The sequence below is a fragment of the Sminthopsis crassicaudata genome, chromosome 2 (genome assembly GCF_048593235.1).
Source record: "Sminthopsis crassicaudata isolate SCR6 chromosome 2, ASM4859323v1, whole genome shotgun sequence".
Taxonomy (NCBI): domain Eukaryota; kingdom Metazoa; phylum Chordata; class Mammalia; order Dasyuromorphia; family Dasyuridae; genus Sminthopsis; species Sminthopsis crassicaudata.
This window is the reverse complement of record NC_133618.1, coordinates 429,814,419-429,886,507: the sequence shown is the minus strand read 5'-3', so window position 1 is coordinate 429,886,507 and position 72,089 is coordinate 429,814,419. Positions and strand designations below refer to the sequence as shown.

Genomic DNA, 72,089 nt, shown 5'->3' with positions numbered 1-72,089 from the left:
ACCATGAATACCATAACTAGGGGGCTGAGTATGTAGCAGGTAAATAGTCTTCATTGTTGTCAAGTGAGGACTTTTCAACAGCACTAAACTTACTTATTAAATGAATGGATTTTTTTATTGCCTTGAAATATATACTTTGAAATGTATATAGTAAACTACCAACAACTTGTAAGTGTTTTGAAAGCCTGCAAACTAAATACAAAGGTTTACTGAAAGTCACAGATATCAGAATTAAAAAAAAATAGACCAATGTCTTCCATTTTTGACTTAATCATGATTTTAGACAAATAATTTAATCTATTTGTGAGTATGGACTACTTTATATGAATACTGGGATACAGACATATTATGAAACATCATTAGTAATAGACAATGTAGATAATAAATAATATATTAAAAATAATAACATGGTTTATGTTACATTTTAAGATTTGTAGATTAGAACACCTTGGCTTAGAGATATAAAATAACTAACCTAAGGTCAAAAAGTTGTTCTATGTTAGAACCAGGGTTCAAGTAGAAGTTTAAGAGAATTACCATCATGGGTCCATCCATTTTCTACTCAGTTACCAAAATGATCTTCCTAAAGTACATATCTGGTCATGTCATTCCATATTATAATAAACTCCAATGAGTCCCTATTACTTCCAAGAGCAAATATAAAAACAACTGTTAGGTTCATAAAGCCTTTCATAACTTAACCTATTTTTATCTTTTTATTCTTCTTAAACTTTCTTTTCCTCCATGTTCTCTACAAACTGGTGACAGTGACTTCCTTTTTTGTTCTTTTGACAACACTCTTCATTTCTCAACTATGTGTTTTTTCATTATTTACTTTCCACGCCTGCAAGGTTCTCTCTTCTTACTTCTACCTCCTAGCTTCACTAATTTCTCTTCTAGTTGTTAAAAGAAGATTTTCATTTGTTCTCCTTAATGCTAATGCCTTCTCTCTCTGATTACCTCCAGCTTACTCTCTATAAATTGTATAAGTTGTTTCCTCATATAAGAATGTGGGAGGCTGTTTTGGCCTTTATTTGTATTCCCAGTGAATGATGTATCTTGTGAAAAGAACATAAAGAAGGCCAATGTCACTAGATCATACATTACCTGAAGGGGAGAAAAATACAAGAATGCTAAAATGTTAAGAGGGTATTAAGTTGTGAAAGACTTTAAAAGTTACACAGGTGATTTCATATTTTATATTTATATTGAGATAATCTGGGTGGCAAATTCATAGGAAAGTTCAGCTTGAAACTCATGTTCCATCTTCAATTCAAGTTGTTTAATCCTGTTTGCCTTAATTTCCTTGTCTGTAAGATGAATTGGAAATGCAAGCCATTTCAGTATTTTTGCCAAGAAAGTCCCAAATGAGGTCATGAAGAATCAGACATGACTAAAACCAACAAAAACCCTTAGTAGAATTTAATCTTATTGAGAATAGGAACTGTTTTAATTTTTGTCTCTGCAGCTTTCCCATTCTTCCCATACAGTGTATTATATGTAGGAGGTACTTAATAATAGTTAGATTTGATTTGATATGGTCTATTTTTAAAGGCTGGAAATGTAACTCTAGTGCTATCAAAAAGATAAATGCAATCTAGAGTTTTTAAATCCCCTCTCTTTAGATGTGTGTGTGTGTGTGTGTGTGTGTGTGTGTGTGGTGTGAACTAATAGACAAACATTTATTAAGCACTTGTTATGCTCTAGGCACAGTGCCTGAACCATACAAAGAAAGCTGAAAGACAATCCTTGCTTTCAGGTTTCTCTCAGTGTAATGAAAAAAGAAAATGCAAAAAGACAATGCAAAATTACAGAGACAAAATACTTGGATTAAGAAATGAACTTCTTATGGGAGTGGGATTTTAACTGGGACTTAAAGGAAACCAAGAAAGTTAGGAAGTGAAGATGGGAAGAGACAGATGAGAGAGAAAGGGGGAGAGAAAGAAAGGGGAAAAGAGAGAGACAGAAAGAAGGAGGGAGGGAGGGAGGGAAGAAGTGTTATTAGGTGAAAGAAGATTAAGAAGCTGTATGGGGGTAAAGGGAGAATGCTGAAGAATTTTGAACTGCTAAACATAGGGTTTTATATTTCACCTTGGAAATAGTTCTGGATCAATGGAATTTATTAAGTATAGGGATGGTGGTATTGAGAGTGGTGATGGTGGTGACCTGGTCAGACTTGTTTTTTAGGAATAGCATTTTGGTAGCTGAATGGAGCATGGATTAGAAATCCAGCTATTAGGCAATTATAATAGTTCAGGTATTAGGTGATAAGGGTCTATATTAAGGTGACATCAATATCAGAGGAGAGAAGGAAGCATATGTAAGAGATGTTACCAAAGTGAAATTGACATATATTGGCATAAGATTATATAAGGGCATTTAGAGAGTAAGAAACAGAAGGATATCTCTAGGTTGTGAGCTTAGTTGACAGAAGTGATAGTAATACCTTTGACAATGATATGGAATTTAGGAAGAGGGGAAGATTTAGTGGAAAAGATGAGTTTAGTTTGTGTTGAGTTTAAGTTGTCTACCAGACATCCAGTTCAAGATGTTTAATAGTCATCTGGAGATGTAAGACTAAATATTAAATAAAGAGTTAGGATCTTGACAAGTAGATCTGAGAGTATTCTGCATAGAGAGAATACTGGAAACCACTGGAGTCGATGAGTTTATCAAATACAATAGTATAGAGGATATAATCAAAAGGCTTAGGCCAGAATGCCATGGAACAGCATGGTCAGTGGGAATGACTTGTTTGAATATCTAGCAAAGGAGACTGAGAAGGAGTGGTAATATAGAAAGGCACAGAACTAGGAGACTGTAATATAAAAACCTAGAGAAGAGAATATCAAGGAAAAGTTGGTGATCAACATCGATATAGACTGCAGAAACATCATGAAAGATGAGAATTGAAAAATGATATTATATGTGGCATTTAAAAGATTATTAGTAACTTCAGGGACATTACTTTTGGCTAAGTAATAAGGTTGGAAGACAAATTTTAGAACAGTGATGGGGAATGTCTGGCTTATGGTCAGTGTAAGGCCCATGAAATAATTTGCTATGATGAGCTGAAAACGATATAGAACAACCTCTCACTGCTTGTATTCCATCTATAAGTTGATAATTTTATATAGCCCACAAATGATATTATAAATATCCAAAAGGCCTTTGGCAGAAAACAAAGATTCTCTACCCCTGCTTTAGAGAATAAAGAGAAAAGGAAATAAATAGAAGGATGTTGTGGTATACAATTGTGATGGAATATTCTTGTTTTGTAAGAAATGATGAAGATGTTTCAGAAAAAAAGCCCAACAACATATGGATTGATTCAAAATGAAATTAGCAGAACCAGGAGAACATTGTACACAGTAATAGCAATATTGTAAAGATGATCAACTAGGAAAGACTTAAGTTACTCTGCTTAGTACAATGATCTAAAGAAATTCCAAAGGACTGAGAGCAATAAGTACAGATTAAAATCCATTTTAGTTATTTTTTTGTATTTTATTTGCTTGCAACATGACTAATATTGAAAGTATTTTACATGATTTCAATCAATCAATCAATATCAAATTGCTTGCCTTCTGAAGGAAGGGAGAAAATAGAAAGAAGAGAAAGAACTTGGAATTCAAAATATTAAAAAAAATAAAGTTAAAAGTAAATGAATTTGTTTTAATGATGAACATGTTATAGTAATAAATTTCACTTCTATGGCACTTCAGATTTTATAAAATGCTTTCCTCACAACATTGCGAAAAGAGGCAATATAATAGTTATTGTGGAAGTTGGCCTGGTATAGTGGATTGACTGCTGGATTTTAAGTCAAAAGAAATGGGTTCAGATTATACATCAGAAACTTGATAATTGTGTGATCTTTAGAAAACCACTTAACTTTATTAAGGCTATAAAATGGTGATAGTGTCATCTACCTCATGGGGTTCCGTTAGGATAAAATAATAGAATGCATTATACTACGTTGGAAACCTCAAACCACTATATTAGTGTAAACTTTTTTCTATTGTGTTAGTCACTGAGACTGAGCAGTTAAATGATCTGTTCAAGGTCATGAAGCTTGGTGTCAGAGCTAAGATTAAAAGCAAGTTTCCTGTATCCAAGTAAAGTACATTTCATACTAATTTTAAAAAAAGGAAGTAAAGTTTATTGACACTAGAGAGGTTAGGATAGATAATTTAATGCGACCTGTCCAAATTCAAGTAATAAGAAGTCATATATTTATGGATTTCTAGTGTAATTTGTAGTATAATTCTTATTAAGTTAGAATCCAACATCACATCATTATTATTATAAATACTTTATAATATTATACCATGTTTTGAAATAATTTACATATCTATGAGACATATTCATGAGTTTTTATATTTTTGTCCAAGTCTCACCTGAAATATACTTGGGCACATTTTCTAGAAGTAATAAATGGTATTCACTTGTTTTCATTGTAGATCTCATCCCTATCCCACCCCCATACATTTTAAAGTACATATTCCACACAGTAGTTCAATATCAGTAGTTAGTTCTATGTAATTATGCACCCACTTGCAATCATTCTTGTCACAAAATGTCAAGAAGAAATCTTTAATAACAGATTGAACCCAATCTAATATAATTCTTTATTTATAGTGCTTTTGGAAGAATGTGATGCTCCCATGAAATCTGCTACTGCTTCTTCTTGGAATTCTAAGTAGTTTTTAGGCTATAACCATAGCCATATTTTTGCACAGGGTTAAAATTTCCAGAACTTTTGAAATGGAAAATTTATTTTTGATCTATCTAGCCAATTGCTAGTGTTTTATCCAGAGAGGTTGGATCTTTCCTTAATTATTATTGCTCAGTCAGCCATAGAAGCCAAGTCAAACATATTCAGGGCATAGCCTATCATAGACGGCTGGGCTTTCATGTATCCTAAAATAGTGATATTGCCGTCTATAATTTTGGTTTGGGCTGCTTTCCTAGATTCACAGACCAGTTGAGTTGTTAGGAATATTAGAAAGATTTTTTCCTATCTTGAATAGGATTATGATCTACACAACTGGTAATCCAGGCTCTGCTTGGTTTAACAAAATAATATTGGCCTTCAAATCAGAGAATTTGGATTTAAAAACTTTAGCTCTTGTATATACTACTTATATGACCTTGGACAAGCCCCTTAATCTTAAAGAATTCATATAAAAGAAAAGAATATTGGACAAGATGAATTCCAAAATTGTTTCAAGCTTTAAATCTCATGATTTCATGATATCCTGTGATGAGGAATTTATCAATTTTACTCTTTCTTCATAATTAACCCTTATAAATTATAATATTTTAAAAATACAAAGTATATTCTATTTTTTAGGATATAGATAAAGGAAATAATAAAAAGACATCAAGTTAAAATTTATCTTTGAAGGTAAAACATAATATTCAGCTTCACTCCTTAAGGTTATCTAAGCTATAAATGAAGTTATGAAAAATAAGCATAGGATATTTTTATTAGAAAACAACTTTACCAATGCTAAATCACAGTAAATATCTCAGTTGTTTTCCTTGACAGCTCAGTGTCCCCCCCACTCTTTTATAGGACTCTTTTCTTTTTTCCCATTGAGATGCAATGCCTGACACATTCACTGACTCCACTAACTTCAAGTGAGAATGTTATAAATAAAACTCTAAGTGTGGAAGCATTTTAATGTTCTTCTTGCATCATGAAAATCACAGGAAAAATGGGAAAAAACTTGCTAGCAAAAGAAACAAAGTGTGTTAAGTTTATTTTTTAGACATTATCTAAAATTTTCCTGTTAATTCTTTTTCCTCATATATATATACATACATATATATATATATACATACATACATATATATACATACATACATACATACATATATATATATGTGACATTTACTGGTGAGATTTTAAATAAAATAGGATTCTTTGTTTCACTTTATATTTCCCCCCCAAAAACCCCCCAAAATACACTGAGCAAAAGGTAACAGACCTGAAGTAAGTTGTTCTGAAATGAACTTTGGAAAGAAAGAACAGTTGGCTGACATGATTGCTGGTTAGCAGCTTTTTAGTCTATTTCTTATTTCCTTAGTGATTATTTTCAAAATCACTGACCTAGACTTTCTAGAAAGGTTATATCAGAAGGTATTTAGCTATATATGGGAGTATGACAAAAAAGAAAAAAAATTGAGAAAAAGAGAGGGAGGAATAAAAGGAGAGACAGCCACAGAAAAACAGAGAAAGAGAGAGAAAGGAGGGAAGGAGAAAGCAGGATTGGAAAGAGAGAGAAAGGGAGAGAAAGAGAGAGAGAGGTTTAGAAAATCTTATTTGTTAAACAGTCAAATTCTGAAAAAAACCCTCCATACTTGTGGAAGAATTACATGTGACCATCAGTGTACAGTATATTTTGAGATGGTATATAGTATTGTGTGTATACATTTGGGAGTCTGTATTTGGGTAATGTTTCTCTTTCTGAATCCTATTATATAATCATAGTTTCTGTAATATAAACCACTCAGAATTTCTCCACTGAATTTTCATGTCAAAACACTATAACTGAATTCTTGTGTCATATTATATCTGAATACATTTTCCAAATCTTTCTTCTGTAATTATGCCCATTATGAATAGATAATATCATTAGGAATCCAAGCAAAGCCATGGTGCATTTATTTGGTGTTTAGGCAAGGAAAATGAATAAGATATCATTCTTAGGTTATCTGGAGCTCAGATATAAAACAAAATATGAGAATGCAGATACTCCTGTCACTCATCTTTGATGCCCAATTTGCATTTCTATATCCAATAAACAGTTACTGTGGAAAATAAAATGATTCTTTCTTTGCAATATTAATTATGGATCATGCCTTGTGAGGCAAAGAATTCTTTACTCATTCCCTAGCTGAGCTAGAACCTATTAGGAAATTCTGTTTAGTGAGATATGAACTGAATTTCAGAACAAAGAACCTGGGATCCAATCCCAATGCTGTTATTTTTCTTTGTGACTTGATATGAGATTTTTTTTTTTTAAACCTTAGTGGGTCTTAGTTTCTTCATTTGCAAAGCGAAAAGAATGGAATAGATTATCTCTAAAGACCATTTCCATACGAAATTCCAAGATGCCCAAACGGAATTGGCTGCCTTATGAAGTGTTAAGGTACCTGCCATTGGAAGTATGCAAGCATAGAATGGATTAGTAAAATGAGTATGACATACTACTGGATTTTTGTTTTGATAATGGTTGGACTAAATGGGTTTTAAGATTTTTTTAAACCCTGACATTCTGTGTTTCTATGATTTTGTGACCTTCCCTCCGTACCCTCGAAGCATTCATAACCAAACCGGAGTGAAAGCTGTTCTAATCCCCAAGTATCAAATGTGTCTTTCATGTTTTGGCCTGTTAATAACCGAAGAAGCTAAACAACACGATAAGTCACCAGAGGGCGCCAAGTCCTTACGTACGAAGACCGATGCTTGTAAGTTAAGAAGCTCGATGGCAAAGGCAGTGCCCGCGTGGACTGCATCTCGGGCAAAGCACATCACTAGGCGAAGATGAACTGAACACCATTCGACTAGGTTCTGCAACGCCTTCAGCCTGCACTACCCAGCCTGGGAACTCTACTTCGTTAAGGTTTGTGAACATCCTAGGGACTCTAGCGGTGTCAGTCAGTCCCTGTTCTCAGTGGGCTGGGACACCCACTCTCTTTGTTGGTCGCTAGTTAGGTGTAGAGTAGCAGGGTATTGTACTAGGGCTATTTGTTGGTTTGTCTTTGTCTCTTGCGGCTGTTAGGGAGAGGATTTTTTTAAGAAGGGTTAGTGTGTGTGTGTGTGTGTGTGTGTGTGTGTGTGTGTGTCCGTGTGTGTGTGTGTGTGTGTCCAACACTATCCAACACCAGAACTACGGTTTTAATCTGACAGAATCTGTGAGATTTGGAATTTTTTTTTAATGTGTCCCGAGGGTCCTGCCGGATATGGAGGTCGCACGAAAAAGTCCAGTTCAGAAAGGCATCCCCAGAGTCTAAGTTCACAATGTGATGTAAATGCTCAAGATAGGGTTCGTATGGAGTTCGTGTGTACGTCTGGAAGGGAGCGGGTTCGAAATTAAGTTAAGGGAAGAGTTTCTTTCCTTCTAATGTCCTTCTTTGTGCCCAAGGAAACTAAGCCCCGAATCAGAGGGAAAGGAGGGGGTTGGAGAACGAGAAGGGGAGGGGAGAAGGAGGGCTCGGGAATCCTCCCTCCATGGGATTTGGCCCTTGGGGAAGGTACCGGGGGTGGAGGGTGGAGGTATGGGCAGAACCCGTCAGAAGACAGGTCCCATCTCTTTACCTCCTGGTCGTTTTCAGGAAGCCTGGAGTGCTGCGCAAAGCATCCTGGCTCCAGAGAAGAATGATGATGCAGAAGGAAGGTGGAAGGTCCTGATTCTTGGGTTGGAGCCTGAAGCTCAACCTGTGGGGTCCCAGATGTGACTTACCTCCAAGGGGGAGAAGAGTTCCTTGGGTCAGAGTCTACCTGCTGGGTTCCGACCAACTTTTAAGGGAACCACCCACCCAGGAGCTGAGAGAAGTCAGCCTCGGACCAGAACCTCAGAGAGACTTGACAACCGAAAGCAGCCAAGGTTTGAGTCGAAAATTCTCATCTCTGATTTTTATTATCAGGAGTAAGGATGCTGGAGAGAAGGAAGGGGGGGGAATTATGTCTGCGGAGGTGGGGGGAACCTGATGCCTCATTTTCATAATCCCTGGGGAACCTTCCCTTGATTTCCTCTGGGCTGAGAAAGGACCAGATCCTGGGATAATAGTTCCTCCCTTGGTGGAAGGTCCAGTTCTCCAAGCTCTATTTTGTGGTAGATCATACAGAGAACCTCCTGGTTCATAGGTAAGCCTTGTAGTCCTGAGCACTCTCCTTCCTAAATGTAAGTAGTTCTAAATTGGCTCAGAACTGCGAATTGAGGCAAGGCTTCTGTACTGCCCACAACTCACCTGCGCCTGCTTCTTTCTGCAATCTCTCTTGAGATTCCTGTGGGAATCTCAAACTTAGAACTTTTTTTAAGGGTCGGCTGGGGACCAAAAGGCATTTCCGTCTTTCCTCATTGAATATGGACAATGAAATTGGAGATCTGACTCTTTCTCTTATGAACTTTCAGCTACCAAACCCAGGCCCTCAAATCTTTGATTAGTCCTTGTTTGTATCTGATATTAGATTCAAAGCTAGGAGACAGACTGTTTTTTCTTTTCCAAGCTGAAGGAGTTTTAGATTAACAGGTACACATAGTAAGAACATTCAGCTCCTTCAAAGAAGGAGCCCTAAATCTGATTTAATTTAATTGCTAAAAAGACTCAGAATTGTCATTGTTAAAAAAATATTTGCACTCAAAATGTCTTTATTTGATTTGTTTCTAGGGCTAAGGAAACTGAAGTTAGCCAGCAAAGAACTCTGGGGTTTTCCCAGTCCAGGACCAGAACATCAGACATCTATTCAGGAGATCATATGGAGGATGCTAAACACCAAACAAAGAAGCACTTCTTGATGTGGATGTTAGGAAGTTATATTAGAAACCAAATGCTATTTAAATGTGACAGGTTTCAGTGAGACTGATGAGCCAGAGGAATGAACACTAGATTCCTAGATTTACTTCTGTCCATAAGATATTCACCTAACAAGCTCTTCTGTGTAGTGGGTATCTTTCTGTGGAAGAGCCACAGGGAGGGATACACAAGGGGCCAGTCAAATTCTGGAAAGGCTCACACTGGAACTGGAAACTGGAAATCACCAGCAAATGCTAAGATGCCAAGGTAACTTTATTAGCACTCTTGTGGGACCTGGGTTCAATTCCTAATTCCATGATTTATTATCTGTAAACTTTGGAGAAGTTACATCCGGACCTGAGTTTCCTTATTTTTAAAATTAAGGGATTTGCAATAGATGATCTTGATGGTTTTTTACAACTTATGCGAGTTGGGTTGTAAAATATAAATACTTATCTAAGAATTTGTTACCAATTGTTATTGGAGTATAGGCATCCATGTAATATAAGTGTGAAGAAATTGCAACAGAAGTTTTGGATCAGCTTGGTGAGTAATTTACAAATGACTGATGGATGAGTAACCTTTGCAAGGGGAAGGAACTGAGAACACATTGAAACAAACAATAGATTTTCCCCTTAAGAGACATAATGCCCTTGAATGACACAACTATGGACAGAGGAGGGCTGGTAGTAGAAAGAGACTTCTCCTTCCGTATTCTTACTGCTTGCTTCCTCTCACTGTTGATCTTGTCTACACTGTTGGGAAACACATTGGTGTGTGCAGCTGTCATCAGGTTCCGCCACCTAAGGTCCAAGGTGACCAATTTCTTTGTCATCTCCTTGGCTGTTTCTGACCTTTTAGTAGCTGTTTTAGTCATGCCCTGGAAAGCTGTTGCAGAGATTGCAGGTTTCTGGCCCTTTGGCTCCTTTTGCAATATCTGGGTGGCATTTGATATCATGTGTTCCACAGCCTCTATTCTAAACCTCTGTGTCATCAGTGTTGATAGATATTGGGCTATCTCCAGTCCCTTTCGCTATGAGAGAAAGATGACCCCCAAGGCGGCCTTCATCTTGATCAGTGTTGCTTGGACTTTGTCTGTGTTAATTTCCTTCATTCCAGTGCAGCTGAATTGGCACAAGGCCAGACCCATAAGCTCACCAGATGGGAATGTTAGTTCTTCCCAAGGTGAAGCAATGGACAACTGTGACTCTAGCCTTAGCAGGACATATGCCATCTCTTCTTCACTCATTAGTTTTTACATTCCAGTGGCCATCATGATAGTCACATACACAAGGATCTACAGGATTGCACAGAAGCAAATACGACGAATCTCAGCTTTGGAGAGAGCAGCCGTGCATGCTAAGAACTGTCAGAACACCACAGGAAATGGGACTAATATGGAGTGTTCCCAGCCCGAAAGTTCCTTCAAGATGTCCTTCAAGAGAGAAACCAAAGTTTTAAAGACTCTGTCAGTGATCATGGGAGTGTTTGTATGCTGCTGGCTACCTTTTTTCATATTGAATTGCATGGTCCCCTTTTGTGAGTCTGATTTGCCTTCTGGGGAAACAAAGCCCTTCTGTATTGATTCTATTACTTTTGATGTTTTTGTTTGGTTTGGATGGGCAAATTCCTCATTGAACCCCATCATTTATGCCTTCAATGCTGACTTCCGCAAGGCATTTTCAACTCTCTTAGGATGCTACAGACTCTGTCCCACTGCTAACAATGCGATAGAGACAGTTAGCATCAACAATAATGGGGCTGTGTTTTCAAGCCATCATGAGCCCAGAGGGTCTATTTCCAAGGAGTGTAATCTGGTTTACCTGATTCCACAATCTGTTACCTCCCCACGAGACTCAAAGAAAGAAGAAGGTGGAGGATCAAAACCACTGGAGAAAACCTCTCCAGCTTTATCTGTCATTTTGGATTATGAAGTTGATGTATCTTTGGAAAAGATTAACTCCATCACACAGAATGGACAACACAAGACCTGAATTGTAAGATGAATCCTACAAAATAAGTTTGTTAAAAGAAAAAACAAAAAGCTTGCAGTATTCCCTTTAGTTTGTTATTTTTGAAAATTAAGTTATGATGTGGTTTTATGTTCACAAAAGAACTGATTGCTGCTTTTACTGAGAATACAATTTTGTTTTATAACCCAGCCTAGTACATTTTTGATTTGTAAAAATTTCTGTATTGTTCATGCTGAATGAAACAGAGACCGAAGTAAAGGTATAAGGCAAGGAACACCTCATCAGTTTTATAATTATTTATAGAAACTAGTTTCTATTTTAGTGACTGAAAATAGGGCAAGAAATCAAGAATTAACAGTGACACTTAAAAAAATAAAGAAATCACCACTTCCAGAAAGAAACAAAAGCATTGAGTTTGCCATGTATAAATAGGTGCTAATATGTTTCAAATCAAGTTTTCAGATTGTAATATTAGGTAAATGCCTTTGTAAATTATTTCTGAAAAAAAAATGAGCCTTATAGTAAGAATGATTATTTTTAAATTTGGGAGATGCTTTGTTAATATTGGTTTTATTTATTTATTGTTTAAAATTGCTATTTAAAATATGTTATAACAAATTTATCTTTATCTTATTTAAAAGTATTATCTGATGGGAGATCTCTGAAATCTCATAATTATAATTGTTTTGATCATTTGACTGGTCAGCAATTCATTGTCAGTCGTTAATGAAACTGTTGGAAAAAAACACGTAGTTGGAGTAAACTTGCTTGTATATACACCTTCAGATCACAAAAAATGCTAAGAGAGAAAAATGTTGAGCTCTGACATTTCTTCTGAATTCATCAGAGATCAATACAGGATCAGAGCTGACAAAGAAAAAGATGACAGTTCCCTTTTTTCTTTTCTTTTCTTTTTTAACAAGGATTTAAAAACACAATGGATTGCTGCTATTTTTTTCATTACTTTCCCATTACAAAGTCTTCTTAAGAAAGCTGTCTGCAGCTCTGTAAATAAATATCTTTCCACTGGAAAATCAACTTCAGAGGAATCATGCTTCCTGTTGAGATTTTTGCCCCTGGCAACCAGAAGCATTAGACACTTTGTATTTATGTAAATTAATTGGCTTCTCAGTCTTTTCTTATTTCTAGTGGTGGCTACCTTTTTTTTTTTTTTTTTTTTTTTTTTTTCCTGAACAAAACCAATGACTGATAATAGAAATGCATAGTGACTCTCATAGGTCTAGCTACCTATTACTTGTGTATCTACAGCAACATCAATAGGAACAGAGCATATTGTGTGTCCTGCTTCTTTACTGTGTTTAAATTCCTTTAACATATAGATTGCTTTCCTGCTTTACTTTTCAACCAGGAATCAAGTCATTTTTCAGTTTTATCCATGTTTATAGTCCATTGAACAAACAGCAGTGCCTCATTACCATCTCGGATTAAGATGTTTCTGGAGGGGTTGGACAGGGAGCCCCATTATTTTTAGCTGTGTTGCCAGCAGCAAAAAGTCAATGGGATTTCTTATGCTGCTACAAATGCTTCCACTGTACTTTCAGTAAAGTTCCTGCTTCTTTAGTTCCCTCTGTGCCGTGAAGAGCATCCTTTTTGCAGCAACATCCAGGTGAAAGAGTAATTCTGTGTGCTCCAAAAGAGGAACTTGATTCATAAGTGTTTGACTGCATCTTCTTCGGGAGGAACTGCTTAATACTGAGGGAGGGGGAAAGTAAACATTTACTGACAGAATACATCCTGCATCAGGTCTGTGTTATATATGTATTGTGAATATTTTCCTAAGTTTTTTTTTTTTTTTTGCTTGTATGCTTTCATACATATAATAAAATTATTTTGTGGACACAAATGGAAATGGAAGAATTATATTTAATTCCTTAAAAACTCATTGCTTGAGTTTTTTAGATTCAAACACCAGGAGGGAAAAATTATAGGATTCACATTCATATAGCCGTCTGGTGTATGGGGAAAGGGCACTGGATTTGGAGCCAACTTTTGCATCTTAGTGTTGGCATTTACTTATCATGTGACTTGGGGTAGGAAATATTTAACTTCTGAGAGTTTTAGTTTCTTCATATATAAAATGGGCACATATTTATTGAAGTTTTTTTTATCATAGGATTGTTGTGAGAAAAGTGCTTCTTGGTAAACTCTAAGGCACTAGAGAAACCAGAGTTATTGTTTTGATAAGTATATGGGGCATTTAACATGTAAATATCTTATGTTAGATATTGAGCTACTGTTAAACACATGAGGATGTTCAGCAAAAAAAAATGTGTGATTTCAAAAATATCTTCATGCTTTCAGTTTTAGGCATCTTAACTTTGCCTTTATTTTGTATCTTTGAAAAGGAAGAGTTTTGGGGGCTTAAGAGCTTTTGGAAAGGAATACTTTTTTTAGGTTCTGGTTATGATTTAATAGTCTTGAAAGGTTATTTAAGATTATTTTCTATTTATCAACCCAATTGATTTCAGCAAGGATCTATTAAATGAGAATGTGTTACAATGGAGAAAAAAAGCATTGACTCAGGAGTCAAAGAATCTGGGTTCAAATCCAGATTATTGCTCTGGTAACAAAGTGGTAAGCCACTTAACCTGTTTCCTCATCTGTAAAATGAAGGGGATGTATCAAATGACTTCTGACATTTCAACTCTAGATAGTTAATCCTCTGCCCTACAACATGCAACCTAGTCTCTGCTTTTAAGTAACTCATTGTATAATACTACTTACACTGGCACACAGTATTTTAAAAAAGTCAAATAGCCAACAACTATTCAGAGCATGGCTCTTTGGTGTTGAGATCTGTTGTTCAAAGTCATTGTGTAATTTGTCGACTTGGAACCACAGAAGCTGAATTTCATTTTCAGCCCCCCCCTTATAACCTCTGCTTATCTCCCTTCCCAGTCAGTTAAAAAAACCTGTATGAAACATGGAAGGTTTGAATAAAACAAAAACAAATAAACAAAAGCACAACCCTCACCTCAAGGAACTGAATTCTAATGAGGAGACAACATGTAAACAGTCTTGTATGTACAAAATATATATGGTAAAAATGATAGTTAATTTGAGAAAGAAGGAATTCCTCCTTGAAAAAATGCCAATTGCTTAAATTACATTAAAAATAATCTGCTTTAAGATTTTATAGTCCTCATGATAATCTCTTGGGCTAAACAGTTCAGGTATTGTTCTCATTTTACAATTGAAGAAACTGAGATTCAAAAAGTGGAAGTGATTTGCTGTTCTAGTTAGAATAGATGAAGCAGAGATGTAATATTCTATGTTCCATGCTCTAAGCTTTCTTTCCAGTCTAAACATTCTATGATTTTGAGATACAATTAAATACATAGGTAGCTGGATGCAGGATGTTTTTATTCTTTGCAAGAATACATTGGATTTATCAAGTGCCCCCTGGTAGAATATGTCCCTTGGTGCTACTGAAACTGTCTGACCTTGTTAAAAAGTCAATTTTTTCCCCCAGAGGAATGGTGTTGACTGACCAGTAGATGAAGTGGAGGCTGGGCTAACAACTAAAGGATTAAGTCTACTATTCTGAACATCACACAACAGATGGTGTCTTTTCAAATTCCCCAATTTGTCTTCCTGGGCACTAGAAGAGAATAAACATATCTTCAGTTAGCACACAGAAAGCATCATGGTTTTTCTTTAAATCATATTTCTTTTTCTGAAAACTTTGCTGCACTAAAGCTGAGTTGCTTTTTCAATGTGAAGTTGCATATTGTGGCAAATAAAATGCTACAGAATGATGTCATCTTCTAATTGAGAAATGAAGTTAAAAATTCACCCATTTCTTTTTGTACTAAAATTATAAACCCAGCTAAATGATTTGGTGAATAGCACAAGGTAAATGACATATCTAGAAATTATATCAAACAATTGCAGGATTCAACAAAATATCAAAGATACTATAATTTTCTCTCTTGGCATGTTGGATTGATAGATAAAATGTATCTTAGTAAATGTTAATTTCATTGAAAGGAACTTCTAAAGAACTTAATTTGCAGCCCCAAAAGCAAAATTATAGCATGACTTTCATTTAACCTTTAACTACTCATTGCTCTGCCTTATTAATGCTAAATCTAAGTAAAACACATTACAAATATAAACATTTAATTTAAGATAAGTTTTTCCCCCACCTTTTTTGAGAAGGTTTTTTTTTTTTCATTTTCATAGTGAAGCAGATGAGAAAATCTAAACTGTTGGCTAAAATAACAGGAAAATTGGGAAGAACTTATGCAAGCAAGAAGCTTAAGAGTCAGGAGATCTGAGTTTTTATTATGGCCTTTTCACTGGCTTTTTCCTTAAATGTAAAATGAAATGAATGTAAAATGAATGTAAAATGCTTGGCAAATCTTAAAGTACTATGTAAATGCTATTTTATTAGCATTAAATTATTGTGACTATTTTATTACTGTTATTATTATTTGCCTCCATTATGATGATGTATTCCCCAAGTTCTCTGTATTTCTGCCGATCTCAATCGATAAACACACAAAGAGCAATACGGGCACATACTAATAAATATTGGACAACAAATTTCAATAGAAAAAAAAAAGGCAGGTACACTCACTTTTAAGTTTAATCTACATTATTAACATTTTCATAAATATAGTAATCAACAAAACAGTAAATCAAATTGTAATTTGAAGTTATTGACAATTTCTAAGGTGTAAATATTCTCAATGAAAATTTTATGATCAGCTTGAAGAAACAGGTAACAACTCCAGTAAACCCCTGTATATAAGATAGGTCATGGAAATAATAAAATTCTCCCATATTGTGTAGCCTAGATCTCAATCTTGGAGACTCTATAACAAAAACAACAATTGGCATTTTTTATAACAGTTCAAGTTCATAAAGTATTTTATATTAAGTATATGTTTTATATAGCAATACAGTTTAATAAATGTTTGCTGACTGATTATTTTTTAATTCTCACAGCTGAGATGTAGATTTTATGCAAGATGTCCCAAAAGTCTTAGTTCCCTTTTAACTTTCAATAGTTTAAAATTACTCTAAAACATTTTGAGATATTTTGCATATGGAGTAATTAATATCACCATAATACAGTAATTGTAATTATCTTTATTTAGAGATCAGGAAACTAAGGCTGAGAGGTTAAGTTATCCAAGGACAAACAGCTAGTAAATGGAAAAGCCTACATTGATCTATTTATATTAAAGTCATTTTTGTATAATCTCTTTTTTCTTCTAGCACTGAATCCTCTCATATATCAGAGAAGACCAATTAAAGAAAGTCAAGCAATATGTAATTATTTCTATCAGTGTATGAAACATTCTGCTTCCACAGTTGTCCACCTGTTTTCCTAGAGTCCAAAATACTTTGGATTATTTCTTCCAAACTGGTGGTGTGACTCTCTAGTTCAAAGATGTCAAATATGTTGCCCACAATGTTTTTTTTGGGATCTGAACCAATTTAAATGGTTTGGGAAATGTTTAACAAAATAAACAAAAATACAATAATGCATAGATATTATTATATTTTGAAATAAAGTCAATATGTTGCTCAAAGGGATCCTTAAGTATAGATTAATGACCCTTGTTTCAATTTCTTTGATACCATTACTCTAGATAACTTGGGCAGAAACTGCATATGGTCTTGGATTCCTTAATTACCTTAAAGATTTATTCATCTTTGATTAACTATCATTTCCTGTAAAATGATGATATGAAATTTGCCACACACTTTTCTCCTTGGAATCCTTATGAAGCATATTGACATGATGAGCACAAGTATATGAGAAAATGCCATACTCATTATAATGGCCAAAACCCTGTTGCTTATCTGTTCATCACTTGTGTGTTGCTGATCCTCTTGCGTCATTGAAAGTTGCAAAGGCAGCTTATATAGCAAGCTTCATGACTTGATCAGCTGAATCCCTTAGATTCCTTGCATTTTTAATATTTGTGATTCCCATCTGAGAGAAGGATTTACTCCTAACAAAAATAATTCATTTCCTCCAGAATTTTCTTTTTTGTTGTTGCCTTAATTCTCCATATCTCTCTGTTAGGAGATTTCTGATAAATTCTGTTAGATTTAGATAATTTCTGTTAGGAAATTATTGATGGAACTGGGCAATTTATTGGAAGGTATGATTTGGGGTAAAGAGTGTCAGGATCTCTGTGGTACAGTGCTCTCTTGTGTTTTGATAAATCTGTTGACCTTTGATATTGCCTTTGGCCTGGCTATGTAATCTTAGGGAAGTTGGGAGCATGTTAAAAGACAGGTTTATCTGTTTTATTTAAATGTTATAGCTCGTGTACATGGGAAATTAACCACTATCAAGTAGATTCAACTTTTTGAAAATATGAGGTTATCTATATTTGTGAGAAACAAGCATACAAAATAATTAACCCATTAGAAAAAAGTCCTAAAAACTCAGATCCTGGGAACATGGGTTGGGCAAGTAAGAAATACAGAAAGACAGTCCCAAGTTGCATAATCTCTGAACTGGAATAGAAATCAGATGTCATGTAGACCTCCAGCTTCTTTAATCCCATAAGGGTCACATACAAATTTCATGGGTGAAAAGGATTACCAGTGGAAAAAGTTTAAGAAGCCCTGCTCTATGGTCTAGGCCAAACCTGAATAGTAATTCCTTCTGTCATATCCCTTAAAAGAGATTTCCATCTTTATTGGAAAAATCTCCTTTGATAGGGAACCCATTACTTCTAAAGGCAGTCCATTCTATGCTGAAACAGCTCTGAATTTCTTTGAACTTTCTAAGTCTTGACAGAAATATAAACTTTTTATCATTGGACAGAAATATGTTTTGCTCCTGTCACTAACTTGCTTTTGTCTCAACCATAATGAGTCTGGTGCTCTCTTTCTACCTCTTTGCCAGCTCTTCAAAATTTTGAAAGCACATATTATTGTTCTCTTTAAGTCCTTTTGGGGAGTAGAGAGTGGAATTGAAGAAAGAGTCACTGGGCTTGAGTCGAGTCACAGAAAAAAGTATGTATCATTTAAAATTCTTCTAAATATCTTTTGAAATTCATCCAGATTATGTTTTATCTAAAGATGGTATTGCTTAAACTGGGAAAACCTTTTTACATTCAAAGGTTCTAATAAAGGCCTCATTTCCAAATTATATAGAGAAGTGATTAAAATTTATAAGACATCAAGCCATTCTCCAACTGATAAACGGTTAAAGGATATGAACAGATAATTTTCAGATGAAGAAATTGAAACTATTTCTAATCCTATGAAAAGGTGCTTCAAATCACTATTGGTCAGAGAAATTCAAATTAAGACAATTTTGAGATATCACTACACTCCTCTTAGATTGGCTAAGATGACAAGAAAAGATAATGATGAATTCTGGAGGGGATGTGGGAAAAAAAGGGACACTAATACCTTGTTGATGGAATTGTAAACAGATCAACAATTCTGTAGAGCAATTTGGAACTCTACTGAAAGGGCTATCAAACTATGCATATCCTTTGATCTAATTCAAGGTATGAAAACAAAGACAAAGATAAATACATAGTGGTAGAAGTTGGGATGTTGCTTTTAGAGAATAGCAAGTAGGATGTTTTGATTAGAACATCATGTATATGAAATTTCTAGAGAGACATCTTGGAAACTTATAAAGGGCTTATAATGCCAAATGAGGAGTTTTTATTTTGTCCTAGAGATAATAGGGAGCCACAGAAGGATTTGGAGCAGGGAGGGTAATCTAGTGAGATATTGTCTTTTAACAACAATGTGGATTTTGGAAGGCAATGTTAGAGGTAATGGTATCCTGGTAATCCCCTCCTTATATCAGAGGTAATAGTAGAAAGAGCACTACATTTGGGGTCAAAAGACTAAGCTCTTCTAATTATTATCTATGTAAGTCTTATTTTTTTCTGGATCTTAGTTTCCTTCTTTGTAAAAATATGGGATTTGAAGCTGAATATCTCTGAGAGTTCTTTCAGCTGGAAATCCTATGAAACTTTACTTTAAGTTAAGAAGGAAATGGCAGAGCAGCTTTTAACAGTGATCTGGATCTGTCATTTTGTCCTAATGTTTAAAGATAGGTGTCTTTCAAGTAGTTCAAAGAATTAATAGGGTAAAATGTTATTGTAAATGCATGTTTAAATCACCCTCAAAGTCCCTGCAATTTTCTGAGATGGCATTTTTTAGGTCAAATGAATTTGGCTTTGTGGACATGTTGACTGTAATTATGATAATGACTAGCTCAGTCTGAAAGATACACATTTAATGAACACACTGCTGTTTATTTTCTGCTAAGCTGCAAATGAACACCACAGGGGAAATTTCTATTAATCTGCCAGTATAGTTTTTGACTCTGTACAGATATGGTCTTCATCTTTTGAAGGCATTTTTCCCTCCAGGTTCTGCCAGGCAAAGCTCTCTCAGTGAGGAATAAGGAATCCAGCTGACTAATTCACTTGTAAGATACCTTCAGACTTGCTTATAACCTGCACTTAGGGTCATTTAGTGCTAGAGGATGAATCTGCTGCCAGAATTCTATGTTGCTAATAACAGCAGGACAGGAATATGGAACTCCTGCATTATCCCAAATGAGATTGAAGTCAGAAATGTGGCTTTTCTAGTTCATTTGAAGGGTGTTGTTCTTATTCAGTCATTTCATTTGCGCCTGATTCTTCATAACCTCATTTGGAGTTTTCTTGACAAAGATACTGGAGTGGTTTGCCATTTCCATCTCCAGCTTATTTTACAGATGAGAAATTGAGGTAAACAGGGTTAATTGTCCAAAGTCATACAGCTAGCAAGTGTTTGAGAATAGAGTTGAACCCAGGTCTTCCTGCCACATATCTGATACTCTATCTGCCCTGTCACCTAGATGATTCTGCATTTGAAGAGATAACTCTAATAATCATAAAAGGTACAAATAACTTATATAGAATACTCAAGGTGTACTTGACTGGTAGTCATATAGCACAACTTAGGAAATTATAGCTCTATGAGGAAGACACTGTGGTGTTCTGGAAAGAACACTGGATATTTACTTTGCTACACATTACCAGTATGAACTGGGAAAAATCAAGTGAACAAGCATTTATTTAGCTCCTATTAAATGGCAAACAAAGTGCTAAATTCTGGGATTATGAAGACAAGCATGTTCCCTGCCCTCAAGGAGTTCACAATCTGATAGGAAATACAATATCTAAACAACTCTATACAAACAAGCTACATGCTGGATACATTGGAGACAATCACCAGAGGGAAGGCTCTAACATTAAGGAGGATTGGGAAGGAAGTAAATTTTCTTCCCTGGGTCTCTAATTTCTCACATGTCAAATGGAAGAGCTGAAGTAATGTGTGGCCCATGAACAAGCCAATTTACTTTCTAGAATCAAAGCTAACTGTATTGCTAAGACAATTGTATAAATTATACAGGCTCAAGAGTAGCTTCTTTTCCACTCCCAAGTTCCTTTCAAATTGTAATTCTATGATCCTATAAAATTTGATATTTTTCAAAAGACTAAACATGAGATTGACCTATATTTGAAGATACAACAATATGTCTTGTAAATTACAAAGAAAATAATCTATAATTACTGTTGATCCAATTATAAATTGTACTGAAATTTGAACAAAACTCATGTTTCCCTGCAAATAGTATTGTTTTTCACTGAGCCATGTCTTTTAAATACATGTATACACAACACACTTATGCATACAGACATATATGTATATATATATATATATATATACACACACACATATATATATATACATATATATATAATATCCACACACATGCACATATATATATACATATATACAGAAATAGCAGGTAGGGGTTGGACTCGTGATTTCATTGGTATATAAGGAATTTCTAGATGAAGAGACTCCCTCTACCATTGCAGGTTGACATCCTTCTCTGTAACTTCTAGTCTTATAGAGTTGACTAGAATCATTGAGAGGTTAAGTGAGTTGTCCAACTCAATGTTTCAAGTCTTTCTGACTTTGGGATCAGCTTTCTGTTTATTACGGCATACTATTTTATGTATCCATGTGTGCTATAGGATGTTCTAAAATTTCAATGTAGTTTTAAGTTTTTAGAACTTAAAACTGAAAAGTTAAAAACTGCACAAATTTTGGGACATTTTTTGTGTGTTTATGACTGAATAAAACCTGAATGCATACACATACATGTATATTAACATATATATTACATATAACATATATGTATATCCTAAAACATATCTATATACATAAATGAATGTGTTTGCATATCCTTTAAATATAAATATCTTATATGTTTAAGCTTTACACTAAAAATCTAAACAAATATTTAGAATATAAAATACAACTATATTCTGTATGCCTGGAGAGAAAAAAGGCAAACCACTCTAGTATCTTTGCCAAGAAAACCCCAAATAGGATCATGGTGAATCTAAAATGGCTGAAAAACAACTTAGTAATAGCATATATTTGCGTGCATATATATATATAAACATATAATTTGTAATAAGTCTTTCAGGGATAGCCCATATTCAGATTCCTGAATATAATTTCCTTTTTATTAATTCTTATTATTTTATGTTTAAAAATTGTGTCTTATTAAAATGGAGTTTTCAAACATATCCTCATAAAATATACTCTAGAGAGTCAAGTTTTGCACATTATATTAGTGATTTCTTAACATGTATTCTCATTATTTATTAGGTTTTTAAAAATACAAGTTTTTGGTGATTTACTTTTTTTTTTGGTCATTATACCTATAGCTTCTAGCACAATTCCTGGAACCACAATAAGTGCTTTATGAATGCTTGTTATTAATTAATTTATTCACATTCAAAGCAATGTTTTTGCTAAAACAGGAATTGGTAGTGTAGTGGATAGAGAGCAGAGCCTGGAATCTGGAAGACCTAAGTTCAAATCTAGCTCAGAAAATTGCTAGTTATGTGAACCTGGGCAAATGGCTTAAACTCTGTTTTAATTACAAAATGGGGATTGCTATGAGAATCAAATGAAATAATATTTGAAAAAAGTGTTACTATGGTTCTTGGAACATAGTAGGCAATCTCTCTGTATCTATTATCTATACTATATAAATTTATATCATTTCCTCCTCCCTTTACTTTAAAGTATTGGGTAAAAATATAATTATTTATTCAGCACCTATTATGTTCTAGTGGCTATGCTAAGCACAGAAAATACAAAAAGGTAAAAAGATAGTCCCTGCCCTCAAGAAACTTCCAATGTAATGCGGGAAACATGTAAATATATGTATAAAAAGCAAACTATATACAAGGTACATGGAAAATATATAAAAGAGGGAAAGCACTGGAAAAATATTAGTGAAATTATTTTTATTTGTTTAAAAAGTAACTTATTTTTCATTTGCACAACTAGATCATATTTTAGTAGAAGATAGGACTTATATGTACATCATCTAAAAACACTTTAAAAATACTTTTTTTTTAGAAAAAAAGAAAACAGCATGAAAGTACCAAATTAAGATATCTAAGGCCTAGAGAAAAAAGTGTTTAAGTCATCAAGAGAGAAAGAGACTGGAATAAATTTCCAATTATCATTTTTTTTGAGATCTTTCAGCAGGGACCTTGCATCATGGGCAAGGCAACTGAATCCAGAAAAAGAAAATACTCACCTAAAGCCACATAACTAGTAATCTGGATCATCATTCTTTTTTTTTAATATATTTTAATAGTTTTTATTTACCAGATATATGCATGGATAATTTTACAACATTGACAATTGCCAAATCTTTTGTTCTAATTTTCCCCCCCTTTCCCCCTCCCCAGATGGCAGGTTGACCTATACATGTTAAATATGTTAGAGTATAAATTAAATACAATATATGTATACATGTCCAAACAGTTGTTTTGCTGTACAAAAAGAATTGGACTTTGAAATAGTGTACAATTAGCCTGTGAAGGAAATCCAAAATGCAGGCAGACAAAATTAGAGGAATTGGGAATTCTACGTAGTGGAGCATCATTCTTATATCAAATTTGGTGACTCTGCATAGCATCACTCTGAAAATGGCATCAACAAATCAAATAATCATTTTTTTTTATTAAGCATTTGCTAAGTAACACACACTATCCTATTCTTGGGACTACAAGGCCAGAAGTTAAAACTATCATCTGTCATTGAGGATCTTTAATTCTACATTAGATCTTTCATGGAATTATGTATTATTGGATTTAAATAATAATGACTACTTTTTAAATAGCACTTCAAAGGTTTAAACTGCTTTATAACTATTTCATTTGATCTTCACTACAATCTTGTGAGAAAGGTGCTATTATTGCCCAATTTACAGATGAGGAAATGAAGCAAATTAGCTTCTCTGAATCTCAATTTCCTCATGTGTAAAATGACCTTTAAGGTTCCTTCTACCTCTAAATCTAGAGTCTAAATCATACAAATTGCTGCATCTTCCATCTTATAGACTTTTTTTTTTGGCTGTCCTCAATGCCTGGAATTCTCTCCTTCCTTATTCCTGGCATCCTGTGATTCTTCCTTCAATTCCCCATTAAAACCCTGCCTTCCACAAAAAAGCTTTTTTTTTTTTTAATAACTTTTTTTTGTTGCTAGTGATCTCTATGTTGATTATCTCCTACACATACACACATCTGGCTTCTACATATTTTTTTAACAATTGCTATCATGTTGTCTTTCCCATTAGATTGTGAGCTCTTTGAGAGCAAAGATAATCTGTGTGTGTGTGTGTGTGTGTGTGTGTGTGTGTGTGTGTGTGTGTGTATGTGTGTGTGTGTGTGTGCACGTGTCCTTAGAAATTAATGCAGTACTTGACACATAGCAATTACTTAATAAATACTTTTTTATCTATCTGACATTGACTTTGGTTGGATGAATGGATTTCTGAGTCTCAGTTTGCTCTTTTCCAAAATGAGGGAATTTCTAAGATCCTTTCCAGCCTAATGTTTGTTACTGTTGTTTTCATATATAGATATAGAATATAGCTATTGATATTTATTATAGCTATCTATCTAGCTAGCTAGCTATTTTTCTAGCTATCTATCTAGTCTTGACAAAGAGTATACCTGGGCTCTAACTGGAATAAGGAGGCAGAAGACAAATTGAATGACATTTTAGAAGTTGTACAGTTCTTTCAATAATCCCTGACTTTTCCCTGAAACAAACAAAAAAGTACCTTTTTAATGTGACTATCTTTCTTATGATGGTACATTGCTATGACCTATTAAATACCACAGATTACAAATAATTTAAATATCAGATCACCAAAAAGTCAATGGTGATATTGGATTACTTGCCATCTAGGGAAGAGAGGGAAATTTGGGAACACAAGATTTTGCAAGGGTTAATGTTGAAAAATTATCTATGCATATATATTGAAAAGAAAAAAAATCTAAATTCTAGATCGAATGAAAAAAGGCGATAGTGAATTCAGCAATAAAAGTACACAGTAACATGTATTATAAATATAATTAAAAAGATATGTCAGGTAATAGAGATGGGCTGGTTATGTGCAAAGGTGAGGGATATCTAATACATAGTCTGTGTTCTGCACTGATATCTACATAATATTGAGAACCAGAAGAATGTCTCTAGAATATTGAGTAAAACCTTCTAAGGAGCAATTATGGGAAGAACATGAACAGGAATCATATATAATAGAATGAATGGCTGGATTGTGGCATGTATCATTTCAGATCACAGACACACTGAAGTTTTAAAGTGGTATCTTTTTTTGGAATTTTTTAATATTTTATTTTTCCTAGTTACATGTAAAACATTTTTTTACATTTCTTTTTAAAAATTTGAGTTCCAGATTGTTTCTCTTCCTCCCTCCTCACCCTTCCCATTGAGAAGGCTCATGTGAAGTTATGCAAAAGATTTCTATAAAAGTGATGTTGTGAAAGGAAACAGATTCCTGCCCCTCGCCAAAACCAAACCAAAACAAAACAACAAACAAATAAAAAAACCAAAAAAACTCAAGAAAAATAAAGTTTAAAAAAGGTATGCTTCAATCTCTATTCTGATGCAATCAGTTCTTTTTCTGAGTGTGAATAGTATTTTTCATCATATGTCCTTAAGAATAGTCTTGGATCATTGTATTGCTGAGAATAGTGAAATCATTCAATTGATCATTCTACAACATTGCTCTTACTTCAAACACAATTCATTTCATTTTGCATGAGCTAATGGAGGATTCTTTAGGTATCATTTCTTATAGATCAAAGTATTTAATCATAATTCCATAGCACAATTCATTTATCCATTCCCCAATTGCTGGGGATCCCCTCAATTTCAAATTCCAATTCTTTTTAAAATTTTTACTTGTTTTGAACATTTTTTAAACTTTTTTTTGTTTCAAATTCTCTCTCTCTTTTGATTCCCTCCCTCATATATTGAGAGGGTAAGGACTATTTTATCAATTATAAAAGGGACATGATTCATATTTCTATATTAGCCATTTACAAAAAATAAAAATGAAGAAGGCTAAAATTTTTTTATTGAATTAATCGGTTCTTGCTTTGGAGGCCAATAACATTTTCACTGGAATTATCTTGAATTATTGTATTGATCAGAATACAGTTGATCTTTTACAGTTGATCATCAATACAACAATGCAATTTATGTGCACTACATTTACATGATTCTGCTCAATTCACTTTGCAGCAGCAGTTCATATAGGTCTTCTAGGATTTTTCTGAAACCATCTTGTTCTTCATTTCTTATAATACAGTAGTCTTCCATCACAGTTGCATACCACAACTTATTCAGAATTCCCCAATTAATGGATATCTCTTCAACTTCTAATTTTGCCAACATAAAAAGGGATGGCATAATTATTTTTGTAATGTAGATCCTTTCTCTGTCTTTGTTCTTCTTGGGATACAATGGTTGTAGTGGTGTTGCCAGGTCAAAAGATATGCATTAGTTTAGTGGCCCTTTGGGCATAGTTTCAAATTGTTCTTGACATTAGTTGAACTAGCTCACAACTTTACCAATAGTACATTTAATGTACTTATTTCCCCTCACATTCTTGAAGCAATATCAGGAACAAGGTAGGTAAAAATTCCACTATTTGCTGTTGTGTTCAGACAATATCCAACAAATTGGGTTCAATTCCCGACCCACCTTTTAATACTGAAATGGCTAAATTAGAGTGTGCTTAGGAGAGGGTGACTAGGATAGAAGTCAACTCAAAGTTGTGCTATTTAATTATCAGCTGAAAGAATTGAACTGATTGAAATGTTAAATTAGCAAAGAAAAATCTTTACAGAGAGCTAGTAGTGGGGCAAAGTGATCTGGTCTCTCTTTTTCTGTTTTTGAAGAGCTGTTCTTTCACTAAGGAATTAAATCTACTTTGCTTATCCTTAGAAGTCAGGATAAGGAAAAACAGGCAAGGCAGAGTTTTAAAATATAAGATAAAATTTATTACTATTTAAATCTGCTTCTAGGCCTAGTGAATATAATAAAGATGACAATACTCCCCAAACTAATCTATTTATTTAGTGCTATACCAATCAGACTCCCAAGAAACTATTTTGGTGACCTAGAAAAAATAACAACAAAGTTCATATGGAAAAATAAAAGGTCGAGAATTTCAAGGGAATTAATGAAAAAAAGGTCAGATGAAGGTGGTCTAGGTACACCTAATCTAAAACTATATTATATAGCAGCTGTCACCAAAACCATTTGGTAGTGGCTAAGAAACAGACCGGTCGATCAGATGAACAGATTAAGTACAAAGGACAAAAAGGGGTACAACTATAGCAATCTAGTGTTTGATAAACCCAAAGACAGCAACATTAGGGATAAAAATGCATTATTTGAAAAAAACTGTTGGGAAAACTGGAAATTAGTATGGCAGAAATTAAATATGGATCCACACTTAACACCATATACCAAGATAAGATCAAAATGGGTCCATGATTTAGGAGGCATAAAGAATGAGATCATAAATAGATTAGAAGAACAGAGGATAATCTACCTCTCAGACCTGTGGAGGAGGAAGGAATTTATGACTAGAGAAGAACTAGAGATCATTATTGATCTCAAAATAGAAGACTTTGATTACATCAAACTAAAAAGTTTCTGTACAAACAATACTAAATGCAAACAATTAGAAGGGAAGTAACAAATTGGGAAAATATTTTTATAGTTAAAGGTTCTGATAAAGGTCTCATTTCCAAAATATATAGAGAATTGATCCTAATTTATAAGAAATCAAACCATTCTCCAATTGATAAATGGTCAAAGGATATGAACAGACAATTCTCAGATAATGAAATTGAAACTATATCTACTCATATGAAAGAGTGTTCCAAATCACTACTGATCAGAGAAATGCAAATTAAGACCACTCTGAGATATCACTACACACCTGTCAGATTGGCTAAGATGACAGGAACAAATAATGATGAATGTTGGAGGGGATGTGAGAAAACTGGGACACTAATACATTGTTGGTGGAGTTGTGAAAGAATCCGATCATTTTGGAGAGCAATATGGAACTATGCCCCAAAAGTTATCAAACTGTGCATACCCTTTGACCCAGCATTGCTGTTATTGGGCTTATATCCCAAAGAAATACTAAAGAGGGGAAAGGGACCTGTGTGTGCCAAAATGTTTATAGCAGCTCTTTTCATAGTGGCTAGAAACTGGAAGATGAATGGATGTCCATTAATTGGAGAATAGTCGGGTAAATTATGGTATATGAAGGCTATGGAATATTATTGCTCTGTAAGAAATGACCAGCAGGATGAATTCAGAAAGGCTTGGAGATATTTGCATGAACTGATGCTGAGTGAAATGAGCAGAACCAGAAGATCACTAGACACTTCAACAACAATACTGTATGAAGATGTATTCTGATGGAAGTGGATATCTTCAACATAAAGAAGATCCAACTCACTTCCAGTTGATCAATGATGGACAGAAACAACTACACCCAGAGAAGGAACACTGGAAATTGAATGTAAACTGTTAGCACTACTGTCTATCTACCCAGGTTACTTATACCTTTGGAATCCAATACTTAATGTGCAACAAGAAAATTGGATTTGAACACATATATTATATCTAGGTTATACTGTAACACATGTAAAATGTATGAGATTGCCTGTAATCTAGTGGAGGGAGTAGATGGAGGGAGGGGAAAATCTGGAAAAATGAATACAAGGGATAATGTTATAAAAAATTACTCATGCATATATGCTGTCAAAAATGTATAATTATAAAATTAATAAAATAAAAAAAAATAAAAAATATATTTATGTCATTAAAATAAAATAAAATAAAATAAAATAAAATAAAGCTGTTTCCATGGAATAGACTGCTTGCTGATGTGGTAAATTCTTTCTCTCTGAAGATTTTCATATAGTAACTGGTTGACTGGTAATACTTGTAGTAGAAGAGGTTGAAATAGATTAGAGTTGTTAAATGTGGAACATGTGCACATGCATGCAACCTACAACACTCTTTAGTACAACTCCTAACAGGTTAAAATACAATTAAGAAATATTTGACAAAATAAATAAAATACAATAAAATATTTATAATACTAATATGTGGCTTTCTAAATTAATATAAGTCTCATAGTAATCCTCATGTCTAGTTTAGTAGCCCCTGTTTTTATTATTTGATACCATTTGACTAGATGACCCCTGAGATTCTGTCCTTCCCTAAAAGTCTATGTTACTATGAAATGAAAGATCATGGTCAAGAACTCATGATTAGAAAAAAAATTCTCAATAAAGTGGTTTTCTGCTAAGTAAGAATTTATAAAAATGGGATCTTATTCATGGAAGACAAATTTCTTAAAAGGAATTATAAGAAATGGGCTGCTGTGGGGAATATGAAACAGTCACTTAAGAATTAAAAAATTCCATAATCCTAGACTTTAGTATTGAAAAAAAGTCTTGGAAGGGAGCATTTTTCACAGTTTAAAGATGACTTTGAGGCTCATAATGATAAAGTGAACTGGGTCATGAACTTAAATGCCTTATATCAATGACAGTAAAGAAAAAAGTCAAATATTCATTTGACTTTGAGAATGATGAAAGCATGGTGTAAGAGAAAAAAAGTTGGCTTAGTTTAAGAAGATTTGAGTTCCAACTACCATTGATTTTGTAAAGGCTTGCCAGTCTGAAATTTTAGCTCATGTTCAAAATTCCTTTCAGAATTTGATGTTCAATGTTCTTTCCAGCTCTTGTATTGTGAGCTCCTTGCGAGTAGGGACAATGTTTTGTTTCCTTTTTTTGTGTTATTTTGATATATGTGTGTGTGAATGTGTGTATAGTGTGTATATGTGTGTATGTGTATGTATATGTGTGTATGTGTATGTGCATTCCTTTTTTTTCGTATTCTTAGTGCTCAATGTCTGACATTTAATAAGCACTTAATAAATGATTGCTGGCATGAGAATTAACTATGATCTTGGGCTTTTTTCATCCCTTGTCTTACAGGTTCCAGAAGTCTATGTTCTTTAAGATTCTTTCAGGCCCTAAAATTCTGCTTCATGAGATCTCTCCTAACTGAAAAATTTCTTGTTTTATATTATAAGGTCCCACCTAGCTTTGACATTAACACTAATAATGAGAATGGCAATGGCCATGATTATAATCATGAATGTGATACTTTGCATACATTACCTAATTTGAGCATAATAATTCTGTAAGGAAGTCACTTCAGAAAATATTATTTTTATCTTACACATGATGAAAATGAAACAGGAAAAATGAAAAGGCAGCTGGAGAGTCTGGTCTGTGGTCCCATGATGGCTGAGTGTCAGAGCTAGTATTTGAGTCCAAGCAATCACCAAACATTTATTAAGTACTCCTTTTATATAAAGTCTCTCCTAATTGCAAGAGTCATATTCTTTACAATAATGCATTTACTTTCATTCTGCAAATTAACTATTGACTCTTGCAGGATTTATATTCTATAATTCTTATGAATAAATAATTATTATTAGGTATGTTTATATTTACTGAATTCATGATTTTCATTGACCTATAGAATTGTTGGTGATAAATGTCCTCTCTCAAGTCAGATCAGATATTTCTTTTGTAATTTATTGTTTGAGAGTTGTATGGATTATTATGAGGTTGTGACTTAGCTAAGGTCACACACCTAATGAATGTCAGAAATAGGCTTAGAACCCAAGAATAGTTCTTTAACATCCACTATTTTATGTGGCTTCTCTGTCTTAACTATGTTAGGACACAGAATCTGACCTCTTAATCAAGGTTGATTCTAAATTGCATGGATTTTGAAGATCTAATTGATTAGTAGACTAAGAGTTCATTTTTAAAATGTAGCTGAATTAGTGTAGGAGGCAGCAAAGATTATACAGGTGAAAAGAGAAATCATCTCTAATATTAACAAAAAGAATGTAGGAGGAAGTAGTCAGGAATGATTAGTAATGGTGCATAGATTTCAGAGTGCAACACTGGTAGTTGGGGGCAATTTGAACAAGAAGTTTGAATTCTGAAGAAAGGAGGTTATATGAAGGGATATGTAGAAGCAAGTTATAGCATGGTATTGTTATGGAAAATAGATGCCTCCCAAAAATCTTTCCTTGCATTCTATTTCAAAGTATCTCCTTAAAAGAGTCTTTAAGGATTCTTTCTATAAGATAGATAGACTATGACACATATATTTATATATGTCAGTGATTTTTAGTTAAAAGAACCAGGCACAACCAATTGGCATAAACATTTTTTCATCCTTTGAGTTGTTCTTAAAATTTTGGTTCTTCTGTTAAATATGAACAAGTAGGAAAACAATTAATAACTGTTCTTATACATAGAAAAACAGTATAAAACAAACTTTTAAAAATAAATTTGGTTGGCAGTAAAGAGTAATCTTAGATAGTGACTGCAAGGCCTCATGGAGAGACAGCATTAGGCTGTCTTCAAAATCAAGGTGAGAAGGATAGGTGAAACAGAGATCCCGGTACTTTGCAAGGCCATTCATAGAGGAAGGAAAAAATGAGGGCTGGTCTAAGGAAGAACTCATTCGGGATGCAGCTGAATGAAGAAAGGTATAAAAATGGGAGAAATAAATCACCTTGAAGTTTTGGTTTTATTTTTTCTAATAGGTACTAGATTCAATTATTCAAATATTCCAAAGGAGTACAAGTTCTATTAGCATCTTCTGAAGTTCTTGTCATTCTAGTTTAGTTGCAGCTTTTGTTCTAGACCTGCAGGTAGTGCTCAACAAATGTTTGTTGAGTTGTTGGCAATTCCATTATAGTTTGTTCTAAAAATGTTACTGACCGTGGATGCAATATGATGTCACAATGACTATATACTTTGTGGTTCATAGGATCTTGAGTTGGAAGGCCCCTAAGAGACCATTTAAGTATGTTAGATTCAAACATCCCTTGGAGATTGTGTTAGACTGATTTGGTATTTCACGATATTAGGGCTAGAAGGGACTTTGAATCATGGAAATGAAATAGCAGAATTAGAACAGATCTCAGATAACTGAACACCAAAGCTGAATATCAATGAGTGGAATATTCAATTCCCTCATTGACAAAATAGGGGAAATTAAGTCTTTTTTATTAATTGTTTTTTTCTGGTTACACATGTATTTTAACTTTTTAAACACACATTTCTTTATGATATTTCTTCATGTTGGGAGAGAAAAATCAGAACAATAAGGAAAAAACATGAGACAAAAAAAAAAAAAAAAACAGAAAAAAAGGAGTGAACATAGCATTGTTGATTTGCATTCAATCTCCATAGTTCTCTTTCTGGATGCAGATGACATTTTCTATCCAAAGTTTATTAAAATTGCCTTGGATCATTAAACCACTGAGAAGAACTGAGTCTTTCATCACACAATCTTGCTCCTACTGTATACAATGTATTCCTGGTTCTATTGTTTTGCTCAGTATCAGTGTGTGTAAATCTTTTTGGGCTTTTCTAAAATCAGATTGTTCATCATTTTTATAGAACATTAATATATTTCATTACTTTCATATAACATAACTTATTCAGCCAACCTCCAATTGATGGGATTTTACTCATTTTCCAATTCTTTGCCACCACAAAAAGAGCTGCTACAAACATTGTTGCACAGGTAGATCCTTTTCCATCTTTTATGATTTCCTTGGGATACAAACCCAGTAGTGGCACTGCTCAGTTCAAAGGATATGCACAATTTTATAGCCCTTTGGTGATAGTTCCAAATTGCTCTCCAGAATGGTTGGATCATTTTACAACTTTACCAACAATACATTAGTGTCACAGTTTTCCCACATCCCCTCTAACATTTATCATTTTCTTTTCCTGTCATCTTAGCCAATCTGAAAAATGTGAAGTGGTCCCTCAGAATTGTTTTAATGTGCATTTCTCTAATCTAATCATATGACTATTGACGGTTTTAATTTCATCAACCAAAAATTGTCTTTCATATCCTTTGACCATTAATCAATTAGGGAATGACTCATAGTTTTACAAATTTGACTCAGTTATTTATATATTTTAGAAATGAGGCATGTATGAGAAATACTGGCTGTAAAATTTTTTCCTCAGCTTCGTAATTTTTAAAAATCTTGTTTATATTAATGGGACACATCATTTCACACAATTCTTTCCAAGTTTTTCTGAATACCTCATATTTTCTTTCTATTTATAGCACAATAAGGATTACAATCATTCAATCATAACAATCCATCATCATTCATTTTATTTTCTGTTTTTTTAGTGCTGGAGTTGTAATCAAATATTTGGGTTCTTAAGCTCATAGTGAGATTTAGATTTGACTTGGACTGGGACTTCATACAGCAATTAGCCTATTCTCATTTTATGGGTAAACAACCTTAGGTCATTAGATAATTAAGATAATTGAAGGGTATGTCCCTAATTAAAGGGGTTATAGAGATCACTTTGACCTATCCTTTACATTAAGGAGGTATCTAGATGGCTCAGAGGATTGAACATTAGGTCTGGAATTGGGAGACCTTAGTTTAAATCCAATATTATATACTTATTGGCTGTGTGTCCCTGGACAAGTCACTTAACCCTGTTTGCCTTGGTTTTCTCATCTTTAAAATGAACTGGGGAAGGAAATGGCAAACTATTTCAGTATCTTTGCCAAGAAAATGCCATGAATAGTATTGGTATACTAGAGTCCATGGGATAATGAAGAGTTGGATGATAACTGAATGATTGAACAATATCCTTAATATATCTAAAAAGAGAATATAACTACGAATTAGTGAGGGCAAGATCTCTGCATTCATAATTTTTTCCTCCTGAAAAAGAACTTACATAATGAAAAAACAAATAAGACTTCCACATCCCAAGATGGTTCCTCTTGCTGCTAGGCACAATCATGAGCATAATGACTTACCCAGGATCACAGAGGAAATGAATTCTGGAGAGGGTATAGAAAATAATACAAGGCCTTGGGGCTGGTGGACAGTTTATTTCATTTTAGTGCATAAGTAGCATTCTCTTGAACCTTAACAAGAGAAAATGCTGACTGATTTATAGTCTTTGCTGTAAACTTAACTAAAGCAATGTCTCTGTAGTTTCTATGCCTTCTTTGTTATCATCACTTAAAGTGGAACTGTGGTTGAGGAAGTGCTCAGGGTGACTTCTTCTCAGAGGCAGCAGGAAGTAGTATAGAGAGAAAGGAAAAGCACTAGAGTTCAAGACCTAAAATCTGAATCCTATTTGTTATTTACCCTGCATGAGACTGGAGTCATTTCTGTTTTTTTCTCTCCTATGTAAGATGAAGGATTTGGACTACTAGATGATTCTGCTTCCAAGCCTAAATATTACTAGCATAAAAGAAAATGTTTTTCCCAACTGTGGTCAAGGGAGCCCAAGTTATGCATTTCCCTCAACTAAACTTTGATGAATGTATGGATCCCTTCCTGCTAGAATCTGAATGAGGATTAATGAAATATTCAGTCAGCAGCCAAAAGTATAGGCTGGCTAACTGATACAAAAAAAATCTTAAATATGAGAAATATAAAGTTTTGAGGAGATTACCAAAGAAAACAGTACAGATTAGTAACAATTTCGAAAAATTTTAAAGTCAAAAAACCTATAGGTTTAAATCCCAACTCTGCTATTAGCTGATTGTGTGATCTTGGGCAAAGCACTTAATATCTCTGATACTCAATTTCTCTCTTTCTAAAATAAAGAGCTTGGACTAGATTATTCTTGAGATCCTTTCTGACTCTAAATTTATTGAAACTATATAACACAAATAGTTGTATATCCAACTGAAACTGTAAAAAGGCACTGTGCTAAGAGCTTATAAGCTAATGAGTCAAACAATACATAAAAAGAGGCAGGAAAGGATGAGTGGTACTAAGGGTACCTGGCAAGAAGATATATTGTTCCATGGAGTTAAAACCATGCAGAACAGTAGGTGCTGAGATGTTGTTCAGTCATGTACACTTATTCATGATCCTATTTGGGGTTTTCTTGACAAAGATAATGGAGTGGTTTACCATTTCCTTCTCCAGCTTACTTTACAAATGATGCAAATAGAATTAAGTGACATGTTCAAGGTCATACAGCTAGAATGTGACTGAGGCTGAATTTGAATTCAGGTCTTCATTATTCTAGGCTTAGAGCTATATTCACTGTGCCATCTAACTGCCATATAGATATAGAGTGGAATGGACCCAAAAGTCTAGTTTTTGCTTTCTATAAAGGAATATGTTGGGAGGACTTTGGTATTCTACTTTTTAACTCTCCAATCAGAAGATAGAGGTGACTGAAAGAAGTGCAGTCATTTAAGACTGAGTTCGCTCCATGATGATTAGAAGTGATGAACTTAAACAGAAAGGGATATCTTGCTTCGTGGAGGTAAGACAAGACAGAACAGTAGATGAAGAATGAAAGAGGGGACTTTAAATGAGTTATTAGTTCCAGTAAGTTGATACAAAGCTAAACTAACTACCTCCTGAAAAATCCTGAAATAAGAAACTCATCATCCTAAGTTCAAATATGGCCTCAGATACTAATTAGATATGTAGTTCTGAACAAGTCAAAAGCCTGTTTGCTCCATTTCCTCATCTGCAAAAAAAAAATGAACTAGAGAACAAAATGGCAAATTACTCCAGTATCTTTGCTGGCAAAAGAAAACCCCAAATGTGGTTATTCAGAGTCCAACATGACTGAAACAATTGAAAAACAATGGTAAAATTATTAAAGTATATGATGGTCAGAATAAGAATTTTTAGTCTATGTGAAGCCTAATTAAATCACAGTTCATCAGATGAGAATGTACACATTCATTAAATTTGATTCTCTGACTCCTGGACACTGGTTTGTTTATAGACAAATCTAGAGGAGCTGGAAGAAAACTATCCATTCCTGCCCATAACGGTCAGGTTTCTCATATTCTCCCAGGTTTCCCTTTTTTCTCTGACCTAAGAAATATTTGAGTGTATTATATCTTGAGTGTGTCTCATTTTCTTTTATACCCAAACTAGGAAATTATGGCCTTCTTTAACAGAAAATAAAGATTTTTTTGTCTTAATGAACTGAAACCAGTTCAAGATTTATGCCCTGATTATAATGGCAGACTCGTTCATGCCTTAAGAAGCAGCATTGCACAATGGGGCAAAAAGTACTGCATTAGAGTTAGGTGAATAAGAGATCAAAGAATTATGCTTAATTCAATAAAAATGTGAATCCTGTTCTTTTGCTAACTGATGTATGATATTGGACAAATGATTTCCCTTCTTTGAATTTTGATGTATTTCTATGTAAAGTTTTCATGATGATAACACCTGCACTACCTCCAGAATTATGAAGGGCATACTTTGAAAACCCTAAGGTACGATAGAACTATAAACTGTTATTCTTATGCCAATATAATTTTATTTTATTTTTTAATTAAAATTGATTTTTTTTCAATATATAAATGTTTATTTTCTCTCCCTTCTCTCTCTGCCTCCTCACTGGAAAAAAAGGGGGGGAATCCCTTTGTGACAAAGTAAACCACATTCCCAAATTGGCCATATTTAAAAATATAAATTTTATTTGACAACTTGATTTGTCACCCCCCTATCAGGATGTAGGTTGCATGTTTCATAACTAGCCCTTTGGGATCATGGTTGGTCATTATAGTCATCAGATATCTTAAGTCTTTCAGAATTGTACCTTTTTTCTAAAGTTGTTATTATTATACAAGAACACTCATCTTACTTCATTATGTATCAGTCTAAACTGATTTTCTAATGTTTCTCTGAAACCATCTTTTTTATCATTTACCATGGTTCAAAAGCACTTCATTACATCCATCTATCACAATTTTTTAGTTACTTCCCAGTTGATGGACACTCCCTTAGTTTCCAGTTCTTTGTCACTACAAAAAGAATTGGTACAAAAATATTTTTATTAATGAATTCTTTTCTTCCCTTATTATTTTCTTCGTTATGATTTTTATATATCTCACAAGATAGATTCCTGAGGGTTTGGAGATATGGGTAGGGATAGGGAGGGAAGTGATAGTTCTTGTTGCCCCTATAGCATCAGCAACACAGATCAGGATAAATTACAAAGATTTTTTTAAAAAGAGATCAAACTTCAGAAAAAAATAGCACCTTAACATTTCTGTCTAATGGCTAATGAATTTTGGGATATTTATAGTGCTTCTATGTTAACAACAAATAACAATTTTCCTACCCACTCTTTGAGCTGCCAGACTGAAAGGAATATGTGCACATTTTTTTCAGAATGTCAGAAAAGGGACATCAATTGTTTGTTTCAACAGATTGAGTGAAAGATGGTATCTTTGAAAATAAAATTGTAGCTTATTCAAATATACCAGATTGTCTATGTCTTTTAGTGTAGAGTGAGACTAAAAGGGAAAGAGACTAAAAGGAAGAAATTAGACATTTTTGTCCCAGTCCATGAAACTCCCACAGAATCTCACACAATGTTATTACTTTACTTCTGGAGTCAAATTTCATCCAAAAGTTTCAGAGCTGCTTCATGTAACTTCAAGGAAGGAGAATTCATCAGAATATAAAATTTGGAGCTGATAGAAGTAAGATGAAGCACTAAGATCGTAAGAAAGTAAATTGACTTGGTTCTAGTACAGAACTTTTGAAGAACTTGCCATAAGCATGTCTCAATTGGGAATCTTTCTTGAGAATATTAAAATTGATTACTACTTTAAAAAAGCATTTAAGTATAAAATCCAAACATAATGTGGCACAGCATATTTAGTATAGATTTCTGAGTCAAGAAGACCTAGAATTTAGTCTAACTTGGCATCTTTCAAAGTTGTACCTTTTTCTAATGTTGTTATTACACAAATTATCCTCCTGGTTCTGCCCACTTCACTATGCATTTCACTTTATGTAATGTTCTGGTTAGCTTTCTGGAGGTCTTGGGATTTAGCCTTAGTCTCAGCTAAATAATCACCATGAGAATAGTCAGGGATAAAGTCTAAAGTCTTTATTATCTCCTTCACAGTCTGTCTCCTTAGCCCAGAAGCCTTCTGGAATGGATCTTGGTTTTAGTGGAGGAATGCAGGAGGCAGGAGAGCCACCAGAGGCTCTCACAGATGGAATCCTTGTGGCTGGCTTTGACCTCAGTTTAAATACTCTATTATAATTACAGCATCACCATGCTAAGTACTAAGTATATGTAAACTAGATAACCATTGTCTTATCAATTCCACTGAGTTAACGTCTTGTTCTAGGATTAAATCAATCATACTGAGCCTTAAGTATATTTCTCCAGAGTTCCTGGGTATTTCAGTGGGAAGATACCTTGGATAACATCATACAGGATCTATTTCTTTACCAATAAACATACATTACAATTAGTATTTGTCTCAAGATGATCCACCAATCTACTTAATTGTGAACTCTATCTGCTATGTCTGATACTGACAGAATCCCTGTGGATTCTGTTTGGCTTTTATAGAAGAGTAAATGGAAGCCAGCAACTATATTTCTGTTCTTATTTCTTACTTCTCCCTGCCATGGAACATTTGGGAGGAGAAAGTCCCCTGGGAAAGACTTAACTATACACAGTTCAGTGAAGTGGCTAGGAGATCAAAGAGTCATTCCTATTTCCCTCAGGATTAGCAAATATTCATGATCAAAGCTTAAGTTTGAAAATCAGCTTCAAACTCTTTTCTCTAGTGCCCACCTGGGGTGTTTATGTCATACTCTATTTTAATAAGTCTGAAAGTTTTCTCCACTATAGTTTTGCTTAAACTTATAATTTCATTCATTTTTTTTTTAAAGAACAACCTATAGCCTTAGAAAATTAACTAGAAAAACTGAGAGTGAAGAGACTTGCAGGGTCAGAGTAGGAAGAGAGTTAAGTGGGACTTAACTTTCTGACTTAGAAATCTACCCTAAATCTGTTGTGTCTCTGTATTTTGTACTCAGGTGATAAAAAATTATTTTGAGTGTAATTTTCTCAAAGAGGATACATAAATGGCATTGATGATAGCAAAGAGACTCTTCTTCATAAGGAGTTTAGGGAAAGAAGTACAGTGGAATTTAATGGAATAAAAACTTGCAAAGTACAATTTAGATTAAATGACTCCATCTGTGGACTCCATCAGTAAGTTTATCCCACTTCAAATAGAGGCTAGATTATATTATATTATAGAAATTTTTGTTTAGTTGTAAGTTGGACTAGATTATCTCTGGGATCCATTCCAACTCTATAGTTCTGTGGACTTTGTGAAAGATAAGAAAGAAGTAATAAGAAAGATAAGAAAGAAGCATAGTGAATAAAATGCTGGGGTTGAAATCAGGAATCAGGTTCTAATCCAATCCCAGATATTTATTTACTTGCTACATGTGCTTAGGCAAATCACTTAGTCTTTGGGGTTTCTGATCTGTAAAATTGTAATAATAATACTAACTATTTCACAGTATTGGAAAGATCAAATGAGAATACATATATGTTAACATATCTAATATATACATATATACATGTACACACAATTATGAACTGCTTTGCAAAACTGAAAATATATGTAAATATTATTCAGTGAAATGTTGGCACCTTGAGGATAAGGACTATTTTGTTTTTCATCTTTACACTTTTAGAATTTTGATAAGTGCCTATCACTTAATAAATCAGTTTAATTCAATTAAGTTCTATGGACTAGAATGACATATGGATTGTATGTATGTATATGACATATGAATTGTATGTATGTATATGGATTATAATCATCAGCAGCAGAAGCTATATGCCCATCATACATTGAAAGGTATAGACATTAATCATGCTTATTGAAATCTGAATGTCAAAGAAATGAAAAGCAACCATTTGGTATTGACAATGTATTTTTTTACTCTGGAGACACCCAGTAAAGATGAAAGTATCATTTTAAGGATAGAGAAAATAGTTCCAAAAGCACTAAAGGTTAGTTTATGTTTGGAATGTTTTATTTATTTAACAGTTGTTATTTCTTATACAATTTCTATTTATGTCTCTACAGCCTTGAGGTCCCATTACTGATGATCTAGATCTCATGCTTAACTTTTTACAGTTTCGGTTGGATATACAACTATTTGTGTTATATAGTTTCAATAAATTTAGAGTCAGAAAGGATCTCAAGAATAATCTAGTCCAAGCTCTTTATTTTAGAAAGAGAGAAATTGAGTATCAGAGATATTAAGTGCCTTGCCCAAGATCACACAATCAGCTAAAAGCAGAGTTGGGATTTGAACTTAGAGGTTTTTTGACTTTAAAATTTTTCAAAATTGCTACTAATCTGTACTGTTTTCTTTGGTAATCTCCTCAAAACCTTATATTTCTCATATTTAAGATTTTTTTTTTTGTTTCCAATGTTATCTAGTTCGTTGTCTGGGTTGTAGGGAAAGTGGAATTATCAAAAGATGGTAAGTTAATAGTTAAAAGGAACCATATAAATTCATCCTATTCTTTGTCATTGCTGTTCTTCAATTACATTTAACTCTTGGTGACCCCATTTGGTGTTTTCTTGGCAAAGATACTAGAATGTTTGCTATTTTCTTTTCCTACTCATTTTACAGATAAAGAAACTGAGGCAAACAATGTTAAGTGACTTGCTCAGGCCTATTAGGTAGATGAGGTTAGATTTGAACTCAGTAAGACGAGTCTTTCTGACTTTAGGTCTGACATTCTATCCATTATTGATAACGGGCTGCCCAATCCCATTCTTACCTCAATGGAAATTCCCTTTAAAACATTTTTGACAAGTGGATCACACCCCTTTGTCACTATATGGCAAAACCAACTGGCTTGCAAAAAGAAAAGAGTAACACACTCTGGCTATTTTTATTGTTGATTTTTGGATGAAGTAAGAGATGAGATTTATAGATATGGATTTTTAGATTAAAGAATCACCAAATGTCAGATAGGAAGGAGTTTAGAGATAATTTAGTCTCTCTTTTGTGGACATTACTATTGTAGTATCCTCTTGGGAGACACAAAATAGAGGGCTCCTTCCTCTCCCATTGTCCTCTCTACTGAAAAGCAGGTACAGATATCTATATCCTATCAATAATGAGAAGCCTTATGATTGGCTTAGTAGATATACTGAGTTCTGTAGATATACTACAGCAAACCCTGCTCCTCAATCCCTGTCTTTCAATTGACCACTAGGTATAAGTTCTTTGAATTCTCATCTTATCTCTACCAAACTGGTCCTTGAACACATGACCTCTTAGTTAAGTCTGGGCCTGAGATAGATTTGCTTTCTATTTTCTGTCCTTTAGTATAAAGTTTTTATAAGATCTCAAAGGCAGCTAACATCTTCCCCTTCTTGATCAAAATGCAGCAGAAGTACTGGAGTAGTTGAGGCAGTGGTGGAGGACATAGGTTGGTCAAGAGAGTAAGAGTTACCAACAGAGAGTGGAGCACTCAAAAAAGAAAGAACTTCACTTGATACTGAGCTGTATTCAGTAGAGATGAAATGTAAAATAACTCAGGAATAGTATACTTGTGAATGTCCCAGTCTTTAAGTGGTCGAAATCATCTTATGATCATTGTTTAGCATTTTCTTTTATGTGTTAGGATAAAACTTCTTCTTTCTTCTCTGTTTTCAGTTTGTACTTTGGGTGCTTTTAGACTTCTCTACTCCTTTATTTTCTACCCTCCTAATCCCACCTCCCATATATTCTGAGAATAGAGTAAAAATAGAATTGTTGCTCAAGAATTAAAGGTGGACATAGAATTGAAACACTGGGAGTCTAGTTCTTTTATTGAGAAGAAAAGCATTCTCAAAAAAAGGAACACAGAGCAAACTAAGAGAGTAGATAAAAGACTGGGATTAGTGAAAACTTCCAGCCACTATAGCCTGACTAATTGTTGTGCTAAATCAGAGGTGCCAAATATGCCAGAAAGATGCAGCTAACAACATCTGGAGTTTGTCTTGAAATAGATTAAAATGTAATTGAGAAATATTTAACAAAATAAATACAAATAAGATAAATATAGGCATTATTACCTTATAAAGTAAGTCATTATGTGGCTCTTATATACAGATTTGAGTTTGATACTCTGGTAGTAGCCCTCATTACAGCTCATCAAGTCTATTAAACAAGCTCCAGTCCATTTTTGGCTTCTAGTCTTTGACCTCTCCAATCCATCCTCATAGAGCTGGCAAAACAATTTTCAAAAAGCAAAGCTTTCTTTCTTGACAACCTTTAGTGGCTCAATTGCTTTTAGAATAAAATATCAACTCCTCAGCATGGCATTTAAATCTCTTCACATGCTAGGATAGGAAAAAAAGACATTCTGTTCAAAATAACTACAGAATGCATAAAATAGCTGGGAGTCTATAATCCAAAATAACTATAGTCATTATATCACTATAACTCCAAAATACTTACAATTAAAAATAATGTATAGGTAGATAGGTTGTACAGTGGAGGGTGCCAGGTCTGAAGTAAGGAAGATATAGCTTCCTGAGTTCAAATCTGGTTTCAGACATATACTAGGTGTATGATCCCAGAAATGTCATTTAAACCCATTTGCCTCAGTTTCTTAATCTATTAAATGAGAGCTAGAGAAGCAAATGGCAAAGCATTTCAGTATCTTTGCAAGGAAAACTCCAAATAAGATCATGAAAAATTGGACATAATTGAAATGATTCAATAACAAAAAATAATGAAAATGTTAATTACTCATGTTTGAAAGATGCTAATAAGAATATTGCCTAAATTAATTTACAAATTCAGCATCATATCAATCAAACTACCAAAAGGTTACTTTATAGAACTGACAGAAATAACAAAAAGTAATTTGGAAAGACAAAAGATCAAGCCTCTCAAGGATATTAATAAATAAGTATAGAAAGATAGGTGGTTTAATGGTAGATCTGAAACTATTAAAAAACTCATAATCATAAAATACTACTAATTAAAAATAGAAAGTCCATCACTGAAACATTAATTACACAATTACACAAGAATCAGAAGCAGTCATACATGATATCATAGCCTTCAGTAAACCCAAGGACAACAATTGTTAGTTCAAGAGTTTTTTATTTGCGGGGTAGAGTCAAGATGGTGAAGAATAGAAGAAAGGTCTTTATCTGAACTCAAGCCTCTGAACTGGGTTTGGAGCAACAGAATCCACAAATATTTGGAGTGTAACAAATTTCCAGCAGAAGATGTTTTGGAAGAACTTCAGAAAAACTCTGTTTGAATTGGGTGGAGGTGGGAAGCAGCCAAGCACAGACATAGTGCAGGGACCTAGGGTGGTGTGGCATTTGCATGCCAGGGAACCTACCCGGAGTCTCTTAGCCAAAATACATTAGTGTTGGTTACTCTTTCCTGATTCAGAAGCCAGTGGATAAGCAGATTAGGTGTCTGACATCCAATGCAAATACAAAAGGCAAATAGTGAGCCCCTGAATCCTAGAATAATGTGAGACTTGTCCACACTCACCCAGCATGGGAAGAAAGTCAATAGGACTGGCCAAGGGCAACAAAAAGGCCACTATTGCTTATAGATGAAGCTTGGGATAATCTCCCCTTTGCCCTAAGAGCACACCTAAATCTTTAAAAAATAAGCATTAAAGCAAAAAGAACTCTGATCATAGATAGCTTTTATGGAGACAGAAAGGAATGGAACTTAAACTCTGAGGGCATTAAAGGCAAAACATTTCCAAATGTGAAGCCCCAAAGGATGATTTGAGTTGGTCCCCATCTTATAAGGCTCTTTCAAAAGAATTCAAAAAGACCCTTAAAAGAGAGTTAGAAGGAAAAAAAAATGAGAAAAAGGAAATTAGAACTTTATAGGAGAGTTTGGAAAAGGAAAACAGAAATTGAAAAATCATAAAACTCCTTATAAAATAGATTTGAAAAAATGGAAAAAAAGTTATAACTCCATACAAAATAGATTTGAAAAAGAAGTCAAATCTTTGAAAAACACAATTTGTGAAATAGGAAAAAAAATCCAATGAACAAAACAACTCATTTAAAAGTTCAATTGGCCAAATGCAAAAGGAGATTGAAGAAAATAATTCACTAAAAATTAGAACAGGACAAATGGAAATGCATGTCTAAATAAAACATCAAGAATCAATCAAAAAGAAAGAAAGAAAGAAAGAAAGAAAGAAAGAAAGAAAGAAAGAAAGAAAGAAAGAAAGAAAGAAAGAAAGAAAGAAAGAAAGGAAGGAAGGAAGGAAGGAAGGAAGGAAGGAAGGAAGGAAGGAAGGAAGGAAGGAAGAAAGAAAAATGTAAAATACCTCATTGGAAAAATAATTGATCTGGAAAATAGATCTAGGAAAGAAAATCTAAGCATTATTGGACTTCCTGAAAATCACAATGAAAAAAAGAGCTTAAACATCATCTTTCAGGAAATCATCATGGAAAACTGCCCTGATATCCAAGAACCAGAGAGTAATATAGCTATTGAAAGAATTTACCTATCACCTTCTGAAAGAGACCCCAAAATAAAAACTCCAAGGAATATCATAGCTAAATTTTAGAATTATCAACTCAAGGAAAAAATATTGCAAGCAGTCAGAAAGAAAAAAAAAAAATCATACATTGAGGAGCCATGATCAGGATTATCCAGGACCTAGTAGCTTCCACTTTAAAGGATCAAAGGGCATGGAACCTGACATTCTGAAAGAGAAAAGAACTTGAATTGCAGCCAAAAATCAACTATCCAGCAAACTTAAGTATTATATTTCAGAGGAAAAGATGGGCATTCAATGAAACAGGTAAATTTCATTTGTTTCTGATGAAAAAATACAGATTTCAAGAGAAGCAGAAAAAGGAAAGAAAACTGCTTCATTTAAAAGTTAAAAAGTTTATACCCCTATATGGGAAGATGACATTTTTAACTCTTGAGAAATGTATCTTAGAGAGTATAGGTATAATTTGATCTTATTGTAATAATATAAAAAAGAAACCAGAAGTGGAAAGAGGATTGTATTGGAAAAAGAGGAAAATGAAGTTAAAATGGGGTAAATTACATCTCATGAAAAGGCAAAAAAAAAAAAAAAAAAAGACTTATTACAATTGAGGGAAAGAAAGAAGAGGAGTGAGCATTGTGTGAAGCTTACTCTCATCAGATATGGTTCAAAGAGAGAATATCAGAAATATTTAGCTTCTCAGAGAAACTTATTTCACCCTATAGGAAAGTAGGAAGGGGAAGGGAAAAGGAAAGGAAAAGACTAATAGAAGGGAGAACAGAAATAGAGGAGAAACACATTTAGAAACACATTTAAAGCAGAGTTTTACATATAGAGTAAAGGTAAAAGGCTGGAGAAAAATCTATTATGCTTCAGCTAAAGTTTAAAAAAAAAGGCAGGGGTAATGATCCTGATCTCAGATGAAGCAAAAGCAAAAATAGATCTAATTAAAAGAGATAAGGAAGGAAATTAAATCTTGCTAAAGGTTTCCATAGATAATGAAGTAATATCTTTACTAAACATATATGCACCAACTGGTATAGCATCCAAATTTTTAGAATAGAAGTAAGAGAGCTGCAAGAAGAATCAGACAGCAAAACTATACCAGTGGGGGATCTCAACCTTGCTCTCAAAACTAAATGAATCAAACCACAAAATAAATAAAAAAGAAGGAGGTAAATAGAATTTTAGAAAAGTTATGTATGACAAGCCTTTGGAGAAAATTGAATGGAGACAGAAAGAAATATGCTTTTTTTTCAGCAGTACATGGAACATACACACACAAAAAAAATGATCATGTATTAGCACAAATCAAATGCAGAAAGGCAGAAATAGTAAATGCATTTTTTCCAGATCATGATGCAATAAAATTTACATGTAATAAAGGGCCAGGAAAAAATAAAATAAAATTTAATTGGAAACTAAATAATCTGATCCAAAAGAATGAGTGGGTGAAACAACAAGTCATAGATACAATAGATGATTTCATCCAAGTGAATGATAATAATGAGATCCCAAAATTTATAGGATGCAGCTAAAGCAGTTCTTAGAGCAAGTTTTGTATCTCTAGATATTTACTTGCATAAAATAGAGAAAGAGAAAATCAATGAATTGGGCATGCAACTAAAAACCTAGAAAAAGAACAAATTAAAAACCCCAATTAAATATCAAATTTGAAATTCTGAAAATAAAAGGAGAGATTAATAAATTTGAAAGTTAAAAAAACTATGAAACTAATAAGCAAAACTAAGAGTTGGTTTAAACCAACAAGATAAACCTTTAGCCAATTTTATTAGAAAAAGGAAAGAAGAAAATCAAACTGTTAGCACAAAAAAATGAATAAAAAAAAAAGGGTGACCTTTCCACCAATGAAGAGGAAATTAAAGCAATAATTAGGAGCTATTTGCCCCAACTGTGTGCCAGTAAATGTCACAATCTAAGTGAAATGGATGAATACTTGCAAAAATATAGTTTTCCCAGATTAACAAAGGAGGAAATAAATTACTTAAATAATCCCAATTAAAAAAAAAAGAAATTGAATAAGTTTTAATAAATTCCCTAAGAAAAAAGTCTCCAGGGCCAGATAGATTTTCATGTTAATACTACCAGACATTTGAAGAACAATTAATTCCAATGCTATGCAAATTATTTGAAAAAATAGGGAAAGAAGGGATCCTACCAAATTCTTTTTATGACATAGACATGATGGTAATATCTAAACTAGGTAGGGTCAAAACAGAGAAAGAAAATTATAGACACATTTCCCTAATGAATGCAAAAATCTTAACTAAAATATTAGTAAGGAGATCACAGCAAGTTGTCCCCAGAATAATACATCCTGACCAAATAGGATTTATACCAGGAATACAGGCTTGATTCATTATTAGGAAAACTACTGACATAATTGACTAAATCAATAACCAAACTAACAAAAATTACATGATTGTATCAATAGATGAAGAAAAAGCATTTGACAAAATCCAACACCCATTCCTATTAAAAACACTTAGAAAGTACAGAAACAAATGGAGTTTTACTTAAAATAACCAGTATCATCTTTTTAAAACCATCTGCAAGCATCCTTTGTAATGGGGATAAACTTAAACCATTCCCAATAAGATCAGGAGTGAAAAGAGGTTGACCACTATCACCATTACTATTCAGTGTTGGATGAAAGATGTTATCTTTGGCAATAAGAGAAGAAAAATAAGCAAAAGGAATTAGAGTAGGTAATGAAAAAACCAAGTTATCATTCTTTGCAGATGATGCAATGGCATACTAAGAGAATTCTAGAAAACTAAAAACTACTAGAAAATATCACAAATTTATCAAAGTTGCAGGATACAAAATAAATCCATCTAAATTATCAGCATTTTAAAGTTACCAACAAAGTCCAACAGCAAGAGATACAACCAGAAATTCTATTTAACATAAATGTAGTTAATATAAAATATTGGGTGCCTTCCTGCCAAAACAAAGTCAGGAGCTATATGAACAGAATTAGAAAACACTTTTCACACAATAAAGTTAAATCCAAACAACTAGAAGAATATCAGGTGTCCATGGGTAGGGTAACCTAATATAATAAAAATTCTAATTCTACCTAAATTATTCTGTTTGTTCATTGTCATACCAATTAAACTTATAAGAAATTATTTTATACAGGTAGAAAAAAATAATAACAAAGGTCATAGGAAGAACAAAAGGTCAAGAATTTCAAGGAATTTAGTGAAAAATGCAAATAAAGATGACCTAGCTATATCAAACCCAAAACTGTTTTAAAAAGTGGAAATCATCAAAACCATTTGTTACTGGCTAAGAAATAGAGTAGTTGATCAGTGGTATAGATTAGGTTCACAAGATACAATAGTTAATAACTATGGTAATCTAGTGTCTAATAACCCCCCAAAACCTAGTTTCTTGGGTAAGAACTCACTATCTAACAAAAATTTGGGGGAAAATTGGAAATTAATATGGCAGAAACTAGGCATTGACTCATATCTAACGCTCTATATTGAGATAAGGTTGAAATGAATTCATGATTTAGACATAAAGAATGATATTATAAGCAAATTAGAAGAACAAGGGATAGTCTACTTCTCAGATTTGTGGAGAAGAAAATAATTTGTGGCTAAAGAAAAACTGGAGTACATCATGGAATGCAAATTTTTGATTATATTAAGTTAAAATTTTTGTACAAACAAAATCAATGTAGACAAAAATAGAAGGGAAGCAATAAATTGGAAAAAAATTCAAGGGTTTTGATAAGGGTCTCATTTATAAAATATATAGAAAATTGATTCAAATTTATAAGAATTCAAGCCATTCTCCAACTGATAAATGGTCAAAGGATATGAACAGACAATTTTCAGATGAAGAATTTGAAGACATTTCTAGTCATAAAAAGGGTGCTCTAAATCACTATTGAGGAGAAAAATGCAAATTAAGACAATTATGAGATGCCATTACATACCTCTCAGATTGGCTAACATGACAGGAAAAGATAATGTTGAATGTTGGAGGGGATGTGGGAAAACTGGAACACTGATGCATTGTTGGTGAACTGATGAACGAGTGATCATTGTGCACAGCAATAGTTTAAAATTGTGCAATGATCAATTTTGATGGATATGACTCTTTTCAATAATGAAATGATTCAGACAAGTTCTAATAATTTTGTGATAGAGACACCTGCACCCAGATAGAGGACTGTGGGGACTGAGTATGAATCACAATATAATATTTTCATTATTTTTGTAGATGTTTGTTTGCATTTTGTTTTCTTTATCATTTTTTTTTCTTTTTGGCCTGATTTTTCTTGTTTAGCATGATAATTATGGAATTATGTATAGAAAAGCTGCACATTTTAAACATATGTTGGATTACTTGCTGTCTAGGGAAGGGTGAAGTTTTGCAAGGGTGAATGTTGAAAATTATCTATGCATATGTTTTGAAAATAAAAAAGCTTTAATGCAAAAAAAAAATTTATTGACTAAAACCATTGAGGCAACTAGAAAACAATTTGGGATGAATTAGGCTTAAGCCAACTCTTACAACATATATAACTATCTTTAAATGGATATGGAATTTAGATGTAACATGTTTTGTGAACAAATTAAGTAAGCAGATTGCATACTTTTTTCAACTATGAATAAAGGAAAGTTTTTGAAGAAAGCTTTTGACAAAATAAGAGAGGAAAAAAAACCAAATTTTTGATTACTTAGAATGGAAAATATTTTGAATGCATGCATATTATAAATATGTATATATATGTATGTATATATGTATATATATATATATATACATACACACACACATATATATATGCATTGTGTTTCTTTCTGTGTATTTATGTATTTCATATATCCAGGTGTGAATTTTTTTCTTGACTATAGTTAGGGTTTTCATTTGGAATTTGGAGTGAGGGAATTGTGTTTGGTGATAACATCTTAGAAACAGATTCAAAAAGAAAAGAAGAAAAACAGTTCCAAGGAAGCATTTAAAAGTAATTAGAGGAGAACAGAAAAAAGTTCTGAAAGGATAAGTAGAGCTGGAAAATACTTTAGTTTAATCCAACCATCCTATTTTATGGATTAGGAAACTGGGACCCCCTAAAATTAAGTTACTTGACCAAAATCACATTAGTTTGTGGTTTAGAATGGACTTGAATCTAATCTCCTGACTCTCCACTGCAGTGCTTCTGCTATTATGTTTCAAAATTATTCAGAGTAGACCAGATTACAGAACTCAATGTATCATATGCTATTTTCTGGAGAAATGAGAAATATAATTTCATTATAGTTTGGAAGACATATTCTTAGACATTTTTGTACCCTTCATCAGATCCTATTAGCTTACCTCTATCACTCTCTGACTCAATCCACCTACTCAACCACCCACCTCACCAGCTATTTGAGACTTCCATAAGATATCACCAGAAAAAAACAAAAAAATCAAAGGCTCAATTGAAGTTACCTCAACCATCATGTCTCTAAGTCACCTCCTGCCTGGACTTAGAGAAAGCATTATATTTTAGTATTGGACATAATCAGGGATCAGTGTGTAGGTATCTCTTTGACTTAGATCAGAGTAGTTCTTTTGTAATTTATAATTTTAGACACAAATTAAATAATCTATAATCACAAATTTTATCATTAAAAACTTTTACTTGCCTTGACATAATTATACAAATATTCAATAGATATTTAATATTAATATTCTTTCATTTTGTATTTCTATCCAGATGAAAACCTTCAAAGTTCAGGGGATAAGGATAGGGACTGGACCTATAATATCATCATGTATGAAACTCCCAGATGAGGAAATTCCCTCTACAAAGCAAGTTAGCCATTTCTCTAGAACTTAGATTCTTGTAGAACTGTGCAGAATACTGAGATATTAAATGGCGTGTCCAGTGTTATATAGCCAATATGTATCAGAATTATGACTTAAAAATAGGTTTTTCTTGACCTCAAGGCCAACTTTTTTTATGCACTGGGCCAAGCCACTTCTCAAAACTGTAAGGGCAGGGATAGATCTTCAAATAACAGAATGTTAGTGCTTTAAGGAACCTTAGACCATAGAATATCTGTGTTTGAAATTGACCTTAGAATACAAAGTACATGTACTGGAAAGAATCTTAGAACATAGAAAGTCAGAAATGAAATAAACCCGAGAACTTAGAAGAATAGCATTCCTGCAAAGTTTCTTAGAACATAGAGTAGCTAGGGATTATAGAACATAAAACATAAATCAGAACTTTGAAGAACTTTTATACTGGGAATTTTATAATATAAAATATCAGTTCTAGAAGTGAGCTAGAGATCAGGTAGTCCAGTCATCTCATTGTACAAAGTAGAAACCAATCCCCTACCCCTTCAAGAAATGATTTGCTTTAAGGTATTATTATCCTAATAAGTGACAGAGCTGAGTAGGAAGTTAAGATGTTCTAGCCAACTCTTCTGGGATTCTTCCTTTTACAGTCTCCACAAAAAAAGCATGTAGGACCACAGTGTCAATCTATATCCCTTTATTTATTAGATTTTTGAGCCCAGAGAAATCAGAACTTTTCCTAGTCTTAGTTTATTAAATAATTCAGCATCATTGTCAAAGAATTCAGATCCTGGGCAAAATATGTAGAGAATCAATGGTTTTAGAGCAAGGAGAAATCTGAATAATTTAATTTAGATCTATAGGTAAAATAGTCTGAATTCACTTGATTTTTCCATGTAAATGATATTTTATATTTTCCAATTACTTAATATAAAGATAGTTTTTAACAGTAACGTTTAAATATAATTTTGAGTTCCAAACTTTTTTTTTCCTTTTCATTGCCCCCAAGATGGCAAGCAACCTACTACAGGTTTTACATATATATATGTTAGGATTACTAAGTGAGAACTCAGGTTGTCTGGATGGTGACAAGGTGAGAATTCAGGTTTTCTGGACAATTACAAGGTGAGAACTCAGGTTGACTTGATAGAGGGGGCAAGCTCATTGGCTGGGGTGGTTCTTCCCAGAAGCCCTTGCATTATCCCACGCCCACTCTCTGGGAAGAGATCTGCTGTGTCTTCTACTCAAATCTCTTCAACAGATTCTTCTTCCTGTAATGAACCGTTGTCTCCAGGCAGTTGCTGTTAACTCTTGTCCAAAGAACTGACTTCCCTTCCTGCAGAGAGCCCCGTCAAGCCTGATGCAATTCAGAGTCTTTCTTCTTGAATCCTGGCTCTGAATCTCCTCCAGCTCTTATCCTTCTCCAGGCCGATCTGCCCTTTGCGCCCAGTGCTGTCTCTTTTTATCCTCCCAGAGAATGGGCGTGGGATAATGCAAGGGCTTCTGGGAAGAACCACCCCAGCCAATGAGCTTGCCCCCTCTATCAAGTCAACCTGAGTTCTCACCTTGTAATTGTCCAGAAAACCTGAATTCTCACCTTGTCACCATCCAGACAACCTGAGTTCTCACTTAGTAATCCTAACATATATATATATATATATATGTATATATATATATATATATATATATATATACACACATATATAATTATGTTAAACATATTTCCACATTAGTCATTTGTGAAAGAAAAAAAACAGCACAAAAGAAAAAAAAAACTACAAAAAACCCAGAAAGAAAGTGAAAATAGTATGCTTTGATCTGCATGCCAACTCCTTAAGGTTTTTCTCTGGATGGGGATAACATTTTCCAGCATGTCTCTTGTAATTTCTGTGGATCATTATATTGCTCTGAAGAATTATATCTATCATACATACTTGGTCATCACATAATGTTGTTGTTACTGTGTACAATGTTTTTCTGGTTCTATTCATTTCAATTAGCATCAGTTCATGTAAACCTTTTTGGGTTTTTCTATAATCCACCTGCTTATCATTTTTATAAAACAATAGTTTTCTATTACATTCATATATCACAATTTAACCTTTCCTTAATTGATGGGCATCATCTCAGTTTCCATCTTTTGACAACACTAAAAGAGTTGCTAAAAATATTTTTTGTGCATGTGTGTTCTTTTACCTTTTTGATGATCTTTTTGGGATATAGGCCTAGTAGTGGCATTGCTGGATTGCCATGTGCATGTGCATTTGCATGCATGTACATTTTTGATTGCCTTTTGAGCATAGTTCCAAATTGCTCTCCTAAATGGTTGGATTAGTTAAAAATTCCACCAACAAATCATTAGTTTTCCCAACTTTTCCATATATTATCCAACATTTATTATTTTTCTTTTCTATCATATTAGTCAATCTGTGTGAGATTTGTAGTGTGAGGCATGAGGTGGTCCCTCAGAATTGTTTTAATTTACATTTCTCTACTCAATAGTTATTTAGAGAATTTTAAAATATTATTATATATTGTTTTGATTTTTATCTGAAAACTGCCCTCATATTCATTGACCAGTCATTTGAATGACTTATATTTTTATAAATTTGGTTCACTTGCCTATAAATTTGAGAATTGAATCCTTTATCAAAGATGCTTGCTTTAAAATTTGTTTTGCAGCTTTCTGCTTTCCTTCTAATCTTGATTTCATTAGGTTTTTTTTATGCTTTTGAATTTAATGTAAATAAAATGATTCACTTTGCATTTCATAATGCATTCTCCCTCTTATTTAGTCATAAATTCTTATCTTCTCCATAGATCTTACAGATAAGCTAATCCTTCCTCTCCTAATTTGCTTATCATATTGCCCTTTATGTCTAAATCATTTACCCAGTTCAATTTTACCTTTGTATAGGGTCTGAGTTGCTGGTTTATGCCTAGTTTCTAACATACTATTTTTCAGTTTTCCCAGTAGTTTTTGTGAAATAGTGAGTTCTTCTCCCAGGAGCTGGAGTCTTTGGGTTTATCAAATAGTAGATTACTAGACATTTACTACTTTGTCTTGTATATGTAATCTGTAACTCATTCCATTGATCCACCATTCTATTTCTTAGCCAGTATTGAATAGTTTTGATGATTGTCACTTTGTAATACAGTTTAGATCTAGTATAGCAAGGTCACCTTATTTCACATTCTCCCTCTCACCATTAATACCTTTGGAACTCTTGACTGTTTGTCCTTTCACATAAGTTTTAATTATAATTTATTTAGCTCTATAAATGTTTTTTTTGTAGTTTGATTGGGTATGACATGAAAAAGTAAATCAATTTAGGTAAAACTGCTATTTTGTATATTAGCTTGGTCTATTCATGAGCAATTAATATTATCCCAGTTGGTTAGATTGGAATTTCTTAGCTTGAAAAGTGTTTTGTAATTGTGTTCATATTGTTTTTGTCTTGGCAGATAGATTTCCAATTTTTTTTTCTGGTCTACAGTTATTTTAAATGGAATTTATCTATCTCTGTTGAGCTTTGTTAGTAATATATAGAAATGCTGATTATTTATGTGAGTTTATTGTATATTCTGTGATTTTGCTAAAGTTGTTAATTATTTCAATTAATTGATTCTTTAAGTTTCTCTAAATATATTGTTATATTATCTGCAAAGAAATTTGTTTCCTCATTGCCTATTATAATTCTTTCAGTTTCTTTTTCTTCCCTATTGCTAAATGCTGTTAGCATTTCTTGTACAATATTGAATAACAGTGATACCAATGGGCATTCTTTCCCTGTCTCTTTTTCCTTCTCTGTCTCTGTCCTTGTCTCTCTCTCCATACACATTGTGTACATTGTAAAAATGTAAACATAGAAAACATACACGAACACATACATTTTTAGGGGAGGGGCCTAGATTTTTAAAATTATTTTTATTTATTTTTTAATTTATTTTTATTCAGACTCTGGGTAAGGAAACTCCTTCTACCAATCCAGAATGGCAATTTTCTTGGAGTTTATACTTCAGGCTTGAATTGCCTGAAATACTAAGTTGTTAAGTGACTTGCCCAAAGTAGGTTTAGTTCAGGTTAGAAATGGTGCTTAAGCTTGGGTTTCTTGACTGTGAGGCTAGATTTTTCCATCTTGACATGATCTTTCATTTCTTTAGCTCTGAGCATTTAAATAACTCATGGACATTTTTCCTCTTACAAGTAACCTCAGTGAACTTCTGGACAGCATTGCTCAGGAGAAATGTTAGGTAAAATAAGAAGGTAATGTTTTATTAAAATGTCCAATTTGTGCTTTGCATGGACACCAAAGTATTTCTCCTAAAGCATATCTTACCTTGTGCTTTCAGTGGAGTGTAGTATCACTCTTCTGTTCAACTACAGGGCCCCTTTGTCTTTAGGATTGGTATTTAAACCCTTCACAAGTCTGGCTCTAGTTTATTTCCCCAGGCCATCTTATATTCATCTTGCTAAACTGGCTTATTTGCTCATTACTGTACACAGTTTAAATGGTGTTTATTATGTGCCAGGTGTTCTACAATTATTATCTTTTGATCTTCACAATAACCCTGGGAGTTGGTACAATCATCATCTCCATTTTACCCATATAAGAAACTGAGGCAAACAGGGTTAAATGACTTGTTTAGAGTCACATGATTACTAAGTGTTTAAGGCTAAATTTGAACTCAGATCTTCTAGACTCTAGACCTAGTTCTCCATGCCCTGTGTCAGAACTTAGGTGCCAATATTCCACAACCTTCTTCCATTCCTTTGCATGTGCTCTATCCCTTTTCCTTTGAAAGCATACTGTTCTTACTGTTGCCTTTTAAAATCTTATATTTTCTTCAAGGTCTATCTATCCAATTGCTAGTATACTCTGAATTATTTTACATAACATATATATATGTATATATATGTCTATTTTTGTTTGTATATCATATACATGCATGTACATTATTTACATCTATATCTACCTATATCCCTATATCTATCTATCTAAATTTTATTTTAATTTTGACATGGAAATGTTAAATCTCTGCAATAGAATGCAAGCTCCTTGAATATAGGGACTGCACTATTTACTTTTCTATTCCTGTTGTTGTTTTGTTGTTTCAGTCTCAGTCATGTTCAACTCTTCATGATCCTATTTGGGGTTTTCTTGGCAGAGATATTGAAGTGGTTTACCATTTTATTTACCAGCTCATTTTTTAGTTGAGGAAACTGAGGCAACAATTAAGTGATTTATCCACAGTCATATAGCCAGTGAATGTCTGAGGCTGGATTTGAATTCAGACTAGGCATTCTATCTGGTGCCATTACTAGTAAAATCCCTAGTATACTATAGACTCATAATAATTTATTAAAAATAAAAACAAAACATATCTTGCTGAAGCTTAGTAATTCTTAGAAATTGCATGTGGTTTCGTTTTAGACATCGTTTTAATTCATTTTTCTGTTTCTGATTCTGATGTTGAGCCACTTACCTGTTTTGGGACTTTAATTTCCCCATCTATGAAATGTAGAAACCTGAAGTTTCCTTCTAGTGTTAAGCTTCTGTATCTTTATGATTTGCCACAAGCTTTGAAAAATTCCTGTAATACATTGAAATACTTATCAAAGATATTAGTATTTGAATTTGATACACATGTTCCAGACTTAATGGCATTAAGACATTTGAGATCATATCTTTAGCCCCAACATTTGCTAGCTATGTGACTTAGGGAGGATCAATTTATACTGATATTTTCATTAGTAAGGACACTGCTCCCCTCCCACTGTCTCACCTTCCCCAAGACCAGTGAAAACTGCAAATGTTTGATCTTAATGGATGATACTCATGAGATGTTATGTCTGGGGAAAAATATTTATCTTTGTATAGACAATGTAGTTAAATTTAAAATAGGGAGAGAGGGCATTAGTAATTGGGAGGAACAAGGTTGAGTAAAGATGGCATATAAGCTTCATCTTAAAAAAACCCAAAAAAACAGAGAGAGAGAACTCTTATGAGATAAAAAGGGAGTTCATTCCAGATATGTGTTATGATTAATATAAAGATATGGAGGTCAGAGAGAAAGTGTCAATCATTTGGAAAGACAGTTAATACACAATGAGGAGCTACATCTTTCTACTTTACCCTGGTGAAGGATTGACATATTGTGAAGAAGTGTATGTGTGTGTGTGTGTGTGTGTGTGTGTGTGTGTGTGTGTGTGTGTATGGTGTCGGTTGTTCTTAATTACAAGGTTAATAATTTTTCAAATTAATGATTTATCCTTGAACTGATTAATTGTTCAAATGTGAGCAAAGATTTAGAAAAACATATAAACAAATGAAGGGAATATATATATATATATATATATATATATATATATATATATATATATGATTTTTTCTTTTTTTTCTTTGATCTCCTTGGGGATATAGATCTACTAATAGTACTTCTAAGTCAAAAGGTATGTATAATTTTATAGCCCCTTGGACAAAGTTTCAATTGTTATCCAGAAATGATAGTACTAGTTCATAGCTCCAACAGTGCATTATTATCTTTTTTTCTTCATCCTCTTCCGCATTTGCCATTTTCTTTTTCTGACATCTTAGACAATCTGATAGGTGTGCAGTAGTACCTCATGCTTGTTTTAATTCACATTTCTCTAATTATTAACAATTTAGAGCATTTTATGTGATCTGATTACCTGAGTTCTAGTTATAAAAACTGTTATCATAGTGTGAGGCTTTATTATTAAATCATGTTTATAATCCCCACTAAAGTCTTTCTTTGATTCCTCATCTTGGTGAAGAGAGTAATCTGTGTTCTCACATACCATACAAGGGGAGCACAACTTTTAGCTAAGTAATATTTTGAATATGAGTCAATCAGCAGACTTTATCAAGGATCAGCCTAGCCCAGTACAAAAAAGACTAGTTACCAGGTACCCAACATAAAAATAAGTATTAAAGATCACTATCAGATAACTTGAGTTCAAATTCTAACTCTCATTCCTATTGCCCCGGAAAATCACATAATTCCTCCAAGTCTCATTTTCTTCATTTATAAAATGGATTGCATTGGATAACATCTGAGATCCCTTTGAGCTTGAGATTTATGATCCTATGATTATTGCTGATTTCTCTGTATTCCATGGAATATGAGTCAGAATCAGATCACTATACATGAAGCTCATACAAGTAACCAAATTTAAAAAGAAACTTAGTATGATTTGGAAAGTAAAAGGGATACAGTTCTGTTGCTCCATAGATTTTAGATAAACAAAGTAATCACTTTTAGCTCAGACACTTAAACTTCTTAACTGGAAATCCTGTCTAATGGATTCTCTGCCTTATATTACTATACAATCTTCTCAGGAAAGATTAATAATCTCTTCTTATCCCTCTTTATTCTGGTTAACTTCATCTTTGTTATTTAAAAATGAAGCCAACATAGGCTTTATTCTGGGGGCCATGTTCCCAGAATGGAAAAGAATCACTAATTTCAGTTAGTTAATATATAACAGCAAAATACATAATGAAAAAGCGAAGCATCTCTACAGTTTTAGGTTCATGAACTTTAGCTTCGCAGTGAAGATTATTCAATGGTCAAGAATTTCTCACACCATCCATTTGAAGGTGGGGTATAATTGATACTTAATATTTTGGTTGATAGACCTATGAGCTTGTTGGTATGAGAACTCCCTCTGTTGGTTCAGTTTGGAATTTCTCAGCACCCTCTCTTTTATCCCTCTCTCCCTTCCTTCCTCCCTCTTTTCCTTCCTTCCTTCCTTCCTTCCTTCCTTCCTTCCTTCCTTCCTTCCTTCCTTCCTTCCTTCCTTCCTTCCTTCCTTCCTTCCTTCCTTCCTTCCTTCCTTCCTTCCTTCCTTCCTTCCTTCCTTCCTTCTTTCCTTCCCTCCTTCCTTGCTTTTGTTCATTCACAATATCACAATCACTTTGGGATATACCAAGATTCCCCCCATTATACCCACTCTTCTTTTTCCTCTACCTCTAGACATTATTTTGTCAAAGAAAAAACATTGAGCAAAAACAACAGATGCTTAATATCTATCAAAATATACAATATTTGTCCCTGAAGTTCAATGCTTCCTCTAAAATTGAGAACATGAGTATTATTACACAGATTTCAGTTTTCCTTTTACAACAAGTGGGAATCTTTTGGTGTTGTTTTCTTCAACTTTTTACAATCATTAGGTGTATTTTTCTTCTAGTTCTTATTATAACTTCAACACGAATCCTTTGATACAAGTTTCCCCATGTTTTTATTTATTTTTTGGAATTTCTATTTGCAATTTTTATTACATGCTAATATTAAATTATATTCTTTTTTGGGGGGAATGGTTTTTTATTCTCAGTTTAAAGTTTCCTTTTTCCTTCCCTCTGCCTTATCTTCCACCCAGTGAGAAGGCAAGAAATATGATGCTCATTATGCATATGAAATCATGTGAAACATATCTACACATTAGTCATGTTGTGAAAAAGGGCAGGAAAAATAAAGATAAAAATATGTATTATTTTATATTCAGAGTTCATTAGTCTTTTATGTAGAAGTGGATAGTATTTTTCAACACGGATTCTTTGGTTATCATGTATAATTGTATTGAATAAAATTTCTAGTTCTTTCATAGTTAATTATCATTACAATATTTTTTGTACATAGTTCTATTCTGCTTTGCATTAGTTCATATATATTTTCTCAAGTTTTTCTGAAGTTTTTCTCTTTCTTTCTTATATCATAATAACACTTCATTACATTAATATATATACATATACATATATAAATTTATGTATATACATATATAAATTTATGTATAAATATATATATATATATATTCCTATTTCTCCACATCCCTTTCAGCATTTGACAGTTTTCTTTTTCTGTTATCTTAGCCAATCTAATGGATGTGAGGTAATATCTCACATTTGTTTTAATTTTCATTTCTCTAATCATTAGTGATTTAGAACATTTTTCATGTCATTTGATATTTTAATTTTACTTAAGATAACTTTATGTCCTTTAACCACTCAGCAATTAGGGGATGGCTCTCATTTTTATGTGTGTGATTCAATATTTTCATTTTTGTGAAATAAAGCATTTGTCAAATAATTTTGCTATAAATCCCCTTCACCAGTTTCCTACATTTCTTCTCATTTTGGCTACATTTGATGTTATTTGTGCAAAATCTTCAATTTGATATAATCAAAAGTGTCCATTTCATATTTTTGATCCTTTCTGTCTTTTATTTTGTCACTGTCTTCCCTTTTCCATACATAATTTTTTCATGTACCTCTAATTTGTTTATGCCTAAATCATGTACTCATTTTGATATTAGAATATGGTGTGCAATGTTGGTCTATGCCTTCAATTATATTCTTATGTGAAAGTTTCATATCCATGAAGCATTTGGATTATACCTCATTCTGATTACTTGACCATCACAATCCCTTTTCCAGGCAGATGAAGGGATAAACAAAAATTTTATTAAACATTTAAAATATTCTTTGCAGTGGGGATTCAAATAGAAAAGTAAGGCAATCCCTACTTTTGAAAACTTAATACTAATGAGGGAGATATCTCTCTAGATTTTAATTTTTTAGGAAGATTTTTATTGAGGGAGAAACTTTTGTTTAAGCTAAAGGATATTTCTCAATCCCCTTTGTGATGACGTTGTAGCTTTCACCCATTATCAAGCATCCTTCTAGATATTCTTTATATCTATGGGTTTCTGTGATAGTGTTCTATCCTGTTTTTTTCCTACAATGTCTGTTCCTCAGGCTTCTTTAATGAATTGTTAATTGGACTTAAGAACAACAGCAACAATAATGTCATTTACATGGTCCTTTAAACTTTCCAAAGCATTTAAAGCTATTATTTTATCTTAAAACAATGTAATTATTACACATTTTACAAATTCAGAAACTCAAGCAGATATCCATGAAGTGACTTGCTCAGGGTCATAAAACTTTTAGGTATATAAGGTCAGATTGAAGTCAGGTCTCCCTGATTTCAGATCCAGCGTCCTATTTTTTACATTACCTACCTTATACCCTAAAATTCTGTTTCAGACTGTCTTCTCCGAATACATTCTCTCTCTTGATGATCTCATTAGCTTTTATGGATTTAATTATCTCAAATATGCAGATAACTTCCAATCTATGTAAACCAACTATTTATCTCTCAACTACTGTTTCATAAAATAGTTGATGGAGATCTTCAACTGAATGTTACATCACCACCCAAACCTAAATATGTTGAAAATGGAACTAATTAATTTCCCCCTAAATCTGTGCCTCATATAAACTTTCCTATTTCTTTTGAAGAAACTATCATCCTTCTAGTTATCCAAGTTGACAATCTCAGGGTTACCATTGAATCTTGCCTCCCTTTTACTCTATATTCAGTCAGTGGCTATTTTATTGCCAAATCTCTTACGTGTCTCCTTATCTTCCCCTATAAACAGCTACTACCCTAGTTCAGATCCTTATTACCTTTTAGCTGGACTATTTGAGGAATTTTCCCCCCCTAATCTCCAGGATATGACCATATCACTCACCTACTCAAAAATGAGAAGTGGCTCCACGTTCTTTCTTTGGTAAAATTGTGTGAGATTTAAATATCTTTACAGGCTTACTCCTGCCTATCTTTCTAGACTTATTTTTACATTATTCTCATCCTTGTATTCTAAATTTATCCAAACTAACTTTTTAACTTTCCCTCAAACTTGAGATATTCTGCTTCTGCACAGGCAATCTCCTATACCTAAAATCCATTTCCTTCTCACTTTCTCTTGAAATTTTTGGCTTCTTTCAAGGTTCAGCTTAGGTATGACCTCCTCAATAAAATGTTTTTGTGTTCTGTCTAGTGGTTAGTACTTTTTCCTCCTCAGATTATCTTGTACCTATTGATTTACATGTCATATTCCCCAGAAGAATGTAAGCTCCTCAAAGGTAAAAGCAGTTTATTTTTTTTTTCCTCCACATGTTCCCAGCATCTAGTCAAGTTTCATTTATTGAAGCATAGTAGGAGACTATTGGACTAAAAGCCAGGAAAACCCAGGCTTGAATTCTACTCTGACACTTACTATCTTTGTGAATATGGACAAGCCACTAAATCCTGCTGAGTCTCAGCTTTCTCATCAGTTATTGTTAATGATACCTATTGTGTCTACCTTACAGGGTAATTATGTGGCTGCAATATGATAATGTAGGTAGATTGCCTTGAAAATTTTAAAAACACTATATAGATGTCAGTTATTATTGTTTTTCTTTTTTCAATTTTATAATTATAATTTTGATAGTATATATGCATGAGTAATTTTTTTTTTATAAAATTATCCCTTGTATTCATTTTTTCAGATTATCCCCTCCCTCCCTCTACTCCCTCCCCTAGATGACAGGCTATCCCATACATTTTAAATGTGTTACAATATAACCTAGATACAATATATGTGTGTAAATCCCATTTTCTTGTTGCACATTAAGTATTAGATTCCGAAGGTGTAAGTAACCTGGGTAGATAGACAGTAGTGCTAACAATTCACATTCACTTCCCAGTGTTCCTTCTCTGGGTGTAGTTGTTTCTGTCCATCATTGATCAACTGGAGGTGAGTTGGATCTTCTTTATGTTGAAGATATCCACTTCCATCAGAATACATCTTCATACAATATTGAAGTGTACAGCAATCTTCTGGTTCTATTTATTTCACTCACCAGCAGTTGATGTAAGTCTCTCCAAGCCTCTATGTATTCCTCCTGCTGGTCATTTCTTATAGAGCAATAATATTCCATAACCTTCATATACCATAATTTACCCAACCATTCTCCAACTGATGGACATCCGTTCATCTTCCAGTTTCTAGCCACTACGAAAAGAGCTGCCACAAATATTTTGGCACATACAGGTCCCTTTCCCTGCCTCAGTATTTCTTTGGGATATAAGCCCAATAGCAGCAATGCTGGATCAAAGGGTATGCACAGTTTAATAACTTTTTGGGCATAGTTCCAAATTGCTCTTTAGAATGGTTGGATTCTTTCACAACTCCACCAACAATGTATTAGTGTCCCAGTTTTCCCACATCCCCTCCAACATTCATCATTATTTGTTCCTGTCATCTTAGCCAATCTGACAGGTGTGTAGTGGTATCTCAGAGTTGTCTTCATTTGCATTTCTCTGATCAGTAGTGATTTGGAACACTCTTTCATATGAGTAGATATAGTTTCAATTTCATCATCTGAGAATTGTCTGTTCATATCCTTTGGATATCAGTTATTATTATTGTCATTTTCATTGTTGTCATTGTCACAATAGGGACAATGTTGAATTGAGACAAGACATTCTGGTTTCGTTTAGCTCTAGCTATTAACAGACTCTTCCTCTACCCTTACCTCCCATCTCTGCCTCTCCTTCATATTGATTTTATTATTGACTACCTCCTTATATTTTCATTCTTTTTTTTTTCCTCCAGGATAAGTATTCCCTCTTCTTCAACTGACTTGATTCAAGAAAGTTATGGATAAAAGTATAGATAGCAATGCTATAATGGAGTATGGCCTTTTCATAGATTTAATAGATCTGAAAGAAAGCTTAAAGATCACTCAATTCAATCTTCTTTCTCCTTAAAGAACAAAGTCTTTTATACTGAGCAGGTGTTCAGCAAATGATGTTTTAGGATAATAGTAGAAATAATGCACTAGGTTTTTTCCCATGTAGGAGACTTCTTTAAAAAATTCCCATGGGACTTGAGAAGACTACTCACTTGCTTGTCCTTGACAAGTAAATTCTCTAACCTGATAAACAGAGGAAAGTATATTTTCTTTAGGCTACAGTTTTTGCAATCTGGAGAAAACTGGAGAAAACTCTTGTGCATTTCCTCCTACATGGATTCCCATAGACCTACAAATCCCACAGTTAAGCAAGAGAAAAGGAAAAAAAATCCTAATCATTACTGATGTCCAAAATAGTATGGGATGATATGGAAGGTAGTGAGTTAGTATCCTGTTACTGAAAGTCTTAAGGAACAAATAAATAGAGCAATTCAAAAAATTCAGCAATGACTTTGTCTTCCCTTCTAACTCAAAATCCTCTGCTACTATAAGCCACATCTTCACAAAATATGTCACTAATCATCATTACACAAATTCATGAAAGGTCTGTGATTGTATCAGCTTAGGAAGCTCCTACTGTGGGAACCTCCTTCACCACCACATCAATGTCCTTTCTAAATTACTGTATCCAGGACTGGTAATCAAAACCTACTTATGAAACTTAGTAAATATATACTAGCAAACTGATTTAGTAATAATGAGATTGAACAACTTGTTCAGAGTCATAGAGGCAGTAAATGTAAGAGATAGCATTTCATTATGGGTTTTTCTAATCCCAAACCCAACACTCTATTCACTATATTACCACTTTATACAAAGTGCTTTGCTAGTTCTATATAGCAAATTTGATGGAGAGATAGCCCTTTAAAAATTTTTCAACTAGAAACAAGATCTTAAAATTTTAAAAAATAGAATAAGGGGATTAATAAAGACTGATTTTAAAAAAGAATTTAGCTTGCCTATGATTTAAGTCAATCAGTTAAATCAGCAATCATTAATTAATCCAACTCACCTCTCTGATGTCATGGTCCTCTTTGGGATCAAAGGACAAATAATAATTCAAAGTTCGATATGTATTAGACATGGTTGAGCTCAAATTCTAACAGAGGAGATAACATGAGAAAAAGGAAGGTAACCTTAGAGGAATGGGGGTAGAATGAGGATAGAATGAGTAGGGATAGGAAAATCCTCCAGTAAAATGTGAAATTTGAACTCCATTTTGAAAGAAGCTAAGGAAAGTAGGAGGCAGAGGTGAAGAAGGAATGCATTGAAGTCATGGAAGACAGCCAGTGAAAAGGCATGGATTTCGGAATTCTGTTATTGTTCATAAAGAACATCAAGGAGCAGCTAGATGGTGCAGTGGATAGAGCAGCAGCTCTGAAGTCAGGAAGACCTGAGTCAAATTTGGTGTTATACTTAACACTTCCTAGCCATATGTCCCTGGGCAAGTCACTTAACCCCTTTGCCTCAGGGGAAAAAAAAAAAGGAACATCAAGATTAGTTTCATTGGATCAGATTAATGTCATTGGATCATAGAATATATGGAGTGTGTGTGTGTGTGTGTGTGTGTGTGTGTGTGTGTGTGTTTTGTAAGAAGTCAGAAAACATGGAAAGGAAAAGTTGTAAAGAATTTTAAAAGCAAAGTTAAGGATTTTATGTTCTTTGACATATTTTGGAATCACTGGAATTTATTGATTAGGGGAGTAACTTGTTCAGACCTACTCTTTAGGAAAATCACTTAGATAGCTGTTGGATAGGAGTGAGGAGGAATGGGAGTTAGATAACTTAAATGGAAGGCTATTGCAATAAACCAGAGTGGGAGGAGGAGGAGGTGATAAGATTCTGCCTCAGAATTGCCTGAGACCTCAGGAGTTTAAGTGACTCAAGCATGACCCTATAGCCAGTGTCACAGCTAAGGATGAGACCCTGGTTTTATCCTAGATTCATCAGTCAATCCCAAACCATGCTTATCTCTAATTGAGAACACTTTTTCTATTAAAAAACAAAAAAACAAAAAACAAAAACAAAAACAAAAAACAAAGAAAAAAACAACCCTTTAGCTTTGTTTTCTCCTTAGAAATCAGTAAAATTTGGATTTGAGTTTTCTTTAAGATGAGAAAAGAATCAGAGTAGAATGAGCTCCTTTTGGAACTAGTAAATTCTTTCCCATTGGAATTCTTGGAATAGAGACCAATTATAGGGACAGAAAATATATAGAGAATTCTTACTCAGTTATCATTTGAATTAGACAACCCCTAGAACCCCTTCTTTTATAATCTGATCTTCTGTAATTCTTGTAACAGAGAAAAATGTTAATACGATATTAGGTGGTGTTAGAATTAAAACTTCTAGGAATAAGAAGCTGACATTTGAATTTCACTCCAGTCAGACAAGAGAGGAAAAATTGGTTTTAGTCCTGGACAAAATTGTTTAGGAAGGGCATTGATAATGTAAAATGATCAGAAAAGGACAATCAAGATGGCTAAGAGATTCAAGTTCATGCTGTTTGACATATGAGGCCTTGCTACTTGAGTAGAACATGTTTAGCCTGGATAAGAGAAGACCTGAGGGCAGGGTATGATAACTTTCTTCAACCATATAGTAGGTTATCACATAGAAAAAGGGAGAATACTTATTTTGAATGGCTCATCAGATAGAACTAGAATCAAAGAACAGAATTTGCAAGAAGCCAAATTCAGGTATGATATATAGAAAATGTTGCATAGCAAATAACCTAATAATTAAAAAATATTTAAATAGCATCCATTAGCTTGGGAAAGAATAGACTCACTCATTGGAGGTCTTCAAACAAACACTGGATGATTACTTGTTAGGTAAGAACAGGGTGGACTAGCTGGCCTTGCAATCCCTTTGAAACCTCACATTCTGGTTGGTGTAGGTTGATAATAAAATAACAAATCTGTTGAACAAGACATTATATGTAGCTCCTTTTTCTTTTATAACATAAACATAAAGACATATTAAGTGCCTTCTTGAAAAACTTGTCAACTCACATAGAAGTTAATTAGAAAAAAAAAAAAAACTTTAAAGGAAGCATGGACATCAGGCTCAAAGCTTTAGTTGAAAGAAGTAAAGCCCTAGAAATGTGTTGTCATCTCTACTCTGAGGAAGATTATCCTATGGTAAACCACCAGAGAAATGAAGCTTTCAGATGGGGTTGAGGTTAGGTACTAGCACATTTATCTATGGAGGATAGTTCCATAGCTTTTAGCACAGGCCCTTTTTATGGGTGTAATTCATTGGGTGCTATCTAAGGTGAAAAAATGTTGCAATGGTTATTGAAAATTTGTGGCATGTTAAAAATATCATTGGACTAAAATCTTGAAACCTCTAACACTTAACTGGCTTAGGGTCACCAGATACATCATTATTAGCCATTTCACTGTTCTGGCTCTTAATTTATTCAACTGTGAAATGAAAATAATAATAATAATGTTTGCCTCACAAGGTTGTTATGAGGATCAAATTATGTGTGTGTGTGTACATACACGAGTGTATAGACACACTCGTGTATGTACACATGTGTATGTAGCTATATACATATACCTATATATATATATATATAAATATATACACATTTATATTTATCTTTATTTCTATATTTTTATATCTATCTATCTATCTATCTACAATTCCTAGCAAATCTCAACACTCCATAGAAATGTCCTTATTACTATCATTTGCAAAATAGAAATTTATGGAGCAACCAAAAGCACCCACTTCACAGGGTTGTTGTAGGGATCAAGGGAGATAACATATACTTGCAAACCTAAAACACCATATAAATGTTAGTGATTGTCATCTTCATCATGATTTTTTTTAAATTTTGAATATTTTATTTTTCCCAGTGACAAATAAAAACAATTTTTAAACTTTTTTTTAATTTTAAATTCCAAATTCTTTCCCCTCTTCCTGGAAATAGTAAGCAATTTGATATAGGTAATACATGTGTATTCCTGGAAAATATATTTCTGTATAGTTATACTGTAAAAGAAAATGTAGACAAATGAAACCCACATATAAAAAAGTGAAAAATAATATACTTCAATTTGCATTCAGAAGCCATCAATTCTTTCTTTGCAAATGGCTCACATTTTTCATCACAACCCTTTGAATTGTCTTAGAGCATTGTATTGCTTAGAATAGCTAAATTATTCACAGTTGATTATCATACAATATTGCTGTATACAATGTTCTCTGGTTTGGTTCACTTCATTATGATTTATTGTTGCTGCTGTTATGTTATCTACTTCACAAATTAGTTATAAAGAAAATGCTTTTTGTAAAATTTACTATGATATATAATTAAATTCTCAGTATGGCATGCCAATTCAATCAGGCTGGCTATCCAAGAAAACTTATTTTCAATCCATTTCCCCTCTCTCTTTCATAAATTCACACACAGATATGCTCATATTTGCATACTGATACCTGATATCCTTAATGTTGTTTTCTATTCTCCTTTGCCATTGATTTTTACTTAAAGTTTTGAAGCTTTGATGTTGGAATATAGTTTTGACTTTTACTTCATTCGTTAGTTGAACTGAATTATGCTGACTAAAAGTCATCATTGATTCCATTCTCTCCATTCCCCTTTCCACTAATATCCAATCAGTTACCATTTGTTGATTTCAAATTTTGAATATCTATAAATCTTTTTCTCCTTTCCATTCACTCAGTCATTATTTTAGTTCAAGACCTTATCATGTCTATGTTGGAAAATTATAATAACCTCCCAATTAGTATCTACTTCTAGTCTCTTTCCATTCCAATTCAACCACCCTAAACCTGATAAACTAATTTCAATGTATTACTTTGACCCTGTTATTCTTATGTTGTAGAATAAAATACAAACTCACCAGTCTAATATTTGAAGCCCTCCATGGTGTACTTGACAAAAAACAAATGCTTAATTAAATTGAAATTTAGTTTACTTTTCTAATCTTCCATTGTGAGCATATCTATAATTCATTAAAATATAAAATTGTCTCCTTTTGTCTCTAGACTCAAGTAAGATCCTTGAACAAAATGCTATTTTTAAAAAGGTATCTAATTACCAGTATCTGTTCAATAATATGCAGATCAGAACAGGAGACTTTCTTTGCAACAGAAAGAAATTATTCAATGTAAGCAGTAACATTTTCTGAAATATGAAGTAAAAGCTACCTGTGTAAAGAATATGGAGACCAATTCAATTCAACAGACAACCTTTAAGAGCAAAGGACACTGTGCTAAGTGCTGGTGCATGTATGTTGGCAGTGGGGTGATGATGATGGTATGTAGTTGAAATAAAATCCCTGCCCTCATGGAACTCCCAGCTTAGGAGGGGATGTGATATAGACAACATAAGAGAAAGAAAACAATATTGACAGTGATGCTTTTTGGAAGTTGTGGCATTTCTGTTGGGGTTGAATAATTCAGTAATGTTAATAATAAAAGTTAACATCTGTGTCACACTCACAGATATTATCTCATTTGATCCTCATACCAACTAAATGAAACAAATGTTTCAAATCACATTTGAATCATTCTCCTCACTTTCCAGATGAAAAAAAAAAAAAAAAAAAAAAAACAAATCTCAAAGCAATTCTTTACCTAACAAGTTACATGAATTATTACAGTTGAATATATATTGTGAAACCAAATATCATGTAAACAAACCTTTTCATCTTGCAGCTGATGAAACTAAGGTTCAGAGAAAAGATGTTTAATTCAATAATCATTTATTAAGCACCTACTATGTCCAAGTCACTATACTAGCTGGTCTAGATAAAAAGATTAAAAACAAGAGTTCATGCCCTCAAGATACTCATCCTACTAAGTGATATAATATGTACCAAAGTAAGTAATTATAAAGTATATGCAAAGTAACTTCAAGAAGGAGTGGATGCAAATAAATGAGGAAATAAAATGACCACAGGATTGGAGCTTTAGATTTGGAAGGGGACTTAGAAGTCACTGAGTTGAAGGATTTGTGTAGGAAATAGCACCAATGTTCTATGTTGAAGGAATCTCAAGATTCTCCATGGTATAGAGGGATAGGAGCCCATTTAATCCTGAGTGGGGCCCACAGGCAAAAATATGAAGGAAGTTGATCAAACATTGTATACAGGGAACAGTCAACAACCTAGTTTGATTGGATGTATTCCTATGAAATAAACAGATTAATATGAAATATGAAATAAGAGAGATGGGATCCAAATTGTGAAGGGCTTTAAATACTAGGATGAGAAGTTTCTATCCTAGAAATGACAGGGAAAAATGAAGATTTTTTTTTTAGTAGGGAGATGATAAATTCAGAATTCTATTGTAGGTGTAGTTTTAGTACTTTTGCAGAGAATGGATTGGAGAGGGAAGAGAATGAAGTCATGAAAATCATTCTCTTTCTTCCTCCCTACTTTGAAGTACCCTTCTAAATGTTGTCTTCCTATATCAAAATATAAGCTTCTTGAGGGAAAGGACTATTTTGCTCCCTTGTATTTCAATCCCCAGCACTTATTACAGTGCCAGGGATATTGTCGTTGCCAGCATTCTGTTGTGTTTGTCAGTCCTCTCTTCTCTCTCTCTCTCTTTTTTTTTCTTTCCTGAGGCTGGGGTTAAGTGACTTGCCCAAGGTCACATAGCTAGGTAATGTAAAGTGTCTGAGACTAGATTTGAACTTAGGTCCTCCTGAATTCAGGGCTGGTGCTCTATCCACTGCACCACCTAGCTGCCCCTCAGTCCTCTCTTCTCAAAGAGGACCAATGCCATCATTAGAGTGATACCTTACATATGCAGATGATTTGGGTTTGGCATGTAATAAATGCTGGACAAATTCTCGTTCCTTCTCTGTTTCTGTCTCTTTTTCTGTCTAGCTCTCCCTTCTTTCTCTTTGTCTTTCTCTCCTTACTCTCTGACTACTGAAGTAGTCTAGGTAAGAGGTAATGAAGAATTAAATGAATGAAGAAAAGAGAATGAACACTATAGTCATGACTATAGGATGAATAAGGTAGCTGATTGGATCCAAGGGTTGAAAGAAAGGGAACAATCAATGCTAACATCAAGATTGTAAAATTAGGTGATCGCTTAGGATAGTGAATAGAATGCAGGATCTGGTGTTAGAAAGACATGTTAAAATTAGGCCTTAGACTTGTGCTAGCTGTATGATTGTAGTAGAGTCTCTAAATCTCTCTCTGCAGCAGTTTCATGAATTGTAAACTGGAGACAATAACAGCACCCATTACTTAGGGTTATTATGAAAATCACACGAGATAACAGTGGTAAAGTATTTAGTACAGTGAGGGACACATAGTAGGCAATTAATAAATGTTTGTTTTCATTCTTTTCATGAGGATAGTGGGGGAACCGATTTGTCATTATCGGCACTTGGTTGCACAATCATCATAGACAGTGTTATGTTTGTTATCAAAACCTTGATCTCTTCCCTGTGTGATCTTAAACAGGTCATTAAAACTCTTCAGATCTGAATTCTTTCTTCTTTGAATGAGGAGGGTTGGATTAGCTCATCTCCAGTGCTATTATCAGTTACCAATCATTTGAATCTCATTATTTCAAATTAAGTATCTTAACTGATTAAGATTAAGGGTTAAAATACTGAATTCTTTCTATATCATCATCCAATACTAACTTAGAGGTGACACTTAATCTTGGGAAAAAAATAATGGAAATACTTTTTGATTGGGGCTTGCCAAATGACCATTCCACTGAATGCTTTTTCAAGAGAGAACTATTGGGAGCCCTCTAACTTTGAACTCTTTATTTCTCTGTCTTTCTGGTAAATATCATTAGTATCTGACAATTAAAGCATGATTAGTTCTAGTTGAGGTGGCAACTAGACTAGAGCAAGTAATTAATTTCATTAAGTCCAGCTAATATATCTTGTCAAAAAATAATGAAGTTAGCTTCAGGGTATTTAAGCTATAGATTAAAAGATCAAAACTCACTAAAACTTCACCTTGTTATATTAATTAAAGGGTTCTAAATTGGAGAAATTTACTATATCTTCATGAATCAGGTGCTAGTTTGAGAGTATTTCGAAAGAGATCTATTTTGTTTATAGCAATATGGTGTCATGGAAAGAAAAATGGGCTTGTAGTCAAAAGATGTGTGTTCAAATCCAGCTTCAGACACTTAGCAGCTGTGTGACTCTCACAAAGTCATTTAAATTCTCCCAGTGTCCATTTCCTTGTATGTATGCATGCATATGCACATGTATTCACATACAAGGCACACATATGTATAAGTATGTATATACACATACACATGCATACACAAAATTACTAAAAAACAGAGATGAGGAAAATTTAAATGACTTGGCAAGAGTCATATAGCAAACATCTGAAGTTGGATTTGAACCTATCTTCTGACTCTATGTCCATCTTTTTATCTATTATGTCATATTATTTTAGACTCCATAACCATTCTTCTTTCTATTATGTCATATTACTTTAAATAAATGACATTCTTCTACAACTGTCATCATATATAAGTCTCAAACTAGAAATATGTCCATAAATATATAATAGGTTCTTCTAGTTTAGAACTTTAAAAAAAATAGTATTGGGGTGGAGCCAAGATGATGGAGAAAGCATTCAGCTTCAAAAATAGCACTTGACTGGTAAAATTCACGAAGGATGATCGATAGCTTCTATACAGAAAGAGAGCAGGTTTTCAATCCTGAGGAGACTAATTGCAGACATTCTCCAGACAATTGTTAGTCCCCAACACAAAAGTCTCTCCTAGAAGAGACTATCAAAAATCTTGAAAAAGAGCTAGAAGAAAAATAGGGAAAGGAAAGAGAAGCTATGAAAGAGAGTAACAACTTCTTGAAATGTGAATTGGAAAAGGTAAAAAACTCCCAGGAAGTATAGGGAAACAGAATTTGTGAATTGGAAAAGATAAAGAACTTCCAAGAAAGTAGGATTTGTGAATTGGAAAAGATAAAGAACTCTCAGGAAAGTAGGATTTGTGGATTGGAAAAAGAAAATAACTCACTAAAAAAAATTCCATAGAGCAAAACAACTCATTTAAAAACTCAATTGGACGTATACAAAAAGAAGGGGAAAAAAGCTAATGAGGAAAATAACAATTAATTCCAAACTATATAAGCTATTTGAAAAAAAAAATAGGAAATGAAGGACTCCTACCAAATTCCTTTTATGACACAGACATAGTACTGATACCTAAACCAGGTAGGATAAAAACAGAAAGAAAATTATAGACCAATCTCCCTAATGAATGTTGATGAAAAAGTC

General features: G+C 33.5%; 1 protein-coding gene and 1 long non-coding RNA gene across 3 annotated transcripts; one reads left to right on the top strand and one right to left on the bottom strand.

Moving 5' to 3' along the window:
• The first annotated feature begins 7,508 nt into the window (after nucleotides 1-7,508).
• DRD1 (dopamine receptor D1) lies at nucleotides 7,509-12,194 on the top strand. Of its 2 annotated transcripts, XM_074292110.1 has the most exons (4): nucleotides 7,509-7,634; nucleotides 7,922-8,057; nucleotides 8,347-8,618; nucleotides 9,403-12,194. In XM_074292110.1, exon 4 carries the CDS (start codon nucleotides 10,176-10,178, stop codon nucleotides 11,520-11,522), a length of 1,347 nt encoding a protein of 448 aa, XP_074148211.1. In that variant the 5' UTR covers nucleotides 7,509-7,634; nucleotides 7,922-8,057; nucleotides 8,347-8,618; nucleotides 9,403-10,175; the 3' UTR covers nucleotides 11,523-12,194. The 2 variants fall into 2 exon arrangements, with proteins under 2 accessions (XP_074148211.1, XP_074148210.1); XM_074292109.1 differs by lacking the exon at nucleotides 7,922-8,057.
• Nucleotides 12,195-14,867: 2,673 nt separating this feature from the next.
• LOC141557035 (uncharacterized) lies at nucleotides 14,868-64,113 on the bottom strand. The gene is made up of 3 exons (XR_012486691.1): nucleotides 63,827-64,113; nucleotides 55,691-55,798; nucleotides 14,868-15,123 (listed from the first exon to the last, which is right to left on the bottom strand). It is a non-coding gene; the product is annotated as an uncharacterized LOC141557035 (long non-coding RNA).
• Between the last annotated feature and the right edge of the window lie 7,976 nt (nucleotides 64,114-72,089).

Bases quoted from the DNA above. Each gene is read 5' to 3' on its own strand.
- DRD1 (XM_074292109.1), top strand. From the start codon at position 10,176: ATGCCCTTGAATGACACAACTATGGACAGAGGAGGGCTGGTAGTAGAA.